The sequence below is a fragment of the Mus caroli genome, unplaced genomic scaffold (assembly GCF_978045245.1).
Source record: "Mus caroli unplaced genomic scaffold, Mus_caroli_1 scaffold_5, whole genome shotgun sequence".
Lineage (NCBI taxonomy): Eukaryota > Metazoa > Chordata > Mammalia > Rodentia > Muridae > Mus > Mus caroli.
The window spans coordinates 51370126-51442214 of NW_028227260.1; the positions used below are offsets into that span (position 1 = coordinate 51370126).

At 36.0% G+C, this 72089-nt stretch overlaps 1 pseudogene; it reads right to left on the reverse strand.

Annotated features, from left to right (window-relative positions):
• Window positions 1-20445: 20445 nt before the first annotated feature.
• LOC110286359 (heterogeneous nuclear ribonucleoprotein A1-like) lies at window positions 20446-22103 on the reverse strand (annotated as a pseudogene).
• Window positions 22104-72089: the final 49986 nt, after the last annotated feature.

Consider the following 72089-nt stretch of genomic DNA (forward strand, 5'->3'; position numbering starts at 1 on the left):
CGCCTTAGCTACCCTGGTGCTTTTCTGACCGGAAGAGGCTTGTGGCCCTACGTAGGCTGGATTTCTGCCTCCCCGACCAGAGCAGTCTCAGGTCCCACGTGATTGGACTGGAGCAGAAGCTGTGTTCCACTCACCAGCAGTCTCAAAATCCTGTGTTGGGGGTCGTGGGTAGCTGGTGGGTGTCAGGCGGCCCTGCGCTATAGCTACACCGGTGCTGTTCCGGCCTGATGAGTACTGTGGCCCTACTCAGGCCGGTTTCTGCTTCCCTAACTAATGCAGTCTCAGGTTCCGTGCGCAATTGGATTGGAGCAGAAGCTGTGTTCCACTCACCAGAAGTCTTAAGATCCTGTGGCGGGTGTTGTGGGTAGCTGGCGAGTGTCAGCCGACCCTGCGCCCTAGCTACTCTGGTGCTTTTCTGACCGGAAGAGCTCAAATACTTATATAAATGTAATTTAATATTTATTTCAGCAATAGAGAACCAATTTAACAAAATAAATTCAGCAGTGGTATTTGAAGGAATATAGTATACTCATAGTATGTAATTGCTGTCAGTCATTATTCTTTTAAATTGATGATATTAGCATTGTTTTAAATGTATTTCTGCAGAATGCCTTTTAAAAAAGCAACACTGTTCGCTTTAATGTGCTCCTTAAACATGTGTCCAGATTGACCTAAGGAAATATATGCCAAAAATGTAGAAAACATATAACTGAACATTAGCATATAATCAAATTAATAAAAACATTTTAATTATTGTTTTTCTCAAGCAAATTATTACCAAATCATTGTAAGTTACATTTATACATTATAATTATTATACTAGTAAGTCTTATGAAACCTTACATTATTTTCTTAATATGGACTTAAGACTATATTATGTCAAACAAATATCTATTTTCTTGTTACTAGAATACATATGGTAATTATTTTATAAACTCATTTAACAGTTGCCTCAAAGTTAACATTATAGGCTCTGAAAAAACCATTAACTCATTCTTGGTTATGCCACTAGTATATAGCCATGTTCAAATCTTTTAAAGGCAATTGCAAGCTAAATAGGAGACATTCATTCAGCAGAATACCAAATACTTAATTTTGTTTCAGAAAGTCTAAAATTATACTTTCTTAAAACCCAATAACACAGTAAGATATATTTCTGTTCAATAATTATACTACTATTTTACAACTAAAAATATAAAACAATAAAATGAGTATATCCTATGATTTCTCAAATATCTGTATTTTTTTTAAAGATTTATTTATTATATGTAAGTACACTGTAGCTGTCTTCAGACACTCCAGAAGAGGGCGCCAGATCTCGTTACAGATGGTTGTGAGCCACCATGTGGTTGCTGGGATTTGAACTCTGGACCTTCGGAAGAGCAGTGGGGCGCTCTTACCCACTGAGCCATCTCACAAGCCCCAAAATATCTGTATTTTTAATAATAAAAGTTATATATAATAGTGAGATGCTAAAATTATTTTAGTTTTTAAAATGTTATATAAGTATAGATACAATTTTGAGGAAACTATATTATCCTAGTTAAAAAAATATTTTTATTATAAAAGAAATATGTTAATATAATTAGAATATTAATTTTAAACTAAGATCTTCAAGGAATCATTTCTTTTTTAAAAAAATAATGTTTTTTTTTAAAATTAGATATTTTCTTTATTAACATTTCAAAAGTTATCCTCTTTCCTCATTTCCCCTCTGAAACCCCCTTATAACCTCCCCCTTCCCCCTGCTCACCAACCCACTCACTCCTGCTTCCTGGTCCTGGCATTTCCCTATACTGGGGCATAGAACCTTGACAGGACCAAGTGCTTCTTCTCTCATTGATGTCACACAAGGACATACTTTGCTACATATGCGGCTGGAGCCATGGGTACCTCCATGTGTACTTGTTGGTTGGTAGTTAACACTTCATTAAAACACATCTCATATGTCATATTTACTTAGTGTGTAAATTGCATATTAGTTTTTTTCTATTGAATGTAGTTATGTTTTAAGATGATTATATTTTTATCAGGTACATGGTGATAACTGAATTAATTAGATGAAATCACTGCCAGAACTCTAATGTTTTAAAAGGATGACTCTTTACATATCAATTACACTTTCAATTTTCAAACTCAATGACTAAAATGCTAATAATGAAAGTCAATCCCAAGAGAAAAAGAAATAGTACAACTATGGGAAATGCTAATTCTTTTATTAAAGTCTTTTTGAATTATTGTATTAAAATATCTTATATAGAGTGTTTATGTCACTATAGACTGTCTTTAATTTCATCAATTTAAGTGTTATACCTATTTTTGAAAATGAGATGCATCATCTGTTTATCTATGTGATATGCAAGACCTAAAAGCACAAGAAACTAAGCATGTAAACCAAGTAAAAACCATCAATATGACACCAGCAGTCAGAATCTACCAATTAGAACTTATTATCCTACTCAATCTGAATTTTCACAGAAATAAAAATTTGCTCCAAGTATTTACATTCAGTTCAACATCTCGGGTGAAGGTTTTCTTTAGACTTTAAAACTAAGAGAAAAACACTTAACTTATTATTTTAACCACAGGGTTCAATAATTAATTGTAACAGTGTTAGGACTTTCAATGGAAAAATAAAAGTATCTTTATAATTTGAGCTATTAATCAAACCTCCCTTTGTGACTAATTTCTTTATTTGCTGATAAGACACTGGCAATAATTCTAATAATAGATATTGACAACTGACATTGAACAAAGTAAATCTTTTTGCATTCAGTTGTGAATTAAAAATACCTTAAAAATACAAAGTATCTTTTTCCTACCTCATAAATTCATACAAAATTGAGAATGTTTACATAATAGTGTGAATTTCCATGCATTGGCTTTTATATGTATTGTGTTCATTTACTCTCCAACATCCTAATACTTCTTTTAAAAAATCAGGTGCAATTTTTTGAAAGTCTAAAGAAGTTAAACTAAATATCTCACTTGTTTTATATCTACAAATAGACATCAGACAATAGTTGTAATGATAATCTGAGATGTTGTTTACAAAGTCAGTTGAAATTTTTCTATGTCCAGGAAGAGGTAAGGTGATGAGTTAGAGACAGCAGCACTGTAAAGTGTCTCCATATATGTGAGACAAAGTAGTGAGTGTAGCAGATGAATAAAAAGATGAGTGGCATGAAAAATCAAAGGAAGGCAACAATAACCAGTACACTGAGAACTGGTAAATTTCAGACACATTCAACCTTAAATTTGTAAAAGAAACAACGGATTCTAACTTGGAGTGCTAGACAGAACCCTAAAGAAGAAATTGCATTCCTATCTCACTGGAAATGCAAAGAAAATATTAATAGAAAACACTGTATAAAAAAGCTTAGTTTGATATGGGAGGCTGGTGTAAGGCAAACTGACATTGAAATGAGAGAAACATGCTTTTTATCCTAGCTCGAAAACGGGTGCCTTAGGCAGAAGATATCTTAAGAGAAATCATACAATAAAATGTTTCAGCTGGGAGGAAAAGGAAATGGTGTCTCCAAACCACAAACACTTCTTCTCTCCTGTGAATAGGTAAGCAGTGACACAGGGCATCAGATTTGGCTCAGAAAACTGGTTTGGAATGGATATCAAACTCACAGACACAGATCTGGTTGGGCGGAAAGTGTGAGCCAAACTATGCTACAGAGAGATAAAAAGGGTATTTGCATCACTTCAAAAAAGTCAGAGCTCCAAATACAATAAAAAGAGAGACTCAATAAGTAGAAATAAGAGGTAGGGTTGTTGCTGTGACAGAGAACTGTACTTCCAGAGCACACAATATCATTCAAGAGCTCAGGCCTTACACTACAAGCACAGATTGATTTCATCTGATGACTTCATAAAATCTAGAAAGTCTTGAGAAGTTCGTTGGTAATCACGTGATGATTGTAAATTTTCTATACCAAAACTATTGAAACATCTCTTGTAGTATGAGAGCAAATTCTGGAAGCAAGTCATTTAGAATTTTTCAATTTATACAGTAAGTGTCTTAAGTGTTTTCAATTCTGTTCTTTGTAATCAGTTGATATTTTCAATTATTTTTGTACTATTTTGGTCAGTGTTGTGTTGTTGTGAATGGACACTTTGACCATGGGACTCTTGTAAAAAGAAAGCATTCAATCAGGGTTTGCTTACAGTTTCAAAGTGTTAATCCTTTGTCTTTATGGCAAGGAACATAATAGCACACAGGCAGACATGGAAGCTGAGTGTTTTGCATCCTGCTATACAGGTATCAGGAAGAGAGAGACAACTACTGTGCTTGCCTTGGGCCTTTGAAACCTTATAGCCCTCTCCCATGACATACTTCCTCCAAGGCCACATTTCCTACTCTTAATCCTTTCTAACAGTGTCATTCCCTGGTGATCAAGCAATCATATCTGTGTACCTATCGGTGACACTTTTTTCAAAACTACCACATTTCACATCCTCAATAGGCCTATAGACATATAATAATGAAATATATATTTAGTCAAACTTCATAAGTCCTTATAGTCAATTATATTTCCAGCACTATTCAAAAATCCAAAGTTCAAAGTCTGTTCTGAGACTCAAGATAATCTCTTAACTGTAACACCTGTATAACAAAATAAAAGAGCATGCCATATACGTCAAACATACAGCAGTACATTACATACATTACAGTTCAAGAAGGGAAACATAAGAAGGAAATACTAGGCAAAAATATGACTGAAACCCAGCAGAGAAAACTTCAAACTCGGCATCTCCATATCTGAGGTCAAAGGGCTTTTCAGATACTACTTTTAGATTTGTTGACTGCAACATACTTTTCTTTCTTAGGTTGGCCCCACACACTATTTGCAGCTCTTCTTGACCAGTATGTCATGATTAGAATGGTATCTATAATATTTTGAGTCTTCTATACTATCCAGGTGTCACTTCACAGATTTATGCAATTATATTTCTGGGCTTCCATACAGAGACAGCCCTAATACACACCTGGCCTCAGTAGCTTGCCTTTACCAAGGAGATTCCACAACCTGTTTCTTACATCCTTGACTGTAAAGCCAGAAGAATCATGTGACTAAAAGCCAAATCCTAATGCCAAAATTTGATTTCTTTTTTTCAAAAACATTTTTACTAGATTTCCATTTTGATAGCTTCCTGTAGTGACAGTTTTTAGAATTCTGGAATTTTGGTTCTTTTGTGAAAACACAGAAAGATTTTAAAAATGTGCTTTCATTTTAATCATAGGTGGAAGAATATGGATCTGCTCTGAATAGTCTGCAGCAACTGACCATGTTGTGCCTCAGAAGCATGGTTTTACCAGCTGCAGATAGTTTCTCAGACTGTGTGACATTTGGGATTCTGGGAAATTTTCAAAGTGTACATAAATATGAGGGACCCAAGAGGTTGTGAGTGGTTGTTGGTTATGTAGGGAGGTTGGTTGCTTATTGTTACCAGCTGTAGTCAAAGAAGAAACAAAAGGAAAGAAATTAGATTCCAGAATCTCTGTGTGTGTGTCTCTGTCTCTATCTATCTATCTATCCATCTATCTATCTATCTATCTATCTATCTATCTATCTATCTATCTATCTATCTATTTATCTATCTATCTTTCTATCTATCTATCTATCTATCTATCTATCTATCTATCTATCTATCTATCTATTTTGAAACCTTAAGTCCTATCCCAGTGACAGAGTTCCTACAAGATGCCACAGTTCTAAATCATTCCAAATATTGCCACTTCCTGATGACCAGCCATTCACATCTATGGACCTATGGAGGCTAGACTATTTTAAATCACAAGTAGAGTTAATTATGTATTATATATTTGATTTGATTTAAAAAGAATTTATTTTTATTTTATGTATGTAAATGTTTTCCTCCATATATATACTTGTATCATGCATAAATCCGGTGCCTGTGGAGACCAAAAAAGCTCATGGTATTCCTGAGGACCATACTACAGTTGGTTGTGAATGTTCAAATTAGAACATGAAATCAAGCCAAGTCTTTTGCAAGAGCAGCAAGTGGTCTTACTATCTAAGCTATTTTCCAGCATCCTGAACTGGTAATTTTATTTACTCTATCTGATTCTCCTATTGTGAGTATTAGTGAGAGTTATTGACCCAAGAGAAGGCTTCCCACAAAAAAATACTCTCAACAAACAAACAAAAAAACAAACAAACAAACAAAAACCAACAAAAAACCTCCTGCTATGTGTGTATACTTATGTGCACATCATAATTTAGAAACAAAAGGCATAAAATAACAAATAATATGATGCTTGCAAATGTTGATACTCTCTCAGCATAAAAATCCAAAGACACTGAATAGCTGAAAATACTAGGCAAAGAGTGTGAATATTTTCTGTCAAAAATAATTTAAAACTTAGATAAGGAGTCTTATAAAATGGAGGTCAAGTATGAAGTCATCAAAAATATATGTAAGAAACAAATCAGGAAAACTAAAACAAACATACCACGAACTATTTTGGAAAATGAAAAAAGTAATAAAAATAAAACAGGTTGCAAAAGCCCACAACTGGAATGGGCCATGGTAGAATGCATTATTAAAGTATAAGATCAAGAATAAAAAAAATAATATGGAGTGAAGATAGGAGTGGTGAATTATTAGACTGAAACAATGAAGAAAAACTAAGTATTCTTAACCTCAAATTTTAAGAAATAATGAATATTATCAACAGAGATCCATGGGCATGCACAATGAAGCTCAGTTATAAATTAAAGATAATGATAAACAGTTCAGTAAAAGAAAATTCTTTTTTTTTTTTTTTTTTTTGCTTTTCGAGACAGGGTTTCTCTGTGTAGCCCTGGCTGTCCTGGAGCTCACTTTGTAGACCAGGCTGGCCTCAAACTCAGAAATCCGCCTGCCTCTGCCTCCCGAGTGCTGGGATTAAAGGCGTGCGCCACCACGCCCGGCCGAAAATTCTTATCTTTTTAAATCTAAGGAGTTACATGGAGATTCATGTACAAAATATATTTTTTTCCATTTTTGAGAACTTCATCAAATATTAGGGTTGTTTTGATTTGCATTTCCATGATCATTAATGATGTTGAATATTTTCTCAGCCATTCACTATTCCTCAGTTGAGAATTCTTTGTTTAGCTCTATAACATTTTTTAATAGGGTTATTTGGTTCTCTGGAGGCTAACTTCTTGAATTCTTTTTATATATTGGATATTAGCCCTCTATCGGATTTAGGACTGGGAAAGATCTTTTCTCAATCTGTCAAATACATACCATTCATGTCCTTTTAGGTTTCAGATACCTCACTATGGATGATATTTTCTAGTTCCTTACACTTGCCTGCAAAACTTATGATATCCGCATTCTTAATAGCTGAGTAGTATTCCATTGTGTAAATAAACCACATTTTCTGTATCCATTCTTCTATCTTGGGACATCTGATTTGTTTCCAGCTTCTGGTTATCACATACAAGGCTGCTATGAAAATCGTGGAACATGTCTGTGGCATGGTCGGGCATTTTTAGGGTATATTTCCAAGAGTGGAATTGCTAGTTCTTCAGGTATATCTATTTCCAGTTTTCTAAGAAACCTCCAGTAGGGTGTCCAGAGTGGCTTTAACAGTCCGCAATCCCACCATCAATGGAGGAGTGTTCCTCTTTTATCACATCCTCTCCAACATGTGTTGTCGCATGTGGTTTTGATCTTAGCCATTCTCTTTGGTGTAAGGAGGAATCTCATGATCATTTTGACTTCCATTTCTCTGATCACTAAGAACTTTGAACATTTCTTTAGGTCTTTCTCAGCCATTCAAGATTCCTCAGTTGTGAAATCTTGGTTTAGTTCTATATCCCATTTTTGATTGGATTGTTTGTTTTTTTTGATGATTAACTTCATGAATTCTTTATATATTTTGAATATTAGCCCTCTATCCAATGTGGGGTTAGTGAAGATTGTTTTTTCTATCTGTATGTTGTAGATTTGTCTTATTGACTGTACAGAACCTTTCAAGTTTCATGAGGTATCATTTATCAATTCTTAACCTTAGAGCATGAGTCATTGGAGTTCTATTTCAGAAATTTGCCCCTGTGCTGATGAGTTCAAGTTTCTTTCTTAATTTCTCTTCTATTAGATTTAGTGTATCTGGTTTCATGTTGAGGTCCTTGAACCACATGAACCTCACTATTGTGTAAGCTGACCAATATGTGTCTATTTTCATTTTTCTACATTCAGACTGCCAGTTAGACCAGCACCATTTACTGAAGATGCTTTCTTTTCTCCATTGTATATTTTTCAGCCTCTTTGTCAAAGATCAAGTGCCCTTAAGTGTGTGGTTTTATTTCTGTGTCTTCAATTGTATTTGATTGATCAACCTGTCAGTCTCAGTACCAATAACATTCAGTTTTTATCACTATTGTTCTATAGTACGGCTTGAGTTCAGGAAAGATGATTTCCTCAGCCATTCTTTTATTGTTAAGACCTGTTTTCCCTATTCTGGGTTTTGTGCCTAGATAAATTTGAGAATTTCTCTTTCCATGTCTTTGAAGAATTGTGTTGGGATTGTGATGGGGATTGTGATTGAATCTGTAGATTGCCTTTGGTAGGATGGCCATTTTATTGTGTTAATTCTGCCAATGCATGAGCATGGGAGATCTCTCCATTTTCTGAGATCTTCTTTATTTTCTTTCTTGAGAGATGTGAAGTTATTGTGGTACAGATTTTTCACTTGTTTGTTTAGAGTTACCACAAGATATTTTATATCATTTGTGGCTATTGTGAAGGGAGCTGTTTCCCTAATTTCTTTCTCAGCATGTTTATCATTTGTATAAAGGAAAGCTACTGATTTATTTGAGTTATTTTTATATCCAGCCACTTGGCTGAAATTATTTATCAGCTGGAGAAGTAGAATTTTTGGAGTTGCTTATGCATACTATCATATCATCTGCAAATAGTGATACCTTTATTTCTTCTTTACAAATTTATATTCCCTTGATCTCTTTTTGTTGTCTTAATATTCTAGCTAACACTTCGAGTACTATACTGAATAGATATGGGAAGTGTGGGCATCTTTGTCTTGTCCCCAGTTTCATTGGGATTGCTTCAAGCATGTTTCCATTTAATTTGATTTGGGCTATTGGTTTGCAGTAAATTGTTTTTATGATGTTTAAGTTTGGACCTTGAATTCATAATCTCTCCAATCCTTTTAACATGAAGGGGAGTTGTATTTTGTTAAATTCTTTTTCTGCATCTAAGGAGATATTCATGTGATTTTTTTTTTTTTGAGTCTGTTTATATCGTGGGGCTGAAAAGCAGCTCAGCTCGTTTAATCCCTTATACAACTCCTCCATCAGTGACTCTGCACTAAGTCCAACGATTGGTTGTGAGTATCTGCCTCTGTATTTGTCAGGCTCTGGCAGAGTCAGCCACATCAGGCTCCTTTCTGCAAGCACTTCCCAGCATCCACAATATAGTCCCTGTTTGGTGACTGTATATGGTAAGGATCCCCAAATGGAGCAGTCTCTGAATGGCCTTTCCTTCAGTCTTTGCTCCACACTTTGTCTCAATATTTCCTCCTGTGAGCATTTTGTTCCCCCTTCTAAGAAGTACTGAAGTACCCACACTTTGGTCTTCTTTATTCTTGGGCTTCATATGGTCTATGATTTGAATCTTTGGTTTTCTGGACTTTTGGGCTAATATCCACTAATTAGTGAGTACATATTGTCTGTGTGATTTTGTGATTGAATTACCTCAGTCAAGATGATGTTTTCAAGTTCTATCCATTTGTCTGTGAATTCCATGAAGTCAATGTTTTTAATATCTGAGTAGTATTTCAGTGTGTAAATATACCATATTTTCTGTAGCCATCCCTCTGTTGAGGGACTTCTGTGTTGTTTCCAGCTTCTGGCTATTAGAAATATGGCTGCTACAATGTCTTACTTTCTTTAAGATGAATGCTTGTCATTTTACAATGACATATTTAAAACCAATCCATCACTGAAGTAATATGACTTTCTTTTTAAATCGTGTTGATGACTCATATAACTTGTATATTTAACAGTTATTTTCACATGCCTTAGGCAATATCTAATTCTATATAATAATCTGCAAAAGTGTTGTTTGATTTGCTCTTGATCATGTATCACTCTGGTGGTGCTCAGAAAATACTACCTCCAAAAGCAACTCCTATTAAATGATTGGCTAATCATTTCAGAGGGCTCCTGCTCCATTTCTAGAAAGAAAGTGGCATTCAGAAACAGAGAAAGGAATATAAGTTAGCAGACCTTGACCAGGTTCCTGTAAGTTACTATTATTGCATTGTACTGTGTTAAGTCACATTTGTTAAATGCCTACTCATTTTCTTAGACTTGATTTTAACATAAATATCTTTTTGTTCATATTTGATTGAAACCTTGTATAATATACTATTTCTGTGTGTGTGTGTGTGTGTGTGTGTGTGTGTGTGTGTGTGTGTGTGTGTGTATGTGAGAGAGAGAGAGAGAGAGAGAGAGAGAGAGAGAGAGAGAGAGAGAGAGAAAGTATCTGTGTATGTTTTTCTTGTTTTATAAGTATCAGGGAATTCTAGGCTTATTATCATATTGTCATATATCCAATTCTGCCTACCACAATATATACAGTGTAAAAAGGACAGACTTGAAGATGCGTGAATAGCACAATTATCTTTGTGAAGAAAATAAGATCTACTCCTGCTTAATATAACTATCAGAATACACTTGTTAGATTATAAGATGCTCTTTGGACATAGGAAAAATGACTACAAAATGACAGTGTCAAAGTATGGCCTACTTAGCCATGAAATATTCATAAGAACTCATTGCAGTTACCTCTTAACAAAGTCTAAATGGGGATCAGATTGCAGACCATGAGTGCTAGCAGCTTATTCCCGCTACAGGAAAAAAAAAAAAATAGAAGTGTCCAATGAACTTTAAAAATGTCAGCCAGCAGGGCTTTCAAATGCATAATTTACTATTTTGTTGGCTACTTATAAATGGATAATAATAAACTTCTAACTGAATGCAAGCTCATAAAAGCTAGATCAAAAAATGAGAACTCAATAGGATGATAAATGAAGAACTTTATGGTAGTAATTTTCTTCTAAGTAATTACAGTGAGAGCAAATCGTGATGTAACTACAGTGCTAAAATGTGAATGGAAATTTTGACATTATGCTTGGGCAGATGAAGGCTTTATAAAAAATCTTTAGAAATATAATGTCCTTCATTTCTGAAACAATACAGGATTATCAATATTAAAATGGATGTTTATGTTGGATGGAATTCAATAGAAAAATTTTTGTATCAATGAAAATTAGTGTTTGTGCCCTTTTCTTACCCTTTCTTTCTTTCTTTCTTTCTTTCTTTCTTTCTTTCTTTCTTTCTTTCTTTCTTTCTTTCTTTCTTCCTTCCTTCCTTCCTTCCTTCCTTCCTTCCTTCCTTCCTTTCTTTCTTTCTTTCTTTCTTTCTTTCTTTCTTTCTTTCTTTCTTTCTTTCTTTCTTTCTCTCTTTCTTTCTCTCTTTCTTTCCCTTTCTTTCTCTCTTTCTTTCTTTCTTTCTCTCTTTCTTTCTTTTCTCTCTCTCTCTCTCACTCTCTCTCTCTCTCTTTCTTTCTTTCTTTCTTTCTGTTTATTTATTTTTTTTTTATTTAAGTTTATTCTATAGCATACACAGGCCTTGAACTAGCTTTGTCAAAAAGGTTGCCTTTGAAATCCTGGTTTCCCTACCTCTGCTTGTAAGATGCTAAAAGCACATGCATGCACCATTATACCTGTTTTCTTAACTCTTGGTATATTCCTAAACATCAAAAAACTATCTACTCATTAGTTATGTTCAGTAGCAGTCATAGAAACTAAATATTTTCTGTTTTGTGCTTTGATGAAAATATTTATTTATATTTTATTCATTTTATTTGCTCACATATTTTATATAGATATAAATATACTTATATGTATGAATACATGTGTATTTATGATGATTTAGATATAAGTTCACAGTGCCACAGATGTATTCAGTTACACAATTGAATAACCAATTTTTAGTAAATTATTTTCCTAAAAATATTTCTTGCCAAAGTTGATTTTAAAAAATTCCAATTATTATATATCTTAGAAGATGTTAATGGAAAATTGTGTCCTATTTTGCTGTTACACTGTCACTCCATTCTGACCAAAGAAAACATGTTCCACCTTTTTAAATGCCAGACCTATCCTTTAATTATTATTTTTATATGTACACACATGTGCATGCACACACACATTGAGTGCACTCAATTTTTCTCGTGTCTTTGTTCAAACTTGATAATTTTATATTAATATATGATATTCAAATACTATCGGTTTGTACTGGCCTCATACAATGTAAAAATATCTCTGTACACCAAAATTATTAACTGAGCTATTCTATCCCCTTGTGAAATAGAAAAGACACCCTGAGGACAGGAACAGAGAACTTGAAGTTCCCCTTCATAATCTTGATTTACGACTCCAGGGTGAAGAATAAGGCCTTGTAAGGTAAGGGAGGCCTGGCCCAGTATTAGGCCGACACTTCCAGATGGCAGAAGCCCTTTGTAGTCAGTAGGAACAGGCTGCACCCCCATTTGAGGCATCAGCATGAATCGGGTGGCGGCAGGACCAATCCAGCTGATCCTTCTGTTGCCCTGCAGACCATGGGGTCCACCTTTTGCCTGCCGGGATCCCATATGTTTTGAGGCCCTGAGACCTGGGGCCCTGATACCTGTTTTTTGGAATGGCCTCATTCTCTACTGCTTGAGGAAATCCTGGCTGCAGGGGCCTGCCTCTAATATCCTTGACTGAGCAACAATCTCTGGCCCAATGATACCCTTTCCCACACTTAGTACACAGTCCTGGTGCTCTCCTTTTGACAAGGGCTCTACAGTCCTTTTTTAAACATCCTGGTTTGCCACAATTATAGCAGAGTTTGAGCTCAGCCGTGTCAGGGCGCTTCTGCCCTTGTAGAATGGCAGCTGCCAAACCGGCATTAGTGAGTTGGCCTCCAAGGTTACTGCAAACCTTCAACCAGTCCTGCAATCCCTTGTTCTTTCTGGGTGTAATGGCTGCCCTGCATTCCTGCGTAGCCTGTTCATAGACCAACTGTTCAATTAAAGGCATAGCTGCCTCTGGCTCTCCAAAAATTCTCCCTGCTGCTTCTGTCATTCTAGCCACAAAGTCTGAGAACGACTCCTGGGCGCCCTGAGTAATCTTTGTCAAATGTCCACTTGCCTCTCCCTTCTTAGAGAGTGCCTTCCATGCCTTAATGGCAGCAGCTGAGATCTGGGCGTATGCTCCCCAATGGTAATTTGTCTGGTTAGTAGCGTGTTGTTCCTGACTTGTAAGCAACTCAAAAGTCCATGTTCTTTGGTCCCCTTCAACGGCGGCATTGACCCTTACCTGTGCTTGGCAGGAGTCTTGCCACAAAGCTTTCCATTCTAGATACATTCCCATATTAGGGACTGCAGCTTTTACTACAGTCATCCAATCCCCTGGAGTCATTGCCAGAGTAGCAAGCCTTTCGACTTACGCTATAGTAAAATTGGCATTGACTCCATAGTTATGGACTGACTCAGTAAGTTCTTTAATCTGTATATTCTCCACCAGAGCGTGAACGTGTCCGCCCTTGGCTCCTTCAAAGACCGGAAACACTTGTTGCACTTTTCTCTGTTTCTCTTTTGGAATGAATGGGTCTGAATGATATCTCTGCACATAGGGCGGAGGTGCACTAGGACCCAGAGGTTGAGGGTCTGGAGACCGCTCAGCAAGCTGACATTTGTCTCTAGCTGCTTTTGTCTTATTCTGTGACTGATTAGCTCGTCTTTCAGTTGGCTGGTATCTTTCTCCCTCATAGCTAGCCGCTTCTTCCTCTAAGTCTCTTTCCTTAGAGGGGCTAAGTTCCTCATCTGATTCTTAGCTACTAACAGCTAGTGCCTTGAACTTGTCTAATGGCGGATAGAGGCTCCTTCCCTTAGGTGCCTCCCCAGCTCAATCTCTCTTCGTCTCTCCCTTTCCATCCCTTTTTCTAAACTCTCCCAGGGCATTCTTTCCCTTATTTCTCTTTTCCTCGGGCTCAAGGTCCGTGGAAAGACTTTTATTCTTAGGTGCACCTTGTTTCCTCTGAACTTTTAATCTCTCTCCCCGCTCTGTCTCTGATAGACTGTCTTGGACCTCCTCCAGGATCCTCTGCCCAGCCTCAATCATTTGCTGACAATACTTGTCTTTTAAGCACGATCTTACCAGCTTCCACAATGGCATGGTCCCTGCTTTAAGTTTGCCATTCTGCTGTTCCCTAACTAGATCTCCTTTCAGTTTCTCCCAAGAGGTGATAGTTAATGACCCTGAGCACACATACCACGGTGCTACGTGATCTATCTCTTTAACAACGCCCTCTATAGTCTTAGTGGCGATTTTTAGGCCACACTGCCTCAAGACCGACCGTAAGGCGGTCACCACAGAGTGGGAGGTTCCCATACCATTCGCTGCCCTTTTATCTAACAGTGCCTGGCCACTACTGAGAACCAGTCAGCAGTTCCAGTGGTGGAAACAGTACGTAATCAAAAGAAAAAGAACGAGCCCCGTGAAAACATACAAAAGGGCCTCTAACTCTGGAGAAATTTCAAGACCGAACATACCTTACAGAGTCTTACGTGTCCCGTAGTTCTGAACCTGCCCCTTGAAAGGAGGGTCTCCCTTGCACCAGTGATGATATGAAGTTCCCAGGTTCTTGGCGCCACTTGTCCCGAGCTATTGTTCTTGCCTGCAAGAACACACTTGGACGACCGGATTCTTCTACAGCAAAAGCTTTATTGCTTCTTCAGGAGGGAACACCCAGACCCTGGAAAATGGTGCTGCTTATATAGCCCTCAGCGTGTCGTGTCAGCACCTGATTTGTTGCTCGCCCATCACCTGATTACTACGCCCCAATATGGGCAGTGACTTGGCGTGAATTCACTCTCGCACCTGCGCACAAGGCTTGTTTACTAGTTAGGCACAGGAGAAGCCAGCGCCATCTTGTAATGGCGATTGCTCACGGCTCTCCAGAGAATTTCCTTAGGAAACTTGCTTGGAGAAGGATTGAGCGCTACCAGAGTCAGGACAATATAGAATATATCTCTCTTCAAACATTAATTTAACTTCAGGAGCTTATGTATTTACTAGATCTTTTTGCCACTCTTTGCAATGCATCCATATTTCCTACTTTCTAACTTTAATTTGGTTCTTTTCATTTGTTTATTGAGGACCAGTGGACACACCCAGGTCAAATCGAGCATCAGACTTTTTATGCAAAAGACAATAAGGAAGTTGGGTGACATACCTGCAAGGTACAAAGAGGTTACTGGATTCTTACAGAAAACAGAAGAATGTAAACACAGAAGATCTAAAGGGAACCACCTGGGATAGAATTCATTGTTAACAACTGGGATCAACAAGGGCTCCACCCAAGATTCACTTAATCTTAGAAGCCAGTGTCAAGGGCTTCGTGCCCTTGCCATGGTTCCTATTTTAGTCTATTGTATAGTCCACCTTCCCCTTAGGCCATTATAAATACGTGTGTATGGGTGTAACTCAGCTATAGTTCTAAGTATCTATTCTGGTTTCTCCTTCGGTCTGAAACTTCCTTCTTCCTTAGTGATGGTAAATTCCTGTGTAAGGGAGTGACTTAGCTTTTACATTCTTACAAAATTTCAAGCCCATCATCTTGCTCAAGGACGTTCTAGGACTGTTAGAACACTAAGGCTTTAGCTATGTCAAAATTCAATTTTAAAAGGCACTTATAATAGGATAATACTAAAAGAGAGCATGTAGATCCATACACTAGACTAAAGCGAGAATAGAAAATTAATGTATGGGATAGAGAGAACGCCAGACTCCAGGAGCGAGTTTTTGTAAAACTCTTTCGCCTGGAGAGTAGCTTTCAAGCCTCAGCTTGTCAAGCTGACTCGACCAGAAAACGTGACAAAGCATCTATTTCCCTAATATAGCAAACAATTTTGGGCTTCTGTTATTAGCTTAAAGGTGTAATACATATGTTTTTAAAATGACATGGTTTTTAAGTACATATTTCAGATATCTTAACAGGTATGAAGATTAGGATATGAAAGCATACAACTTAGCTGAAACACTCCTTTTAAAGTATTTTTTAACATTTATGTCTCTTGTCTCATACCTATGTTCTCAGCACTAGGGCCTGAAGCAAGAAGCCTATGTGCTTGATAGTTTTACCTTGACATTAATTCCACTTCCATTTGAAAGAGACATATTCCATACTGTCCTCTTGCCACACTAGGATTCTTGATTTGGTTCCTTTGCTTTGCCAGTTAAAGAATTAAAAAGTAGGAAAAAATCTTGAGTAATATACTTTGGCATAATTGGTGGCTGGCTGGACATGGAAAGGATTGCTAGATACAGTAGACAGCGGGAGGCAGAATCAGATTGTAATGAAGGGCTATAATTTGGAGCAATAAAATGCACACAAACACTGAGACACTAAGTGAAAAAGAAGTCCTGGAGAGCAAAAAGAGGACTCAGAAAGGTGCCCACACAATCCTTTAGATATGGGAAGAATGTTGAGGGTCTAGGAATGTGATCCTTTACCCCTAATTCATGGCTGGTCAATTTCAGAGACCAATAGGTTCACAAGTTTACAGTTAAAGTATCTTGGTCTTGCATTTAACTTGTCAGACTGGTCTACTGGCTGTATTAAACCCACCCTGGCCTTTATTAAAGGTGCCAGATTTTTGTCTCAGGTCATGAAGGTGATCAAGAAGCCAGCCATATTGGAAGTTTATCATTTTTATTATATCATCATGTTCCTTTCCCTGTGTCTGCCTATGAGGGACTTGGTCTAACTCATAGTCTTTCACTCTGATAGCTGTTTCTATTTTTATTCATATTCTTCATCTTCTCTCTATTTCCTCTCCCTCTCCATTTTATACATTTTGTTACAGTATTACAACTAGAAGTGAATAATTAGTCCTAACACTAAATTATGAAGTCTTTCTGATGAAATATTTATATCAAAAAGAAAAAGGAAATGCTTCATGTATTATCATTGGAGTCAAAGCCCACAGTCAATGCTGTCCATATTGATGGTGTGAAACCTGTTCACATACACAAATGTAATTAATGATGTAATCTTACTAACCTGATTGCCTACAGACAGGTAAAATATGAAAGTATTTGCTCAAGTCAAATACACTATCTTGCTTGTGTTTAAATTTTGAGGCATCTTAAAAGTACAGGAGGCATATAATCTTTGCAAGACCAAGGGCCTCTCCTCCCAATGATGGCCGACTAGGCCATCTTCTGCTACTTATGCAGATAGAGACAGGAGCTCTGGGGGTACTGGTTAGTATGCCCCAGTACAGGGAAATGCCAGGGCCAGGAAGCAGGATTGGGTGGGTTGGGGAGCTGGAAGGGATATAAGGGACTTTAGGGATAGCATTTGAAATGTAAATGAAGAAAATATCTTTTAAAAAAGGATAGGAGGCAGAAAAGAGATAGAACCTTGACATTCAGCATACTGAATGGTTTATTAGCATACAAACCAAGGGCAGTCTTTCAGTTGTTATAGCAAATCACCCATATTTTTGTGCTATAGTCCTTCTTTACTGAAATTGTTTGTTCAGTATAAAACAGGCTGTCCCAAGAGATTTTTATTTCTAGGATAACTGAATAATATCTCTAGAAATCTTGTAGGAATACTGTTTTATAGGAGAGGCCTTTCCTTGTGGAAAGTGAATGAATAAAGATACTGTATTTATTAATATATTTATTGAATAAAAATTTAGTCCAGCAGGTTCTATGTGATACTGTAGACATAGAAAGCATAAAATATCCCTCACATATCATGTATAAAATCAGATTTTTTACATGGTCAATGAATATTAAGTCCATATGAAGAAGCACTTTCTTTAATTTGAAACCTTTCTAGTCTGAATCCATTTATAAGGTATGATTTTTATAATAAAAATGGAGATTATCAAAAGAAAGAAGTCTTTAAAAGACTCACATGTAAAACCCAAAGTTTTAAATCTAAAGTTTTGAAATTTCAGTTCTTTTTTGTTTGTTTGTTTTAGTAAAACTAACATATTGACTAATCTAAAAATCTTGAGTAGCTACACAGTAAACAACCCCATAAACAAATCTTAGAATACAGAATAGAATCAATATTTCAGAAAGTCACTCTCGTTGTCCTTTCCAAGACTGTTCTTATACCCTCTGCTATCTTTATTTCCCAAAACAAACTTGACTTTTGTCTTGTTCCTGTTTTTCTATGACTTAAACACTGATGTGCATTATTTTAAATATAATATCTTGTACCGTCCAGCAGGACCCAGTTATTCGTGAGTGTGAGGGGGACTGAAAACCTGAAAGAGAAATGAGCAAGAAAGAAGAGCAGAGACCAAGGAGGATTCCTGTCAAGGTCTCAGTTTATTAGGCTGAAATGCCAGGTTATAAGCACACCGTGAGGGGAAATAGGGAGGGGCTGAGGGGCAATTAACAAAGAACAAAGAAGTGGGCATCTGGGGACCTGAAGGCTGAATTCTGACTGCAGGCTGGAGGCACACTGAGTCTTATCTCCAGAATGTAGATTCCTCCTTAACAGTCCGGGGTGTCAAGCTGGGCTCAGCACATAACTCATGTCCTTAGAAGTCTTGGGAGTCAGGAAGAGATAAGGAAGAGGGGACTATAATTTAATCTTTTTAAGATCTTAGGTGCCAGGAAGTGATAGGGAGGAAGACGAGGTAACTGGCTCCTTAACACAAGGCCATTTGGCTTATTAGGGTGGGAAGCTGCAAAAGGCTTACTTTCTCATGGTATGGTCTCCAACAGTATCTCTTTCTCATTAATATTTCTATAATTTATCACTATAAGCAGTTAGCTTATATTCATTCTGTATAGGAATTACAAACATGTTGGCATAAAATTCTATAAAAATAAAGCCTTACTCTTTCTAACTTTATAGACAATACATTTGAAATATTTTTGAATAACATTCATATTAGTAAACCTGGATTTGCTTAAGATAGCTGTAAGGGAGCCATGATATAATAAGACATTTTCTCATAGTTAAGCTGAAGAAGTTAAACTTTGTTAAATAATAAAGAGTTAAATGAGAAAACTTGTACCTGAGGCTCATGTTCAGTAAAACCAAATCCTTGTAAGGATTGCAATAAAATGTTTGTCATAGATAGCTTCAGTTGTCATCTTAATTGAGAAATAGCCACCATCAGATATGCCCGTAGGCATGTCTGTGACATATTTTCTTTTCATTATTTTGATTTGATAGAGGAGGTTACTACTCACAGTGGGCAATGTTGTCCCTAGGCATATGAGCTTGGGCTATATAAACAAAGGAAGTTTGAACAAACTAGTAAGAAACATTTTCCATGATGTCTGCATCCAAGTTTTAGCTTTGAGTTCCTGCTTCCAAACATGATCAAGTATACCTTCCAAGATGAAAGAAACCCCTTCATCCCTAAGTGGGTTATAGTCCTTAATATTGTAAACTGTAAAATGTAATCTACATCAAAATATTAAAGACAGATATCAGGAAAATTTTTAATGGCTATAAATATATTTTTCAGAGAATAACCAATTCATTATACCATTTTAATGATTTTATTGATTTGTCTCTATTCTCTACTTATCTCCTCAAGAAATGAAAATTCATAATGTAGAAAATCCATAAATGTTGAATTTGATATGTGAATTTGCAGCAATTACTTTTTTTCAAGAGAATTAAATTGTTTATTAAGTACACATGATAATGAAGTGTACTAAAGCTTCAGTCCTATCTAATTTTTTATCTGATAGTATTACTTGATTTTGATAATGCATAGGGTGTGTCAACAACCATTTTATAACCAAATTGTGACCTTGCTTGGATGACCCTTTCAGGTGAAACTCATTAAAAGTTACAATAGTAACTGGCAGTTTAATATCACTAAGGTTTTTGAAGATAATGGCTTCTTCACTTGAGCAACCATAAATAAATACCAAATGGAGCTTGGCACCACTCTGAAGGAATTCTAACTTCTGTGTTGGGAAAGTTTACAAAGATGGCTTCAGAGTAGACTAACTTAATATAACACATTAAAAAAAAACCCTTTTATTCAGCAACATGATTAGATGATTACATTCAGCAAATAACAGCATGGATGAAAAAGGTCTACAGTAAAACCTTTTGATGTAATGCTTTACACTTTCCAAAAAGCAAACTAAAAGAACATGTTATACAATTAGTCACAAATACAGTCCTGGAGTTTTTGGCCACACACAAGTATTGTCTTAAACATGTCTTTGTAGCAGCTAGGCCCTTCCACCACTGTGCTTGGCTGAGTTCACAAATCTGTTGTAACCTGTAGCTTTCCTGTCATTACTTTGTCTCTCTGGTCCTGCTAAGGTTTGTTTCCTGGCTGTAATTAGGACCTCCTGCTGCTTCCATGTCTACTGCTGCTGCTGGAATCTCCATAGCCACTTTTGTTTAATGGTTTATTAAAGTACTTTCCTCTGCCATCATAAGGGCTAGAGCTCCTGCCTCCAAAGTTTCCTCCATTCATTGGTCCAAAATTTGAAGATTGATTGTTATAGCTTCCAAAATCATTGTCGTTTCCACCACCTCCAAAATTGCTTCCATCATTGCCAAATTTATTATTGCCATCCCCACTTCCACCATATACACCACCACTACAGTTGCCACCAAAGCCACCATGACCACAGACATTCTCTCCTCAACCAAAATTGTTATTGCCACAAAAACAGCCTCCATGACCTCCACAAAAGTTTCTGGAACAACTTCGATGTTTCTGGCTGGATGAAACACTCTTGCTCCACAGAGCCTTTCTTACTTCATAGTTGTGGCTATTCACAGCGTTTGCTGTTGTTGTTTTGTTTTTTGTTTGTTTGTTTTTGTTTTTTTTAGAGCTTCAAGAGAAATTTATTTGTTCAGTCTAGTCTGTTTATAGCTAGCTCAGTGAGGAAGAAACACCCTCCCTCCCGTGTCTTACCTTGTTTTGGTTATCTGTTCAGAGATAATAGTGACAGTTTATTTGTCAAATGCCAAGTGCTGAGCTGCCTAAGGTATTGACCACTTTGAGCTGATGAAGACCTGGGCATTTGTGTGCATCAGTGGTTTTGTTTTTGTTTTTTGCTTTTTGTTTGTTTTTGTTTTTTTGGTTTTTCTTTGTTTTTTTCTTTTTTCTTTTAATTTTTTAATTAGATATTTTCTTCATTTACATCTCATATGCTATCCCTCTTCCTAATTTCCTCTCCAAAAGTTCCCTATACCCTGTCCCCACTGTGCTCCCCAACCCACCCACCCTCTGCTACATATACAGCTAGAAACAGGAGCTCTGGGGGTACTGGTTAGTTCATATTGTTGTTCCTCCTATAGGGTTGCAGACCCTTTTAGCTCCTTGGGTACTTTCTCTAGCTCCTGCATTGGGGACCCTGTGTTCCATCCAATAGATGAATGTGAGCATCCACTTCTGTATTTGCCAGGTACTGGCATAGTCTCACAAGAGACAGCTATATCAGGGTCTTGTCAGCAAAATCTTGCTGGTATATACAATAGTGTCTGGGTTCTGAATAACAATCTTATCCACAGAGTCATGATCATCACAGGTGATAAAAGCAAAGCCCCTCTTTTTTCCACTGCCTCTGTCAATCATAATTTCTATCACTTCAATTTTCCTATACTACTCAAAATAATAGGTGATGTTCTTCAGTGTCTTCTTTAAAACCACCAATAATGCTTTTTTTTTTTTTTTCACAGATAAGTGGGCACCTGGTCTCTGAGAATATTCCTTGACAGAGCTCTCTTAGGTTCCACAACTCTTCCATCTACCTTGTGTGGTCTTGCATTGGCAGCAATATCCACATTCTCCATAGTGGTGTATGTGACAAACCCAAAGCCCCTGGATCTCTTGGAGTTTGACTCTCTCATTACACCACAGTTGAGGAGTGTTCCCCATTGCTCAAAATGGTTCCTCAGACTCTCTTTTGTTGTTTCAAAACTCAGCCCTCTGGCGAAGAGCTTCTGCAGCTGTTCTGGCTCCTTGGGAGACTCTGACTTAGACATGATGGCAGGGTGATAAGAGCCTTAAGCGATGCTTCCTTGGAAGTGACAAATAGCAGAAAGGAATAATATAACAAACATCCCCAACAATTACTTTTGAATGACAACTTTTTGTTGTTTTGTAGAGAGGTCCCGGTGTTTATAAAGGTCCACATAAAATAGACACCTGGATAGCCTTAATTTATCACAATGATAATTCATTTGTTTGTCTATTCTAAACTAGTGCATTGTAATATATTTTGTGTTTGAAATAGTAAATAATAGGTAAGAATTATAATTCACTCAGTGACACTACATTTTATGTACCTAAAAGGTTCTAAAAATTGTAGAAAGCACGTTGTATATATTCTATTAATTAATCATTGTAAAGGGCCCTTTGAAAGTTGTACATCTTTATCACCTTGATTTCTAAAACATTTATTTATTTAGATATATTCTTATGTAGGACAATTTGACCTTGAACTTCAGAGCCTTCTGTCACATTCTCTCTAATACTGGCCTTAAGGGCATGTGTTAACATGTCCTCTTTTTGTAACTATTAAAAAAAAATCAGATGAAAAAGTAAGTCTCAGTATAGACAAACCCCTTTCTTGACATATAGAAAAGTTAAATTGAACCTAGATTTTGATCTAAGTTTATCTGACGGTGGAGGGAAAAATCAAAATATACTCTTTCTACATGTTAATAAGGGAAAATGTAAAAATAGACACTGGACAAATATTCCAAGAACAAAATAATTTTGCCTATCTATAAATACTTTGAAAAGATTAAGCAGAAATATCTACTATGGATTGCTACTTCATGGCAAAGTCATCTATAAGTGAAAAGACAGTTCTTCCTAGGTGTTATTAATCCTAGGTGTCTAAAGTGATGCCTTCCCACAGCTCATTGTTATGTGATTGTAAAAAAATTGTAAACTATCATTTCACTCAAAACTGATGTATAAAATAAAGTATGTATTGGAGCCTAACTCCCCTACACACACTGACATGTGAAGAAAATGTATATAATTGCTAAATATATTAAATGTTTTCATGGATTAAAAGCAATCATAATTCACTACTTACCCATGGAATAGAGATATATCCTAATGCCGAATTAACATTTATTACTTAGAATTGAAGTCCTTATTATCAATATATTGTTGTGATGGACTTACAGATGTGAGGATGGTTCATTTATATAAGTGATTATGCCAACACTTTCATATGAAATACAAACTTAAAACTATTAGATGTTATTGCTTAGTTCTGGCATTTACCTTGTACTCAGTATCATTCTTGTTAATCAATTTAGTGTTCCCACTCAGCATTAAAGCAATGCAGTCATAGAAGTGAAGACTTATTTTAATGTTCAGATCTCATTTTCTTTTCAGTAAATAATTCATGTATTCTGCTATATTGAATAACAAAGGGTACCATGATTTTATTGTTTTTTAGGTAAGGAATCCATTATTTTTTTTAGTTTCATTTCTGTTGCCTGATAATCTGCCCAAATGTAACTAAAGAGAGAAAGGGGTTTATTTAAGTTTACATTTCTGGGTTATCATCTATTACTGAGGGAAGTCAAGCCAGAAACTCATGACAAGCACTTGAAGTCAGGCCTTGCTTGTTATTCTACACAGCATTATTTTTGACAAGAAGCTGATTTCATAGTCAAAGAAATATAGCAAGAGCCATACACAATGTTGTTTTCTAACATGCTCACTGACCAGGCTTAACTAGGCTTAACTAGATACCTTAAACTGTTCAGAAATGCTTACTTTTGGCATGCTAGTTCTTTCTTTCTCAAATACCAATCAAGACAACCTGGCAAAAACCTGTTTACATGTAAATGTAATATAGGTAATTCCTCTGTTATGGCTTTCCTTCCTCTAGGATAATTCTAGGATAGGAAAGTTTTACAGGAAAAGCTAACTAAGGTATTTATTATGTATAAATATGGAAATGTATAACAGTTATCAAAGATAAGTGTAATCACTGGTTATAGCTGTTGACTGCTATCTATGTATAGCATTATTAGGATAATGAAATAAAAATACATTCCTTTTTCCCCAGTGGGACTATAAACTAATCATAAGAAAACCTGTCATAAATCATTGTGTAATCACCATTATGCTAGTGTATTTAATTATTTTATTTCTACTAGAATCATAAAGTAAATAGAAAACACAATTAAAAGAGCTCATAAGATCATTTAGTTACAAATTCTCAATGAAAGTCTGCCATACTAGGCTATATGTTAAATTTTTACACTACATTGTTCATAACTATTAGAGCATAACCCTTAAAGCAGTTAAAAGAAATAAAATTTAATAATTGTGTAATTATTTGATAAAGGTTTATTCTACCCACTGGAATATAAGTTCCATTAAAGTAGAACACGTGCAGAATGGCATGAAGAAATACACACAAAATAATATAAAAACTAAAGGAAATTTTATTTAGATTTATTCTTATTCATTTGGAAATTTTTAGATTCCGTTCTAAAGTTTTTTTTCTCAAAAACTTAATAACATAGAATTATTGAGGTATGAAATAATTTTCTAGACTATTTTAGACTTTTTTGATGTATTTGTCTGTCTTTGGAAATATTTTACATACAGAAGGGGAGATAAGTTTTTAACAACACAAAACAAAGCTTAAAGACAGGGAATATTATTTGCCTGATTCCTGTGTCACTCCACTAGCTTGCTTAGCATGCATGAGTCCATGAGGTATGGCGATGAAACCTTGTAATCCAAGGATTCAGGATGTGGGAAAAAGGAGGATTAGATGTTCAAAGTCATTCTTGCCTACTACAAAACCTAAATAGAAGAAAATATATTTATACTATTCTAATCTAAACTTATATTAGTGGAAAATAGAAGGTATAGTATGGTCATAGCCATACCATGATAAGACTCTTGAAAAAACTTATAGTTCACTAATTAGTACATATTTTGTTTAAGGAGACATAAAATAAAATATTTCTACTCATTTTGAATATAATTTCCATGTCAATTGCTGTATCCAACCTATCTCAGAATGTAGATTGCTTAGAAAGACTGGAGAAATTAATCTTTTGGCCAGCTTTCCTGATTTGAATTAAATCATTTCCATGTTCTTAATATTTTAAAAATATAAAATTTAGAATATATATATATATATATGAATATATAAAGCAATTAAATAAATCATTGAATTAGTTACATGAAATATTATACACAAATTAAACAACTAAGTTTTTTACAATCTTGAGCATTATAGTCTATTCAAATTGCACCACACAAATATGTTAATATACATTTTAGAAGAGTACATTGCTTTCTAAATTTATTCTCATCCATCACAAAATTGACATAAGAAAGGAAGACCATCATATTTTGCCTTTGATTAATACATTTTGACTTATTTTCCAGACTAAATATATTTAATGAGGCAAGGCATTGTGGTGCATGCCTTTAATCCTAGCATTCACGAAGGACAGACAGGTGTATTCCTATGGGTTGAAGGCAAGCTACACCTACAGAATGAGATCTGGTTTCAATATAACATAAAAAGAAGATTTAATAAGTTGTCACTGCCAGAATTCTGTGATAGGCACTACACCTAGTTTATACACTAACTTGTATTGAACCAGATAAACAGGAAGCACCAAGAACTTATAATTTTTGAATTATGTAAAAATTATATATCACATCTACTACAATTTCTATGCAATCACTATTCTTACTACTAGTATCCTCTGTGCTATTTAAGTAAATTTTAAAGTGGGTTTATTAGGGTGAAGTACAAAATATTGTAAATCCAGGGGCTAGGGGATGGTAGGAACGGTGGAAGTGCAGGGAGGTGGCTCAAGTTCTTCTGAATTGAGGATCAGGGAGCAGAGAAATAAGAGCAGGACTCAATCAGACAGACATAGTTCAGAGCTATTACCAGTAGAGACAGGGAAGAGAATAAATGGCCCTCTTTTGCCAGTGAAGAATACATGGAAATGATGAGCAGAGAATGGAAAGAGGAGCAGAGTTAAGAAACATCTGGGTTTCATTCCTAGCTCATTAATGACAGCAGGGAGATTGCCAAGATTTCCAAAAGAAACATACAGGAGAAGTTCTGGATCCATGATGTGTAGTAGTATTATTGCTTAGCAAAATATAATGCATGGCATCCTTGATACTCTCCTTAGGTTTGGCCCTGAACCATGGACCAAGCACTTCTGACTTCCACACTTTTAGAAGACCATATTATACAGAGATGGAGACACATATACATATATATTTGCTCAGTTCTTACAACGTGTAAATCATATGAAAAGAATCCTAACAATTTTCTTCTGAGGAACAAATGTCAGACCACTTTTGGTTCAGATTGGTGGTAAACAGTTGAATACTCTAAAGAGTTGGGGCAGGAGATCATTCAGGGCAGAGGAGAGTCTGGAGATCAACCCATAGACACATAGAAACACATTTTGGCAAAGACTAGTAATACTTCCTGATGTCAGAGTATTTTGTCACACTTCATTCATTTAGTGTTAAAAGATTTTACAATCTTCTGACACTTTAGAAAAGCAGATACTAGATAGCATCTTTTAGCAAAAATAATTTTTTATTTAAAAGATTCTCCGTCTTGCTAGCACTTCCAGTACTATATTGAATAAATACGGGGAGAGTGGGTATCCTTGTCTTGTCCCTGATTTTAGTAGGATTGCTTCAAGTATCTCTCCATTTAATTTTATATTGGCTGTTGTTTTGCCATAAATTGCTTTTATTATGTTCAGGTATGGTCCTTGAATTCCTGATCTCTCCAATGCTTTTAATATGAAGGGGTGTTGTATTTTATCAATTTTTTCTGCATCTGAGGAGATTACTATGTGATTTTTTTCTTTGAGTTTGTTTATGTCTCTTAATACATTAATGGATTTTCATATATTGAACCAACTTTGCATCACTGAGATGAAACCTACTTGATTGTGGTGAATGATGGTTTTGATGTGTTCTTGGATTGTGTTAGTTAGAATTTTATTGGATATTTTTGCATCAATATTCATAAGCAATATTAGTTTGAACTTCTCTTTTTGGGTTGAATCTTTCAGAGGAATATAAATTGGAAAAGAAGAAATAAGTGTACCACTATTTGCAGATGATATGATAGTATACATAAGCAAACCCAATAATTCTTTCAGAGAACTTCTCCAGCTGGTAACCATATTAAGCAAAGTGACCAAATATAAAATTAACTCAAATAAATCAGTAGCCTTTCTTTATACAAACAATAAACAGGTTGAGAAAGAAATTCGGGAGACAACTCCTTTCACAATAGCCACAAATTATATAAAATATCTTGGGGTTACTTTAACCAAACCAGAGAAAGAAATATATGACAATAATTTCAAGTCTCTCAAGAAAGAAACTGAAGATGATCTCAGAAAATGGAGAGGTCTGCTATGCTCATGGTTTGGCAGAATTAATATAGTAAAAATGGTCATCCTACTGAAGACAATCTACAGATTCAATGTAATCCCAATTAAAAACCCAAGACAATTCTTAAAGACATGGAAAGAGCAGTTCTGAAACTCATCTGGAAAGGCAAAAAACACAAAATAGCAAAAATGATCCTTAACAATAAAAGAATGGCTGATGGAATCACCATCCCTGACTTCAATCTTTACTACAGAGCAATAGTGATAAAAACTGCATGGTATTGGTATAGCGGGAGATATGTTGATCAATGGAATAGAATTAAAGACCGAGAAATAAAACTACATACTTAATGGGCACATGGTCTTTGACAAAGACTAATATACAATGGAAAAAAGAAAGCATCTTCAATAAATGGTGCTGGTCCTACTGGCTGTCTGCATGAAGAAAACTGAAAATATACCCATATTGGTCACCTTGCACAAAGCTCAAGTCTAGTTCGAGGACCTCAACATAATATCAAATACACTAAATCTAATAGAAGAGAAAGTGGGAAAGATCCTTGAACTCATTGGAATGGGGGAGGGGGGATTTCCTAAACAAAACTCCAGTGGCTCATGCTTTAAGGTCAAGAATTTATAAATGAAACCTTACAAAATTGGAAAGCTTCTTTATGGCAAAGGACATAGTCAATAAGACAAATCGGCAACCTACCAATCGAGAAAAAAACTTCCTTAAACCCAAATCCAATAGATCCAATAGAGATCTAATATCCAAAATATATAAATAACTCATGAAGCTAACCACCAAAAGTCCAAATAAATAAATAAATAAATGGGGTATAGAACTAAATCAAGAATTCACAACAGAGGACTTTTAAATGTCAGAAAAACACATATTTGAACATAAAGGAATGTTCAAAGTTTTCAGTGATCAGAGAAATGCAAATCAAAATGAACATGAGATTACACCTTTTTTTAAAAAGATATTTTTTTTTTGTGGTTTTTTTTTTTTGAGACAGGGTTTCTCTGTGTAGCTCTGGCTGTCCTGGAACTCACTTTGTAGACCAGGCTGGCCTCGAACTCAGAAATCCGCCTGCCTCTGCCTCCCGAGTGCTGGGATTAAAGGCGTGCGCCACCACGCCCGGCTAAAAAGATATTTTTATTAGATATTTTCTTCATTTACATTTCAAATGCTATCCCCACAATCCCCTATACCCTCCCTGTGCCCTGCTTCCCAAAGCATTCACTCCCACTTCCTGGCCCTGGCATTCCCCTGTACTGAGGCATATGATATTCTCAAGACCAAGGGCCTCTCCTGCCATTGATCTCCTACTAGACCATCCTCTGCTACATGTGAAACTAGAGACACAGTTCTGGGGTGTACTGGTTAGTTCATATTGTTGAGTTTCCTATAGGGTTGCAGACCCCATTAGCTCCTTGGGTACTTTATCTAGCTTCTTCATTAGGGGGTCCTGCATTCCATCCAATAGATTACTGTGAGCATCCACTTCTGTATTTGACAGGCACTTGGAATAGCCTCACAAGAGATAGCTATATCAGGGTCTTGCTAGCAAAATCTTGCTGGCATATACAATAGTGTCTGGGATTGGTGGTTGTACATGGGAAGGATCCCCAACTGGGGCAGTCTCTGGATGGTCCTTTCTTACATCTCAGCTTCGAACTTTGTCTTTGAAACCCCTTCCATGGGTATATTGTTCCCTATTCTAGGAAAGGATGATGTATACACCCTTTGGTCTTCCTTCTTCTTTTGTTTCCAAATTTTTGTTTTGCAAATTTTATCATGGGTAGTCTACATTTCTGGGTTAATATCCACTTATCAATGAGTGAATAACATGTGTGTTCTTTTCTTATAAGGTTACCTCACTCAGGATGATATTTTCCAGATGCATCCATTTGCCTAAGAATTTCATAAATCCATTGTTTTTAATTGCTGAGTAGTACTCCATTGTGTAAATGTACCATATTTTCTGTATCCATTCCTATGTTGAAGGACATCTGGGTTCTTTCCAGGTTCTGGGTATTATAAATATTTTTGTGAATATAGTGGAGCATGTGTCCTTATTACATGTTGGAACATCTTCTGGGTATATACCCAGGAGAGGTATTGCTGGGTCTTCCTGTAGTACTATATCAAATTTTCTGAGGAAACAGCAGACTGATCTCCAGGGGCTTTGTACCAGCTTGCAATTGCCAGCATCTACTGTCATCTGAATTTATGATCTTATCTATTCTGACTAGTGTTAAGTGGAATCTTATGGATGTTTTGACTTGCATTTCCCTGATGATTAAGGATGTTGAACATTTTTCAGCTGTTTCTCAACCATTGAGTATTCCTTGGTTGAGAATTCTTTATTTAGTTCTGTATCCTATTTTTAATAGGGTTATTTGGTTTTCTGGAGTCCATCTTCTTGAGTTCTTTATATATATTGGATATTAGTCCCCTACCTGATTTAGAATAGGTAAAGATCCTTTCCCAATCTGTTGGTGGCCTTTTTGTCTTATTGAAGGTGTCTTTTGCCTTGCAGAAGCTTTGCAGTTTTATGAGGTCCCATTTGTCCATTTTTGTTCTTACAGTACAAGCCATTGCTGTTCTGTTCAGGAATTTTTCCCCTGTGCCCATATCTTCAAAGCTTTTCCTCACTTTCTCCTCTATAAGTTTCAGTGTCTCTGGTTTTATGTGGAGTTCCTTGATCCACTTAGATTTGACCTTAGTACAAGGAGATAAGAATGGATCAATTCACATTCTTCTACATGATAACCACCAGTTGTGCCAGCACCAATTGTTGAAAATGCTGTCTTTTTTCCACTGGATGGTTTTAGCTCCCTCGTCAAAGATCAACTGATCATAGGAGTGTGGGTTCATTTCTGGGTCTTCAGTTCTATTCCATTGGTCTACCTGTCTGTTGCTGTACCAGTACCATGCAATTTTTTTTCACAATTGCTCTGTAGTACAGCTTGAGGTCAGGCATGGTGATTCGCCAGAGGTTCTTTTATTGTTGAGAATAGTTTTTGCTATCCTAGGTATTTTATTATTCCAGATGAATTTGCAAATTGCCCTTTCTAACTCTGTGAAAGATTGAGTTGGAATTTTGATGGACATTGCATTGAATCAGTAGATTGCTTTTGGCAGGATAGCCATTTTTACTATATTAATCCTGCCAATCCATGAGCATGGGAGATCTTTCCATCTTCTGAGATCTTCTTTGATTTCTTTCTTTAGAGACTTGAAGTTCTTTTCATACATATTTTTCACTTCCTTAGTTAGAGTCACACCAAGGTATTTTATATTATTTTTTTACTATTGTGAGGGGTGGTGTTTTACTAATTTCTTTCTCATCCTATTTATCCTTTGTGTAAAAGAATGCCACTGATTTGTGTGAGTTAATTTTATATACAGCTACTTCACTGAAGCTGTTTATCAGGTTTAGGATTTCCCTAGTGGATTTTTTTAGGATCACTTATATATATCATCTGAAAACAGTGATATTTTGACTTCTTCCTTTCCAATTTGTATCCCCTTGAGCTCCTTTTGTTGTTTAATTGCTCTGGTTAGGACTTCAAGTGCTAAATTGAATAGGTAGGGGAAAGTGGGCATCCTTTTCTATTCCCTGATTTTAGTGGGGTTGCTTCAAGTTTCTCTCAATTTAGTTTGATGTTCACTACTGGTTTGAAAGTCCACCTTATAGCAATCAGAATGACTAGTATCAAAACCATAGGTGACAACACATGTTGATGAGGATATGGAAAAATCAGAACACTTCTCTATTGCTGGTGGTATTGCCAACTGTTACAACAACTCTGGAAATTAATTTGGAGGTTCCTCAGAAAATTAGAAATAGATCTACCTGAAGACCCAGCAGTACCACACTTGGGAATATAACCAAAAGTTGCCTCAGCATTCGACAGGGGCACAAGTTCTACTATGTTCATGGCAGCCTTGTTTGTGATAGCCAAAAGTTGGATACAACCCTGATGTCCCAGGACAGAAGAATGGATACAGAGAATGTAGATCATTTACACAATGGAAAACTACTCAGCTGTTAAGGATGATGACATCCTGAGTTTTGCAGGCAAATGAATGGAACTAGAAAATATCATCCTGAGTGAGGTAACTTAGACCCAAAAGGACATGCATGGTTTGTACTCACTAATAAATGGATATTAGCCAAGAAGAAAAAGAAAAAGAAAAAGAAAGAGAAAAAGAAAAAGGAAAAGAAAAAGAAAAAGAAAAAGAAAAAGAAAAAGAAAAAGAAAAAGAAAAAGGAAAAGGAAAAGGAAAAGGAAAAGGAAAAGGAAAAGGAAAAGAAAGTACAGAATAGACCTGAGATACATTCCACAAAACTCAAAAAGGGCAGGAAGCTAAGGGTCCAAGTGAGGACTCCTTATTCCCACTGGAGAGGAAAATGAAATCAATCAAAAGAGGGGAGGGAGTGGTACCTGGGACTGAAAGTGAATATGTGATGGTATGGAGAGGGGAACATGATCTGGTATTGGGTGAAAGAAAAGGACTGAAGTCCTCAGGGTCAGCAGAAAGAATGGAAGCAGCCAACCTCAGGACTTAGGAGGTTGAGGGGACCCTGGGAGGTGAGAGACTCTCAGGACCTAAAGGGAAGGACATTAGATGAAATCCTGGACAGTAGTGAGAGGGAAATTATGGAGCCCACCACAGGGTATCAAGTGACAGAGGGGGTTACCATCTCACAGTCAAAACTCTGTTTGTGCCGGGCGTGGTGGCGCATGCCTTTAATCCCAGCACTCGGGAGGCAGAGGCAGGCGGATTTCTGAGTTCGAGGCCACCCTGGTCTACAAAGTGAGTGCCAGGACAGCCAGGGCTACACAGAGAAACCCTGTCTCGAAAAACCAAAAAAAAAACAAAAACCAAAAAAAAACCTCTGTTTGTGTCTGAAATAACTTCAGAGTTGGAAATTGATAGGATCCTGAGGAAAAAAGGTCCTGAGACAGGCCCAAAGTAAGATCCAGCTCAAGAAGAGGTCCTAAGTTCCTGACATTATTACTGAGGCTATGGAACACTCACAGAAAAGGACCTATCATGACTGCCCTTCCAAAGAATCAACAAGTAGCTGAAAGAGTCAGATGCAGATATTTTTACCCAACAAATGGACAGAATCCCCTTACCCCTTTGGTTGAATTAGGGAAAGGCTAGAAGAATCTGAGGAGGACGACCAGCAGTCTCAGATAACCTGGATCCCTGAGATCTCTCAAACACTAAACCACCAACCAGGCAGCATACACCAGCTGATATGAGTCTGCCAATACATGTACATCTGGGTCTGGGTTCAGTCAGAGAAGATGCACCTAATTTTTAAGAGCCTGATGTCTGCAGGGAGTTTAGAGGTCTGGTTGGGTGTTGTGTGTGTGTGGGGATATCCTCATTGAGACAGGGGAGTGAGGAGGAGGTATAGGATATGGAACGGTCAGAGGGTAGACGGGGTGGGGGTAGGGAATAAAATCTGGAGTGTAAAATAAATAAATAAATAAATAAATAAATAAATAAATAAATAAATGAAAAAGTGGCACTCTGTCACCTTTTGTCAGCATAGAAAAATATGATTTAATATCTGTTAATGGTTTTTCTCAATGAAGTAGAGACTTGCCACAAGTACTATTTAAACTTGAGTATGTATGATAAATCTAGAGCTTGGTTTATTGGTAGATCACATGCTTAGCATGGACCAAGATCTGCTTTTCATCCCCACCACCAAACCAAAAATTACAGTGAATATCCTATATTGGCAGTATCAAAGACTTGATAGAAGACATTCCCAATGTATCAGAGAAATACTGCATGACTAGAACACATTTTAAAAGCTCAAAACTATTAATAAAAAACTATTAAGAATAAAGGTCAATGCTATCTGATAGAATGGTAATTTCACTGAAAGCTTAAATGGCTCAGATTCTGATGTTAGAGCAAAAAATCCTAAGTGCTTTTTTAATGTTCAAAAACTCTGTTTTTTGTTGCCAAAATGGCATGAAAATATATTTTTTTAACAAACTGAGTTGATAAACTATAAAACTCTTAAAACATGAACTGTCTACTAATATAAAAATAAGTCAATATTAAAGAAATTTACAATGAAATTTCAAAATATTTGTAATATGCAAAAAGCCTTATGTTAAGTTTATGATTATGTACTAAATATAAGCTAAAGAAAATAACACTTTCAATATTTTTTAAAAATATATTGGCAACAATTTTGGAAAGAAATAAACTGAATTCCATTAGTCACAGTGTGATTTGTACCAAGTGCATAGAAATAATAACCAGTATGTTTATTCATAGTTAACAAGAATTAACCATGTGTGATGGTTTGAATATGCTTGTCCAAGGAAGTGACACTATTAGAAAGTGTGGCTTTATTGTAATAGGTTTGGTCTTTTGGAGTAGGTGTGTCACTGTGGGATGGGCTTAAATACTTTCAACCTACCTTCCTGGAGGCCAGTATTCTGCTAGCAGCCTTCAGAATTCTTAAAACTTCTTAGATCCTTCTTCACTACACCAGTCTGGATGCTGCCATGTTCTACCTTTATGACAATGCACTGAACCTCTGAACCTATAAGCTAGGCCCATTTAAATGTTGTCTTTATAAGAATTGCCTTGGTCATGGTGTCTCTTTGCATCAGTAAAACCCTAAGACACCATGGATAAGATTTTCACTGCATATTTTTAAAAGAATGATTTTTATCCTTTAACAACTTCATAAGTGTATGCAATGTGTTTTAATCATATGCACCTTCATAAGAACCTGTAACTCTTGTAGAAACTGCCAACATGTCTGTCTTTTATTTCACATCTCTTCCATTTTAATAACCAACTTGTTGCAATTAGTGCTTCCTGTTGGAATATCAACTCATCTTTTGTCTTAGTCTTATGCAGGTGATTATAGTGTCAATGAGTTTATGAGCGCAATTGTTTTGTCATGTCCTTATAATAATCTTCCATAATAGTAAACTTCAATCAGCTCTCATACTCTTTCTGTTCCTCTTCTTACAACAGACAGGTTGATAGATAGAAACAAATTTAATACCCAAACATAAGTCCACACATCTAGAGAATCCTGCTATTGGATAAAGAAGTCATAAATACACAATGGAAATAAAAAGCATCTTCCCCATATAGTACTGATCTAACTGGATGTGAGCATGTAAAAGAATGCAAATTGATCCATATCTATCACCCTTCACAAAACTCATTTGAAAGTGGATCAAAAACCTTAACATAAAACCAGACACACTAAACATGACAGAATAGAAAGTGAGGAGTAGACTTAAATGCATTGGCAAAGGAGATAATCTCCTGAAAAGAACACTGATAACACTGGCATAAAGACAACAATCAATAAAAGGGACTTCATGAAACTGAAAAACTTCTGTAAAGCAAAGGACACCAATAATAGGACAAAATGGTAGCCTACAAAAATGTAAAAATATTTGCACAAACTCCACATCTGATATAGAACTTATAACCAACATGTATAAAGAACTCAAGAAAACAGACCTCAAACATCTAAAATTTCCAATTAAATAAGTATATATATATATATATATATATATATATATATATATATATATACATATACATACACACACACACACACAGAGAGAGAGAGAGAGAGAGAGAGAGAGAGAGAGAGAGAGAGATCTCAATAGAAGAATCTCAAATGGCTGTGAAACACTTAATGGAGTGTTTAATATCCTTAGTCATCAAGTAAATGCAAGGCAAAAATACTTTGAGATTCTATGTTGCACCTGTCAGAATGGTTAATATCAAAACCATAAGTGCCAGCTCAGGCTGGCAAGGATGTGGAGAAAGAGAATACCCCTCCATTGCTGGAAGGAGTGAAAACATGTATAGTCATGAAAATTAATAAAACAGTTCTTCAGAAAATGTGGAATCAATCTTTCTCAAGACCCAAGAGTACTACTCTTGAGCATATGCCCAAACAATGTCCCTAACTATGTTTTTGTAGCCTTATACATAACAGAAAATGGAAAAAAATACCTAGATATCTCTCAACCAGAGAATGAATAAAGAATATGTGGTATATTTACACAATGGAGTATTGTTTAGTTGTTTAAGAAAATGACATCATAAAGTTTACATCTAGTGAATACAACTAGAAAAAAAGTATACTGGTGTAGTTAACCTAGACCCAGAAATACAAATGTGGTAATATTTACTTAAAAGAGGATATTAGCTATTAAGTAAATGATAATCAAGCTACAGTCTAAAGATCCACAGAGATTAGGGAAAGAGTGATTTTTTTTCAAGGACAAATGGATCTCCCTGGAAAGGGGAAATAGAATAGATTTGGCAGGTGGACTTGGGCAGGGTAGCAATGGGAGTGATAGGTATCAGGTGGAGGGAGTGGAGGAAGAGTATGTAGGGAGAGAACTGGAATTGGAGAGTAGAGTATAGAAATTTAGTTCAGTGGAAATTTCCTGGATCTGAAAAGATGACACTAGTGACTCTGAACAGGCTATCTTTTGTAGTCAGGCTAGGCTTCTAGTAGTGGGTCACATTGCATTAGGTCAAGCTGTTGGCTGAAAGGGGCTTGTGGAAACACATAAACAACCAGGTTGATTGTAGAATAGAGGGTTTCTCTCTAACAACTGACTGCACAAGCCCCATTTCAGAAGACAGCATTCACACAGATCTTGAACATAGGATAAGCAAGGACCTGGATGAATACTTTACCCCTATGTCTAATCTCTTTGGCAGAAAAGGTACTCTGCAGGCTACTAAAAGAGAAACATGGTCAAAAACCCAGCAACAAAACACTAGACCTACTAGCTCTCTTGCCTGAAGAATGTGCTGGGAAAATGGTTGCATAGAATATGACTTAAACCGATGTTTAGTTTAAGTTGAGACCCATGCCATGAAAGGAATTCCATGACCTACACAGCCTAGAAGGCTAGGAACATCCAGATATCTAGGAAAGAAGCAAATAGAACTGGCAAAAAAAGAAAAAGAAAAAGAAAAAGAAAGAAAGAGAAAGAAAGAAAGAAAGAAAGAAAGAAAGAAAGAAAGAAAGAAAGAAAGAAAGAAAGAAAGAAAGAAAGAAAGGAAGGAAGGAAGGAAGAAAGGAAGGAAGGAAGAAAGGGAGAGAGAGAGAGACAGAGAGAGAGAGAGAGAGAGAGAGAGAGAGAGAGAGAGAGAGAGAGAGAGAGAGAGAGAGAGAGAAGAAATCCTTAGTGAAATGATTTCTACTGTTAGACTGCTTGCTAATGTCATACTGTTTCATATACTGATTCCTAATGTCATAATAATAAATTTGTGCCCTAACTACTAATGATCAGAGAGGTTCCTCTGGAAAAAAACAAAACAAAACAACAACAACAAATAAAGTGGGAGTAGATACAGAGATTGTCAGTTAGAGATTATCTAGAGAGCTTAAAAACTGGAGGTCTTCATCAGGCCCCTCCTTTTGGACTTTTGGAAATCCCACAGAAGAGGAAGTTGAAAGATTGGAGGAGTCAAACAGATGGAGGACACCAATAGAATCTGGCCCACTGACTCAACTAAGAAGGGCTCATAGAAACTGAAGTAGCAAGCATGAGGCCTGCATGAGTCTGTATCAGCTCCTTTCCATGTTACAATTTTGTAGCTTAGAGTTTGTGGGACTCCTAAAAGTGGGAATAGGAATGTCTCTGACTCTTTTGGCTACTCTTAGGATTCTTTTTCTCCTTTGGGTTTCCTTATCCAGCCTCGATAAGAGTGCTTTTGCCCTGTCTTACTGTATTTAGTTTTGGTTTGCTTGGTTGTTTTCTCTTAGAGACCTGTTCTTTTCTGAAGTGTAAGGAAGAAAGGGTAGACCTGGGAAAGAGGGGAGGAAGGGAAAATCTTGGAGGAGATGATGGAAGAGAAATTGTTGTCAGGATGTATTGCATGAGAGAACAATTTACATTCAATAATAATAATAAAAGTCACACAAATTCACAAACACATGAAATAGAAAAAAAGAATGGTTGAATTTAAGTTCATCAGGAAATTTGATCTTAAATTTTTATTTTTAGTGTTCAGTATTCATCTATTTTAGGTTTCAGGGTAATATCCAGCTTTATAGAAAAAAAAAAGTGTGTTCCTTCCGCATCTATCTTATTAAATAGTACGAGAAACATGAGTGTTAGAATTTGTTGTTCTTGGTGTTCTGGTAAATTATACATTGAATCTATTTTGGCCTTGTAGAGGAATTTTAATCCTGGAATATGGCTTCTCTAGCAATGAATCACATCTGAAGAGCTTCTGAGACTATGTGATCCTAATGGAATGACAACTTTAATCCCTCTGGCTAGAATATAGACAAGCAATTAGTACACACCTTTAATCCCAAACAATGAGGTCTAATTGAGGGACAGACAAAATGATGAATCGAAATAGATTTTCAGAATGTGTCTGAGATAAGATATGCCTAACTCTCTTGAGAACACACAGAAAGAGAGGCTATTTTAGATCCGTGCAGGGAGAGAGAGACAGTTTAGTTCATTAGAGTCAGTTGAGTTCTGTGCACTTCAGTTGGATGCAATTGAATTCACTCAGCTCAGTTCATGGAGCTCAGAGGCAGATTTTCCAAGTAGAACAATTCAATCCAAAGCTGAGAGAAGAGAGATTTAATTGGTCAGCTTGAAGAGACTTTTGAGCCAGAACAGTCAAGTAGAGCCAATCAGCCAAAGTTCAGAAACAGTGAGAATCATTAAGTTTATCCAGTAGTAAGTCTCAGAAGCTGAAACATTCTAGGCTTATGTTAGCAGATGGAGGCTGGAAGATGCAGCCTTCAGAGTCCAGGCTTAGATTAGATATTATGGAAGTTAGAAGCTTCCTAGCTTACACCTAAGGATAGTTATATAGAAATACTCTGGGCTTAGCCTAAGCCACATATTCATAAAGCTTGGGTATCTTATCCTATTATCTGAGGCATTATAAGCAACATTTACAGGGCCTAATAGAATTTTGGCTGGAAGATTTTGTTTTAATATAACTTCATTATTGATTATTTACTTGTTTATATTTTTATATACCTATGTTTAATTTTGGTAATACACACGCAGCTAGAAATTCTTTTATAATTTTTTATTCTTCAATTTGTTCAAGATAAAAACTGATAATATTTTGGATTTCATTGGTATCTGCTTTGATGGTTACCCTTTCATCTCTTATTTTATTAACTCGTATTTTTCACCTCTTATTTTTAGTTTGTTTAGCTACGAGTATGCTCGTCTTGACTTTTAAATGAATCAACTCTTTGTTTTATTGATATTTTTCAATCATCTGCCCTAGTGTTTGGTTTGTTAATCTTCTTTTAAAAATTGAAATATATTATTGAGTTAATTATTTTAGAGTTCTCTCATTTTTAATATGGTTACTCAAATCTATACATTTTCCACTTAAGAATGTTTTCATTGTATCTCATAAGTTGTGATAAATTTTGGTTTTCTTATTTTTATTTTTATTCATTTCTAGGAATATTCTTTTTTCCTGCTTGACTTCACCAATGACTCATTCTTTGTCAATAGTATATTATTTAATCTCAGTGTGTCTGTTCCATTTTTTTCTTGCTTTTTCATTATAGATTTTTTTCCTATTGCAATAAAAACAACAATTGCCCAGCTACATCAGTTGGTAGAGCATCAGACTTTTAATCACAGGGTCATAGATTCATGAACCACGTTTTGCATATAGAGAATACTTTATGTCTATGTCTACATAAATATAGTACCTGTCAATAATAAATCTAATAGCCTATTGCTCAGACAGAAAATAGAAGGTATGATATCCAGAAGATAGGAAGGGTCTTATATAGAGCCAGGCTCAGGAGATTCATCAAGGAGATATCGTAGGACAGATAGATGGTACCTGAGCACAGGTAACAAGACATGTGGCAGTAGATAGGTTAAAATACCTGAGTTATTTTAAGTTATTATCTAGTTAGAGTGGAGGCTAGTTATATGGCCAACACATTTGTAAATATATTTTGAGTCTGAGTCTTATTTGTGTGAGCATGAGGCTGACAGGAATGAATCAGGACAATTTTCTACAGTTGGGTGCAAAAATGTTGTTTTGTAAAACAAAATCTCAAACGTTCAACTTTACCAATGAAGACTCAGAAGCCAGAGCTCCTGAAAGACAGAGGAAAAAATTAGGTGACCTTCTTACTCCTTTGTACCATAAGGAAACAGCTCTTTCTCCTTCTCCAAACTGTCTTTTTTTTTCCACATTTTTATTGGTTATTTTATTTATTTATTTATTTATTTATTTATTTATTTATTTATTTATTTATTTATTTCAAATTTCACCTCTGACTCACCCATTCCATCTTCCATCCCCCTTGCCTCTATGAGGTTGCTAGGGCTTAGCCGTGCCACAAGGATTTTCCACTTCACAGTCTTGGGGTTCAAAATATAACCAAATATTCTACAACATTTATGTTGTTCAATAATATTAACTTTCAGGTAAAATACTATCTTTATTATGACATCTTCAAATTGAAATAAAACTTTACTTCAAAAATCTTAAATTCTTTAAAATATCATTTCAGATAATAAATAATGACAGTCATTTAATATTCATAAGAGGGTAAGTGTCTGCTTTTCTTGAAACTTGCTATGCTATGTTTGGTTGATATTTTGGGGAGGCCTGATCTTTTCTGAATAAAAATGAGTCAGGAGGAGTGAATCTTGGGAAAAAGGAAGTAGGGGGGGGGGACAACAAGGAAAGAAGGGTAGGAGAAACTGCAGTTGGGATATAATATACAACAGGAGAATAAATTTAAAAAGAAAAGAGAAAAAATAATGTCAGTGTGAAACTTGGAAATATTTTTAGTTTTTGCTCCTAAAATATGAAAATGGATCTTCCTGTCAGTTAAACATATCTATAGTCAATCAAGGAAATTAAAACACTCAGAAAACTTCTACCTGTATGAACAAGTATAGACATATTGTCTTAGAAATCTTTATTCTGCTTTGCCTTTAAAAGAAATTGAAACTTAATAAACTATGAGTTGGCTAACTCCACTATGCATCCTCTTTGTCCTTGTAAATCTGGCTCTACCTTGGGGCCCCAATGCACTAGAAGTTGACAAAACTGCATCTGATAATCTACATTGAGCTACATGAACTTATGAACAAACTCAACCAGACTGTTATGCATTCACTGCACTGACTTCCAACAGACTAACTCAAATTCACTGCACTGAACTCAACTTACTAAACAGAACAGACTTCCAACTGCCTGCCAACTCTGAATTCAACTGCTCCAAGTTGCACTAAATTCAACTATCTGCCTTTACTGCTCTTTTATTTTCCTTAGCAACCATTTTATTGGATATTTTGCTTATTTATATTTCAAATGTTATCCCCTTTCCCAATTCCCTCCCCCAGAAACACCCTATCCCATCCCCCCTTCTCCTGCTTCTATGAGGGTGTGCCCCCATCCAGCCACTCACCCACTCCACCTCCCTGCCCCCACATTTCCCTACATCGGGGCATTGATCCTTCACAGGACCAAGGATCTCTTCCCCCATTGATGCCCAACAAGGCCATCCTCTGCTATATAAACAGTTGGAGCCATGGGTCCAGTCCATGTGTACTCCTTACTTTGTGATTTAGACCCTGGGAACTCTCAGAGGTTGTGCTTGGTTGATATTGTTCTTTTTCCTATGGGGTTGCAAACCCATTCAGCTCCTTCAGTCCTTTTCCTAACTCCTCCACTGGGGACCCTGTGATCACTTCAATGGTGGGCTGCTAGCATCTGCCTTTTATGTGTCAGGCTCTGGCAGAACCTTGTTCTTAAATAGCCTCCCTTTCCTGTCTCTTCTCATGAGAATTAGGAGCATCCTATCTCTGATTAATTCTATCAAATCTTTCTGTATTCCAGCAAAAGCAGCTGTGAGGTTGAATTAAAATTCCTTCACAAGAAGGTGTTTGAGCAACTGTGAAATTTGGTATGCATGAGTTTTTTTGTTGTGGTTGTCCCTTATTTTTTATTTTGAAAAATATTCTCCTGAAATAAGAAATATCAAATCTTATTCATTACAAAATTGGAGAACAATTTAATATGGTGAAAATTGAAGAAAGTACAATAGAATATGAATAGTTTGCAGATAATAAGAACATAAATATTATTCATTTTATTTTAATTTCTATGGCTTCTATAAAGGTCCAAATATTGCTTAAGCAAAATCTGTCTGGAAATAATTTAATGTAACAAAAATCAAGCATCTTATATACAACAATAATATTAGAATGATGTAGGGAAATAAACTTAGAAGAAAATGAAGTTGTTTAAACATTACATTCCACATGTCCTTGCAGAATCAGTCTGTTTGTCCCCAAATCCTGAGAGTATTAGTAATGTCTTACTCTGACATTACTAGAGTATTAATGCTTTAAAAAGAACCCAAAGATACTCATTTATTTTTAAGGTACAGTTTTTAAAAACAAAAACAAAAGGTTTTTTTTTTCTGTATCTAAGTATAATTTTAAGACTCTTCAAAGGCATTTTTCCCCTTGGAGAAATGTACCTTCTACTGCACAGTAAAAGTTCACAGGGAAAATAGAGTTTAGTTTATAAAATGTCAAGGCTAATATTTCAGGTAAATGACATGTATTTTTGAAGAATGCCAGCAGGTACATTCAGAAATAGGCATTATTTCTTCAAAAGTAATGCCCCCCCCCTTTTTTTTCAAATTGCTGTCCCATTTGTGCTTCTTGGCAGAAGAAAGGAGATAACTTACAAATTTCTAATGTGGATGCATAATGACAAAGGCAGCTTAAAGATATATATATATATATATATATATATATATATATATATATATGTATATATATATACATATATATATATATATATATATATAACCTTTAATTTAACTGTACTAAGTTTATACAAAGAGCACTAATGATATGTATATACACTGATGCTCTTGGCACTTAGTGTAGATTTAATAAAGAAAACAGTATGCTTTCTTCTCAAAGGTCAGTTAGATAGACAGGGATATACAAAGAATATATATATCAAATTGCCACAGGCTACTCATAAACTATGAATATTTAATAGCTGTGTACCTTTATACTGTTTTAGACATACTGAGATCTGTTAACTGCAATTCAAACATTCTTTTGAAACACCCATGTAAAGATTATCAGCAATGTTATAAGAAATAACCTAGATACTAAAATTAAGTTACCATTAAAGTTTTCTAGAGTTTTGTATATAAAATAAATCCATTTTCAATAGTAATTTTGGATATTTTGTGATTTTTCTCTTTTAGCAAATTGATCTTTGCATATAGTTTGCTATGACTTTTAGGAAACATTTTCATCTTGGATATTCTTGAAATATACTTTAAGTTTAAAACTTAAAAACATATGTACTATTTTATTTATTTGTGTGCATGTCTATGTGTCTGTGTCTGTCTCTTTGTCCAGGGGCTCCTGAGTGGTAGTCAGAGCACAGCTTATAGGAGTTAGTCCTTTCCTTTCATCATATGGGTTCCAGGTTTAGAACTTGGTTTTCAGTCTTGGTGGCAAGTACACTTATGCATTAAGCCATCTTAATGGCTTTATGTTATGTCTCTTAATGACATATTTTTAACTGTAGAAAAGAAAGTAAAAAGGGTTTATGATATTGAAATTTTAGGTGGATTATAATCTATTTGGACAACTCAAAAATTTTATTCTCTTGCTTGTTTTTTAGATGCTTCATGGTTTTCTCCACTTTGCTGTTCATTTATTTTATGCACAGTATTTTATATACCTACTACATATAAATATCAGAAATATGGAATGATATTTTCAAATAGCTGAATGATTTAAACAATCAGAAGTATTTTATATTGATGTATCATTACGTTGAAAATATATGGTATCACAACAAATCATTTCACAATGTGTGATATAAAACACTCCTTTGCATATTTCCATTCATTCTGCTAACCCAAAATGTTCCTGTCTAAAATAACTGCAGGGACAAAAATAGGGAAGAGACTTTTGGAAAGGTGATCCTGTAACTGTCCCAACTTGGGATCCATCTCAAGGGAAGACTCCAAGGCCGGACACTATTACTGATGCTGTGGTGTGCTTACAGACAAGAGCCTAGCACAGCTATCCTCAGGCCCAACAAGCAGCTGAATGAGACAAATTCAGACACTTATACCCAACCATTGGACTGAAGCCAGGGCCCCCTGTGGTTGAATTAGGGAAAGGCTGGAAGAAGTTGAGGAGGAGGGTGATCCCACAAAAATACAAGCAGTTTCAACTAACCCAGACTCCTGTCATCTCTCAGACAGCAACCAGGCAGCATATAAGAATTTTTTTGAGGCCCCAGACACACACACACAGGAGAGCACATCCTGGTCTAATCTCTGTGGCAAAAGATGTGCCTAACCCTCAAGAAACATGAGGCTCCAGGAAGTGGGGAAGCCTGGCAGACTGGGGTGGTGGGTATCCTCTTGGAGACATAGGGTAGGAGAAATGGGATGAGGGCAGATCAAGAGGGGGATAAAGATTGGACTGTAAAAACATAAAAGTAAACAAAAGAGACATCTTTATTTTACTGTCTGTAAGTACACTGCTCCATTATTTCCTACCCATTTTGCATAACCATCCATAAAATTTAGTGACTAAATGGTATCAGAGAACTTTCAGCCCAAATCTATTACCAATAATTTTGTTATTTTAAAAAGTAAAAATCTTTATGTCTTCTTTTATGTCTTCTCTTTATAATTTTATCTGAATTTTAGCTGACTTTTACCTGCCATGGATCTTGAGAATTACATAACTTGGAAAGGGAATGAACTAATAAAACTCTAGTCAAGTAAAATTTCTAGTAGTAAATATAAGCAAAAAAAGATTGCAAAATTATATTACATGAAATCAAGAGAGCATGGTCAAAATGTTGTGATGACTATACAACATTTGTGAAATACAGCTAATATGTTTATCAGGTCATGCTTGTTTTAAACTACTTAACATAAGTCAATTCACTCAAACTTCCTCAATAAGCCTAATATCCTTAAGATTATTTTCCATTTTGCAGAGGAAAAGTACTAAAGTTGAAAGGAGAGCAAAAGGAAATTAAGTAATCTTTACAAGGTCAAATAAATATATAAATCCAAACAGTCTGGGTACCAAGATCAAATTTAAGGACTAAATTCTCAAAATGATAAGCAGAAGAGACATGAGTCACATTTGACATAGATAAAACAAGTTAAAGAGAAAGAGAAGTACATTCGTAAAACTCATTTTAAAGTTTGAACTCTATCATCTGTCCTTCTTCCATGTTGCCACAGAAACCATATTACTGAATAAACATTAATAGAATTAAAGATTTGGGTGGCATGGTATCTAGATAAAATAAGGCGAGAGATTTTATTTATTTTTTTTTTTCTTTTGGTTTTTCGAGACAGGGTTTCTCTGTATAGCCCTGGCTGTCCTGGAACTCACTTTGTAGACCAGGCTGGCCTCAAACTCAGAAATCTGCCTGCCTCTGCCTCCCGAGTGCTGGGATTAAAGGCATGCGCCACCACGCCCGGCGAGAGATTTTATACACCATTTCTCTTTACTGCCGCTACAACTATATCAAGTTTTCAGAACCAAGTACTTTTGATAAATTTGCTCTTTCTATTAGCATTTACAAAATTCATGATTTTGAAGCTATCAATCAGATTACAAATATCTATAGTTTTAGAGGTCTGTTGGATTCCTATTTTGACAAATGAATGTTAAGAATTTTCAGAAATGTAAATCCTCAATTTAGACTACTTTAGTCATATTTATATAGCTATTACCTTTTATCAATCATTATGAAATGTTCCTCTTTAGTTAAAGCTACATATTTAACTACAGCTAAATTGTAATATGTAGATAGATACTAATTTTCTACTAAATAAGTTATTGATATGACTGCTTCATAAAACAGAAAATATAATCCTTACTCTCTTTGGTTCAGTAGCTGAACTTTGAAAATTAAATGTCTTGTAAAAAATAAAAGACCAGCAATTTTATTTGGATTATTTTACATGATGGTTTTCTAAAATAAAGGAAAAATTAAAACAGAATTAGGTGTGTATTTACTTGTTTAACAAAAGATAATAAATTATAAGAAATTACTCAGTGTAGTAGCAGATTTTGGTTCCCAGTGGTCATTAATATATATGAATGCAAGTAAATGCAGAACAGATCCATCTTGGTGCATTGTCTCCAAAGTTGCTTTTGTAACTGCAGTACAAATAGTACTATTCCCTGCCAGAATAGAGATCCTGTTCTTTCTACTGTGTCACCATCTAGCCCATGCTCTTTATATCTGACATCATGATGGAATCTCACCTAAGGCTGTGCTCAGTTAGCTTCAGGCTCCCTAATTTGTGAGGTTTTTAGTTGTTGTTTGTTTGTTTTGTTTTAATTTTCTAAGGTCCCCACTATAGCTCACTTGTTATATATATCTTTTGACCACCAGTCTCTGGTGAGGTTGAGGGCAGCAGTGCTGCAGTTACCAAATCAGGATTTTTCAGACATATGTGAGACAAACATGAGGTCATACTGCTCTCCTTGCAGTCTTTATAATTTTTGGACCCCATCTGTCTGTCTACAAAAACATCCTCACTTAACCTGTATGGAGAATTCCTAGGGGACTGCTACCATTGTCCCTAAACCCAAGGAGCCCATTGTTAGCTTTCTGGAAAATTATCTGTCTATTTTCCCATTCTCAAATTTATGATAAAAATATCATATTTTTATTATACAGAATAGAGTAAGACTGGAGGAACAGCTGCAGAATTTCTCATTACTGCCTGCCGCTCTAGGTTACTTTCATTTCCAGCTAGAGCGAGTGACTGTAACATACATCTCTTTAAATTCATGAACAGCCTTTACTTTAATATTACTAGTAACATCTAGTTTCTGGCTATCAAGCAGACTCCTATTTGGTCTTTCCAGGTCACCAAATATCTGTTTAATCAAGGAAGGAAGAAAGAGAAGGAACAGTAAATAGATAAAGAGAATAAGCACTAAGAATAATTGAAGAAATGATATCACGAGAAGTTGAGCCAAAGAAGCAGGCCTTGGGCCCTCCACTGGGTCCCACAAGAAGCCATACCATCACACTTTGAAACACAGTCCCCAAGGAAGGTTTTTCTTCCTTGTCATCAAAGGTCATAGGCATGTCGAGCTTAATGTGGGGTGTCTCTAATGACATTTATTAATTTTTCTTTCTCATTATATTTTCTCACTGATTAGTTTTTTATTTGTTTATATCCCAAATGTTGTCCCCTTTATGGTTGCCCCGAAAATAGCTCTTCCCCCTTTCTTCTCCCTTTCATATCTAAGAGGGTACCTGCACTGGTATTCCCCCACCCTGGGGTATCAAGTCTCTACAGGATTAAGCACATCCTCTCTCCTGAGGCCAGACAAGGAAATCTTCTGCTACATATGTGCTGTGGGCCTCAGAACAGACCATTTATGTACTTTTTGGTTGGTGGCTCACTATCCTGGAGCTCCCAGAGGCCCATGTTAGTTGACATATTTGAGTTTCCTATGGGGTTGCCATTCCCTTCAGTTCCTTCAATTCTTCCCCTAACTCTTCCATAGGGGTTTAAGACCTCCACCCAATTCTTGGTTGTGTGTATCTGCATTTGTCTCAGCCAGCTGATGACAGAGCCTCTCAGAATTCAGCCATGCTAGTCTCCTTTCTGTAAGCACAACATAGCATCAGTAATAATAGTGTCAGGGATTGATATTCACCCATGCGATGGATCCTAATTTGGTCTGGTCGTTGGTTGTTCATTTCTTTATTCTCTGATCCACCTTTGTTCCTGAATTTCTTTTAGACAGGAGCAATTTGGGTCAAAAGATTCCACATTATACCAAACACAATGGCGAAGATCAAAACTCAAGCAACAGTACATGCTGAGGAAGATGTGGAGAAAGAGGAACACTACTCCATTGCCAGAGGGATACAAACTGGTAAAACCACCCTGGAAATAAATTTGGCAGTGCTATAGAGGTCATAATATGAGATATGAAGAACAACATGGGAGAGGAGAAGAGAAAAATTAGTAGTCTGGGTTATTAAATTAAGTCTACTTAGCCACTAATACCATACTGAAAATCACACTTCATTTTTTTCTTATCTGACTGATAGCAAATGTATACAACTGTCTTTCAGTAAAAGCATTACTTAATATTGTTGATATCCCAGTACTTTGAGGCATGGGAAAGCTTTAAATATTCACATAAACCTTAATTTATAAGTCAATAAATATAGTTTTGCTGGAACCATAAATTCTATGCTTTGTATTTTCATATTGCTCTACTCAGGCAGTGCCTATTACATGTATACATTGTATAAATTTACTTAGTATTGATTTTAAAATTCAGAAAGACATGTTTCCTAGCACCAGGTCTTTAACATTGTGATGACTACAAAACATTTTAATCACCACTTCCAAGAACATTACTTATCAACTGAGAATCAATTTCCACACCCGAGATGTAGCTATTAAACTCACCATTCTCAGCCTTTATCTGGCTTTCTGTCAAGTAGCATCGAGTTGATAGGGGATGATAGGTAATCTCTGCCAATTATTATTTATTTACTTTGAAAATAGCAGGACATCCCAAATTCATAAATGTAGAAATCAAAATCTTTTAATATGAAAACAAACTAATGTCTGCCTGATACAAATTAAGATATACAGCATTTATATTTTCTGTTTTCTGTTTTCAATATATGTTTATATTTAAATTATATATATATATGATATATATATATATATATATCAGATAAATATTTTAAAATCCATGTCTTTATTGAGAGATAATAGTACTTCAAATTCCCTCTACAATATGCATTAACACAATCCAATATAAAACTATGTTTTAATTACTTATAAGTTATTGTGCTAGAAATTTTATATTTTTTATTTCTGTGCATTTGAAATATATTGCTTATGGGTTCTCATGTTGAATTGCCACCCAACTGTTTTAAAGAACAACTGGGAGTAAGTTTTCCATTCAAAGTGAGTTTTTGGTATTCCTTAGTGAAGCCTTTCTCATCACTACTCCCTTTACCTCTTAAAATATCCTTTTGAATTGACATGCTTCTGCAGGGTGACATACTTGTTTCCACAAATGAATAAAAGCACATGGTAATTATGGAATAAAAACACACGATTTCTGACTTGTTTCTCTTAACATAATAGTCCCTATTTCTATTCGAGAGCCTAGAGATGACAGGATGAGCTTATATTTATAGCTTAAATAATTTTATAGTATTCCACTGGGAAAATATACCATGATTTTTTTTGTTTGTTTGGTTGGTTGATTGGTTTTGATTTTTTTCCCTTTCAGGCACTGAATGACATCTGTAATAATTTCATGTTTTAGCTATTGTGCACAGTGCTACAACACATGATAGGGGAGTGCAAGAAATAAACTTTTTTCCCTTGCAGTGTTAAGTTAATTTCACAGTAGTTATGTGGGAGTACACAATGTAATTTTTCAAGAAACCAAAATGTTGTTTTCTATAATGATTAGTCTTATTTACATTCTTATCACAAGTATAGAAGAGTTTGCTTTCCTTTCCTTTGAATCAGCATTACTCTTTTTTATTTCCTGTGTTGATTTTTGTTTTGTTTGAAAGCAAGCACTTACTATGTTGCATAATGTCTTGAGTGCTAGGGTTACTGACCCATGTTACTGCAACATCTGACATTTTTCTTTTCTTGTGAATGGGATCTATTCAATAATTACTTTTTGGATACTTTACTCATCCCACACTATCATTTCATTCTTATTTATCATTTAGAAATATTCTCACATTATTTCTTTTTCATTCCTGGTTGTTCCTTTGATGTGTAGAAGCTTCTTACTTTGACATGATTCCATTTATCTACCTTTGGCTTTTGTTATTGTTACCTTTAAAGTTCTAAATAAAATATTGTTGTCTTTAATAATGCCTTCAAGTATTTCCAATATAGGTTCATCTTTGCAGCACTATAGATGTTAAAATGAGAAGACTGTCATGAAATTGAAATCAGTCTATTGTACATAGATACCTTGTCCTAGAAAGTGAGATGGTAAACTCACCTGTATACCACTTCACCCAAATAAACTTTTGAACTCTGTTACATTGGTCTTTTAAAAATATTTATACCTTCAATTTCATTTATGATTTGATTCTTATTTATTTATTATAAATTTGGTTTTGGCTTATTTTTTAACTATTTTATTTACATTCTAAATATTACCTAATCCTCTTCCTAGCCCCCCTCTACCAGTTCTTCACACCATCCCCCTTCCCCTTTGATTCTGAAAGGGTGCTTTCCCACCTACCCCTTAGCATCCCTCTTCCCTTGGGCATCAAGTTTCTACAGAATTAAGTCCATCATTTCCCACTGAGATCAAACAAGGTTTTCCGTGAGATCTTCTGTGATATATGTAGGGGATGCCACTAATCGGCTCATGTATACTCTTTGGTTGGTGGCTTAGTCTCTGGGAGCTCTGAGGGTTCCTAGTGCTATGCCCACTCCAGTGAAGTCTGGTTGACAGGCCAAAAGGCCTGGAAGCACTCATGAGGCAAAGAGTTTCAAGGAAACTGTGCCTTCTAGAACCTTAGCATTCCCATAGCCTGTATACTCAAACCCTGTCCCCACAGTTAGTCTGGTGTAAGGATCCATGTGCTCTCTTTCAGTATTGTTTTATTATAAGTGCCTTTAAGGATTGATTTTTTGACATAGCTAAGCCCCTACCAGTGTACCAATGGTTGCTAGATATCCTTGAAGCCTACAGTGAGCTTGGAATTCAGTAATAATGTTACCTATTCAGTAACATTCAAATTGACTTCTAGTAGAGACAGTGAAAATAATCAGGCATTACAAAGAACCGAGCTACAAAAGCTCAGGGCTAGTCTGCATGGTAATTACTTAGGACAATAACCAAGTCACACCCAAACACAGGAATACACAATGGCCTAGGAAATAGGTGGGTTTGGTGCAGGTTTTTTCACTAGGCCCAGAGGAATAACATAATCAGGTGATTTAATAAAGAACCAAACCCTAGTGGTGGGTTTAACAATAGACTAGCATTATATCAGAGCATTCACCTGGCTCCTGTGTTTAGCTGATCTTCCCCTCCCCCCCCCCCCTTGGGGTTAGAGGGGGAGTCTCTTCTTTAATTTTTTTTCATTAGATTATTTATTTACATTTCAAATGCTATCCCAAAAGATCCCTATACCCTCCCCCTATCCTGCTCCCCTACCCACCCACTCCCACTTCTTGGCCCTGGCATTCCCCTGTACTGGGGCATATAAAGTTCACAATACCAAGGGGCCTCTCTTCCCAATGATGGCTGACTAGACCATCTTCTGCTACATATGCAGCTAGAGACACGAGCTCTGGAGGTACTGGTTAGCTCATGTTGTTGAAAGGGTCTGCAACCGTATAGCTGCTCTTTTTAATTAAGTGGTAAACACAGCCTGGTTCCCGCCATTTTTTGATGTATGCATTCCTTTTGTTTTGTGTCACTGTAACTTGGTGGATGTGTTTGCCTGGCTTTTCTTGTTTTTCTTCTGTATAAAAAACCCTCTGGTGTTCCTTTAGAAATTACATTCAGATCCAACACACTCTCTCGTGTCTGTGTCTGTCTGTCAATTCTCGCCAACTCTTTGTCCACCTGCAACCAGAAACCTGTTCCTGGCAGATAGGAGACCCAAAAGAGGTTAGTCTGCTACATCCTAGTTAGTTGATACTGTTGCTCTTCCCCTTCAGTTCCTTCAGTGTTTCCTCTGACTTTTCCATAGGGGTCCCTGACCTTAGTGCAATGGATGCCTGGAAGTATCTGCATCCTCTCAGTCAGCTGCTGGTAGAGGCTGTCAGAGGACAGCCATGATAGGCTTCTGTCTGCAAGCACAGCATTGCATCAAAAATAGTATTAGGGTTTAGTGCCTGCCCATGAAATGGATCTTTGGGACAGTCTTTGGATAGCTTTTCTTTCAGTCTCTGCTCCATTTTTCTCCTTGCATTTCTTTTAAACAGGAACAATTCTTGGTCAAACATTTTGAAACCGGGTTCATGGCACGATGCCTCAAATGGGGGCCATGTCTATCTACTGGATGTGGTCTTTTTAGGTTCCATCTTCCCACTGTTCGGCATTTCAGCTGTGGCCATTCTCATTGGGTCCTAGGAGCCTCTCACAACTCTGGTGTCTGGGAATTTCTAGAGGTTTCTCCCACTACACACCCTATACTGATGCATAGTTCTATTCATTTTCCTGGCTCTCTGGGCTTCTCTCCTGTCTCTGCCCATACCTGATCCTGTCTTCCTTTCCCCTCCCCTTTTATTCTCCCACCCAGGTCCCTTTCTCTTTCTGCCTTCCATGATTATTTTGTTCCTGCTTCTAAAAGCTATTGAAGTATCCAACCTTGGGCCTTCCTTCTTGTTAAGCTTTATATGCTCAGTGAGTTGTATCATGGATTCTGAACTTTTTGGCTAATATCCACTTATCAGTGAGTACATTCTACCATACATGTCCCTTTGGGTCTTAGTTAAGACACTCAGGATGCTATTTTCTAGTTCCATTAATTTGAATGCAAAATTCATGATGTCTTTGTTTTTAGTAGCTATTGTGTAAATGAACCACATTTTCTGTATTCATTCTTCAGTTAAGGGACAACTGGGTTGTTTTTAGCTTCTGCCTATTACAGATAAGGCCACTAGAAACATAGTGGAGCACATATCCTTGTGATATGGTAGAGCATATTTTGTGGTATATACCCAGGAGTGGTATAGCTGGCTCTTCAGATCAAACTATTTCCAATTTTCTGTGTAACTGCCAAATTATTCCAGAGTGGTTGTACCAGTTTACAATCCTACCAGCAATGGAGTAGTATTCTTTCTTGCCATCTCCACCAGCATCTGCTGTCACCTGAGTTTTTGATCTTAGCCATTCTGACTAATGTAAGGTGGAATCTCAGGGTCGTTTTGATTTGCAGTTCCCTGATGTCTAAGAATCTTGAACATTACTTTAATTGCTTCTTAGCTCTGTACCCCATTTTTTAATTGGGATTTTTGGTTTTCTGAGGTCTAACTTCTTGAGTTTTTTTATATTTTGGATATTAGCACTCTATTGGATGTAGGGTTAGTAAAGATCTTTTCCAAAGTGTAGGTTTCAGGTTTGTGTTATTAACAGTGTCCAATACTTTAAAGAAGCTCTTTAGATTTGTGAGTTCCCATTTGTTAATTGCTGATCTTAGAGCCTGAACCACTGGTGATTTATCCAGGATTTTTCCCCTATGCCAATGTGTTTGAGGCTATTTCCCACTTTCTTTTCTATCAATTTCAGTATATCTGACTTTATATGGAGGTCCTTAATCCACTTGGACTTGATAAATATGGATCCACTTGATAAATACAGATCTAGTTTCATTCTTCTACATATAGACTGTCAGTTATACAAGTAGCATTTATTGAAGATGCTTTCTTTTTTCCACCATATGTTTTTGGCTTGTCAAATATCAAGTGTGCATACATGTGTGGGTTTATTTAAGTCTTCAATTTGATTATATTGATCAATTTGACAGTTTCTATACTAATACCATGTGATCTTGATTGTCTAAATCTTTAGTTTTCATTTATTGAGGCCACTGGTATTTCTGGTGGTATTTTTCTGTTTTGTTGAGTTGGATAGGAAGTTTCAGATTACTTGGAACAAGAACAAATAAAGCTAAGTTTATGGTGCCAGAAGTATCCATTTTTAAAGCACTAATTAGTAAGAGATTGCTTCATGGTGTAACCAGTCTTGTCAAGATGAACATATTCTAAAGGCAATATGGCCCCATTGCTGAGGACAATATTAAAACATGTTCTTGAACAAAGAGTAGTCCAACTGTTGCCTGTATAGAGCATTAAGTCCTATGATATAATTTCTGTGGTACAAGAAGTTTTTCTGCAGGCAAACATAAGAGAAATATCAAGACCCAGACACAAAATCACTGATATACAATCCTGCCTGCACATTATGTGAAGGCAATGGTTGCACATAACCTGTGAGCGTAGCCAAACAATGGGTGATTTGACTTAAGGCCCACTCCAGGAGAATGAACCTATACCTAACATTGCTTGGGTAACAAAGAAGCAGAGAGTAGATAGCCCAAGTCTTAGGTAAAACTAAGCAATATTGTTTAAAAACAAGCACACTTATAAAGAAAAAAAAATGACTACAAATGATATTCTATTATACTCATAGATGAGTGACTTACCCAGCAATTATCAGAAGGTCTTCCTCAGGAAGCAGATGGGGGTGTATGCAGAGATTAACAACCAGAAATTATGCAGAGAAAGTCATCAGATCCCAGGGAATAAATAAAAGCAGTATCAGGGATTTTGATAACAGTAACTGTGGTATAAATTGCACAGATTATGAATGTTATATGACTAATTTGGTCAAAAGTCTATTCAGAAAAAAATTCAAGATACTGGCAGCATTACACATCATCCCATTTGATCTATAAGATATAAGCAGGTAGGAGAAAGTTGCTAGGCCCTATAGCTTTGTTTTTAGTTCTTTAAAGAGTAGATACTGATTTTTAGAGTGGTTGTACCAGCTTCTAATCCCACCAACAATGGAGGAGTGTTCCTCTTTCTCCACATCCTAACTAGCATCTGCTGTCACCTGAATTTTTGATCTTAACCATCCTGACTGGTATGAGGTGGAATCTCAGGGTTGTTTTGATTTGCATTTCCCTCATGATTAAGGATGTTGAACATTATTTTTAGGTGCTTCTCAGCCATTTGGTATTCCTGTTTATAATTCTTTGTTTAGTTCTGTACCCCATTTTTAATAGGGTTATTTGATTTTCTGGAGTCCATCTTCTTGAGTTCTTTATATATATTTGATATTGGTCCCCTATCAGATTTAGGATTGGTAAAAATCTTTTCCCAATCTGTTGGTGGCCTTTTTGTCTTATTGACAGTTTCTTTTGCCTTAGAGAAGCTTTGCAATTTTATGAGGTCCGATTTGTCAGTTCTCGATCTTACAGCACAAGGCATTGCTGTTCTGTTCAGGAATTTTTCCCCTGTGCCCATATCTTCGAGGCTTTTACCCACTTTCTCCTCTGTAAGTTTCAGTGTCTCTTGTTTTATGTGGAGGTCCTTGATCCATTTAGACTTGAGCTTTGTACAAGGAGATAAGAATGGATCAATTTGCATTCTTCTACATGATAACCACAAGTCGAGCCAGCACCATTTGTTGAAAAAGCTGTCTTTTTTCCACTGGATGGTCATAGCTCCCTTGACAAAGATCAAGTGACCATAGGTGTGTAGCTTTATTTTTGGGTCTTCAATTCTATTCCATTGATCTACCTGTCTGTCACTGTACCAGTACCATGCCCTTTTTATCACAATTGCTTTGTAGTACAGCTTGAGGTCAGGCATAGTGATTCATCAGAGGTTCTTTTATTGTTGAGAATAGTTTTGGATATCCTAGGTTTTTTGTGATTCCAGATGAATTTGCAAATTGCCCTTTCTAACTCGTTTTTTTGTTATTCAAGATGAATTTGCAAATTGTGCTTTTCAACCACTCTGGAAATCAGTATGGCAGTTCCTCAGAAAATTGGAGATAGTACTACTGGAAGATCCAGCAATACCTCTCCTGGGCATATACCCAGAAGATCTTCCAACTAGTAATAAGAGCACATGCTCCACTATGTTCATAGCAGCCTTATTTATAATAGCCAGAAGTTGGAAAACACCCAGATGTCCCTCAACAGAAGAATGGATACAGAAAATGTGTTACATTTATATAATGTGGTACTACTCAGCAATTAAAAACAATAAATTTATGAAATTCATAGGCAAATGTGTGGATCTGGATCATGTCATCCTGAGTGAGGTAACCCAATCACAAAAGAACCAACATGATATGCACTCACTGATAAGCAGATATTAGCCCAGAAACTAAGACTACCCAAGATACAATTTGCAAAATGAAACCCAACATGAAACCCAAGAAGAAGGAAGATCAAAGGGTGGATACATCATTCCTTCCTAGAATGGGGAACAAAATACCCATGGAAGGAGTTATAGAGACAAAGTTCAGAGCTGAGACAGTTAAAGGACAATCCAGAAACTGCCCCACCCAGGGATCCATCACATATATAACCACCAAACCTAGACACTATTGCATATGCCAGCAAGATTGTGGTGACAGGACCCTGATATAGCTACCTCTTGTGAGGCTATGCCAGCACCTGGCAAATACAGAAGTGGATGCTCACAGTTATCTATTGGATGGAAAACAGGGCCCCTAAGGAAGGAGCTAGAGACAGCACCCAAGGTGCTGAAGGGGTCTGCAACTCTATAGGAGGATCAACAATATGAAGTAAGCTGTACCCCCGGAGCATGTGTCTCTAGCTGCATATGTGTCAGAGGATGGTCTAGTTGGCCATCAATGGGAGGAGAGACCCTTGGTCTTGTGAAGATCATATGCCCCAGTACAGGGGAATGCCAGAGCCAGGAAATGGGAGTGGGTGGGTTGGGGAGTAGGGCGGGGGAGAGTATAGGGGACTTTTGGGATAGCATATGATATGTAAACGAAGAAAATATCTAATAAAAAATAAAGATTAAATAATGGATTCCAAATGTATAATGTCATTAATATTCCATCCATGGGAAAGTCATAGGATACTTAAGACTTAAGAAGGAAATACAAGTGTAAACTTGTTCAAAGCATACTATACATCAAAACATTGCTATACTTCCTCTTATACATTTCAAAGTAATTGAAATTCACAGCCTTAAATACACAGAAATATTTTACAACATCAGTTTTTACTTGTAGAAATTAGATTCACTATTATATAACTCAGTTGCAGAAAATGTGATCAAATTTTAGAAGAAAAATTTAAAACAGAAGTTCAAGTGGTAATGACTATTAGTAATAAGTAGTAATCCTAGCAACACTTGCTGTTTACTCACACTTGATATTCATGTGCCTAAATACTTTAGCAAAATCATTAATTAGGTATTATATTTACTTTTCACACAGATCAAGGAACTTTAGACAATTTTGTAATATTAAATATGATTTATCACACAGTAAAGTTTTAAAAAAGTACAAACAGTATTCTCTAAAATGATAAAAACTTTCTTTCTTTTCCATTAATAACTTATTTATTGTAAATAACCCCTTTACCTACATACATGAAGGAGAAAGGTAGATCAGATCCAAATTTTGGAATATTTTCAGCACTCTTAACCAACTTATAATGTTGATGGAAAATATACAAGAAGTTGTTGATAAAAACTTCAATGAGTAATTTCTTTCTCTTCTATTTGGGTTTATTCTTTGTTTTCCATTTCTCAAGTGATGACTGTCTTTAAGGATGAGCTTGAATATGGATGATGGTTGGCACAAATGCACAACAGGTTTATTAAATTTCTCTGAGTAGAGCAGATATAAATGATGCAGATTAATGAGAACTAAACCACTGCTAGTGAAATTACAAACCATGTCTTTGTTACATTATTAATGATTACTGTCACATATATAATGTCTCATGGACCAGTAAAAATAGAATAATAATTTTGAAAATTAGACATAGTCCTAATACTGTAAAGAAAAAATAGTTCTGCTATGCACATTTGAGTATAATTTCAAAAAAATACAAGTTAAATTTTAAAAAGGGGAATAGTGATATATTGTGGACAATGTTTCCTTGTATATTTTTAATCTAGTCTTTCTTTAAATGCTCTTTATATACACTTTAACATGTTAAAATTTAAATATTTTACTTTGTTCCAAAGAGAACTATATTCAAAAGTGAGTTTGCTGTGTGAATTTGATATATTCATTCTGTGAGTATAATACTCTTCAAGATTTTAAACTAGCTATATCTTGAAAAATGTCTAAGGCTGTTTTTCATTTCTAGCACTATAATTTTATTACTAAGCCTCTTTCTTTGGTCATTGCTTAGAAAGATCACGGTTTTTATCTTTTTAAAATTTTTTCCACAAAATTATTTATAATAAAATTGTGCAGAAAATACATTAACATTCAGCGTGTATATATATATATATATATATATATATATATATATATATATATGAACATATACAGCATGAGTTACTCTGTACTTACAGAGTTGCAGAGAATATAGAAAGAATATAAAAATATATGATAATACATTAGGAAAAATATTGACAGAATAAAAGTAAAAACAATACAAACAAATCCCTGGGTATATATTATTCAGAACAATTCCTCTAAAATAAGGAACAGGACAAGGATTGACACTCTCTCCATATCTTTTAATATAGTACTTGAAACCTTAGTTAGAACAACAGTAAAACAGGAAGTATATGAAGGGAATACAAACTGGGAAAGGATAAGTCTAAGTGCTTTAATTTGCAGATAATATAGTATAAGTGACCTTATAATTCCACTGGAAAATATGTACAGCTAGTAAACACTTTCATCAAAGAAACTGACAACAAAATTAACACACAAAACTCAATACCCTTCCTTATACAAAAGACAAATGAACTGAGAAAGAAGTCAGGGAAATAATATCTTTTGCAATATCCTGAAATAACATATCTTGGGCTAACTGTAACCAACCTAGTGAAAGATTTGTATGATAAAATTCTTGAGGTATTGAAGAAGATATCAGAAGATTGAAAGATCTTCCATGGTCATGGATATTTAAGAATAATATGGTAAAAATGACCATCCTAATAAAAAATAATTGGGTATATTCAATGCAATCTCCACTGAAATCCCAATACAATTCTTCACATATCTTGAAAAGCTAATTTTTATCTGCATATGATAAGAAAAATACTCAGTAGAACTAAAACATGCATTAATAATAAAAGAAATGTAGAAGGTAACATTATTCACAATTTCAATTTGTACTAGTCAGCTATAGTAACAAAAACAGCTAAATATTAACACTCAAATATATTGGTCAGTGGAATCACAGTGAAGTCACAAACATAACTCCATAAACATATAGACACCTGGGTTTTGATAAAGAAGTACACAAAGGAACAAAGAAAGGATCTTCAACAAATGGTGCAGATCAAAGCAAATGGCTGCTTATAGAATTATCCAAATAACTGTATTCTTATCACCATGTAGAAATTACAACTGCAAATGGATCAAAAAATCCCAAAATAAAACCGGATACTTACATTTTTAATAGAGGTTAATATTCACAATATGTAAATTACTCAAAATATTATATATTGAGAAAATAAATAACTCAGTTTAAAATGAGGTCATATAAACAGATAATTATAAAATGAAGAAGCTCAAGTGACTGAGCTACACTTACAAAATGGTTCAATGTCCTTAGTCATCAGGATAATGCAAATCAAAACTACTTAGAGATTTCATTTTTCAGTATGGCCAAGAAAAATAAAATAAATGACAGTTCAGGCAGGCAGGAATGTGGATGTGGGGTAATAGGGCTACAAACTTGTAAAGCTACTATGAAGATAAGTGTGGTATTTCATCATGAAGATATAGATAACAATCTACCAAACGTTCCTTTTATAGCATTCTTGGTCATATCCCCAAACAATGCTTTATCCTACCAAAGAAACACTTATTCATCTCTGTTCATTTCTGCTATTCATAATAGTCAGAAATTAGAAAACATCTAAATGTCCCTAACTAAAAGACCACATAAAGAAAATATGGTATATTAACACAGTTGAAATTACGATATTATGTAAGTTATAGGCAAATTGATAGAACTAGTAAAAAATAACCCATAGTGAGGTATATCTGATCTTGAAAGCCAAATAAGATATGCATTTGCATATAAGTGGACATTAGCTATAAAATCAATGAAAGCCAAGCTACAATCCATATAACCACAAAGCTTAAGTATAGAGTAATAGACATGGATAAAGGAGAAGCAGAAATATCTTAGGAAATGAAAATAAAATAGATATGCATGAATGGACAAGGATCCATAATGGGATGATCCAGAAGGGAGTGGCAAGGGAAAATGGGGAGAGACAGGTAAAATTAAGGGGCATTTGAGGTATAGTATAAAAACCTAACAATAGAAGCTTCCCAACATCTATCTATCTATCTATCTATCTATCTATCTATCTATCTATCTATCTATCTATCTATCATCTATCTATTTGATCTCAACATCTACATCTATATCTGTATAGGAAATCTAAGTAAAATCACCAAATAATGGAGGTGGGAGAAGACAGAAATTGAACTAGCAGTTTCTTATCATAAAATGAACACTCAAAACTGGAATTGGTTTATATCAAATTGAGTTGTTGGCCAAAGTGTTCACATGGGAATTCCCAAATAACTGAGACTATTGCCAAGGTAATATCTTGCATGTTAATTATTCAAAGCCTCATCACTAGTCAAACCTGATCTAACCATGTAAAAGTAGCTCTTATTTGCCTGATATAATAGTCTTCTCAAACGCTTACTGCTGAATAAACCCACCCTTTCTAAAATTGGTCCATAATCTCACCCTTTCTAATTATTTCTGAAATCTGGCTGACTGGTTCAGCTCAGATGATTTGGCCCAAACTCCTCTCCAAGTTGGTTTATTCAATCTGACTCCTCTCAGCTTTTTACTGAATTGTTCTTTTTGGCCTCAAATTAACTCTAGCAATTTATTCTAATCTCTTGCTCCTTCTCATTTTCTGACTCATTCTATCTTCACCTGTGTTTAGCTTGTTTTCTCTGCCTATATGTAAAACTGTCCCTATACAACTGCCTTTGAACTTGACAAAAATCTGTCACAACTCCACTCCACTCCTCTCAACTCACTGACACAACTAAACTGACTCAATTCTCAACTGACAGACCACTAGCTCAACTTCACTGAATTAATCTGACTGAGTGGAACTCAATTTGCTCAATTGAACTGAACTATCTTGCTGTCTTACTCTTAAGTATACTCTTTCTTGTGCTTGTGAGACTTGAGTGTATTCTATCTTTGATGCATTCTGTTAATCTTTTTCTGATTCATCACTTTGTGTGCACCTCAATTAAAATTAACTTTCAAACATGGCTGCTTGCTTCTACAAACTAATTTTACTTTGGAGATGTATACTTAGGGCACCTCTGTATTACTGCCAGAGGGACTGACGGTATGTGGTTCCTTGCTAGAGCAGCCATGTTGCTCTGGAATCAACACCATTGAGATACATTTCTATAATTATTAGGTTAACCTTTTGTCAAATAATGAAAAAAATTTGCATTTCATTTTGAAAAATTAAAAGAAACAAAAAAAATTTGGAAAAAGACAGTATTATTACAGTCTTTTCAGTCTGAAAACAACAAAACATTATCCCAGTAATACTATGAAAAGCTGCACACACACACACACACACATATATATATATATATATATATATATATATATATATATATATATATATATATACATTTGATAGCTTAGATGAAACAGACTAGTGCTTAAAAAGAGACTGCCAAAATTATTTTTAGAACTTTCAGAAGCAGCTGTTTTTATTACAGAATTCTATCAAATGACCAGAGAAAATCAGGATCAATCCTCTGCAATCTGTTCTATAAGTGGAGAGGCCAGTAATTTTTATATTTATGAAATAATTATTAATCAATAATATAAGAAGTTATAGTTTATAGAGCTAAATGTATAGGAAAGTATTTTTCCTAATTGTAAGAACAAAAATCTAATCGAAAGTAATAAATAAAGTAAGAAATTACATTAGTTTTTATCTATTCTGATGATGTAAAATTTATCAAAGTATATTAGCTAAATAAAATTAAAAAAAATAATCAGCTAGTAGTCTGAACAAGAAAATTACAGTTTATTAGTTAATGAAGAATACCCTTTGATAAATTGGAATGCTTATTTATGGTTTTCCAAACTTTCAAAACAACAGCAGTAAGTAGAAACATACACAACTTGATAAAGTTCATATATAACTCTCATAAAGCTAACATTGTATTTAACAGTTAAAGAAAGGATAAAACTTGAAATAAGACAAGGATGGAAACTCTCACTAGTATTCATCATATATTAGAAGTTCTGGTCAGTGCAATGAAGAAACAAGGTGATGTTTAAGTCATAATTTAGAAAGCAAGAAATAAAATTTTCCCTATTCACTAGTGTTATGATTGTAAACATAAAAATGTCAACATGTTCACATAGAATCCCATAGAACTAATAAATGAATTTATCCAGGTATCTAAATATAAGCTTAAAAAATAGAAACAAAAATCTATGTGAACAAAATACAGAATACTTTACAGTCTCTTAAAATATTATTAAACTTCTATGGGTAATTTTACAAAATCATGCATAAAATTTTATGATAAAACTGTACGTATTTAGTAAAAATACTATAAATAATCTTAGTGAAGATATATATAACAATAATCCTTTCTCTGTGTTAGAAAACTGTAATATTAAAATGTCATTTCTACATAAATTGATATGTAGATTAAACAGAATTTCAATCAAAATTTCATCATAATACTTATAAAAGTTGTCAAGTTCATCTTAAATCTTTATTGAAAAGAGAGAATCCATAAAGCCCATTTTAAGACAAGAAAACAATTGAAGACTGCATGATACCTATGGCTTATAAATCTACAATAATTATGATACTATATGACAGATTGAACCATGAAACTTAAATCCAGAAAAGAACCTATAAAATGCAGTAAATTATTTTTACCAAACTCACAAGGATACTTTAATAAATTTAGAATAAAGTTTTCAATAAATGGTATTTAACTGAATTTTTTAAACTACAAATTCACATGTTATACTTTACAAAGTACATAACACAAAAGTGGTCACATCTCTGAATCTGTAAGAAAATATATAAAAGTTCTGGAAGGAAACATTGGAGAATATCTTTGTAGACTGATTGTACTGGTTGGTTTTATGTCAACTTGACACAGCTGGAGTTATCACAGAGAAAGGAGCTTCAGTTGAGGAAATGCCTCCATGAGATCCAACTGTAAGGCATTTTCTCAATTAGTGATCAAGGGGTAAAGGCCCCTTGTCGGTGGTGCCATCTCTGGGCTGGTAGTCTTGGTTCTATAAGAGAGCAGGCTGAGCAAGCCAGGGGAAGTGAGCCAGTAAAGAACATCCCTCCATGTCCTCTGCATCAGCTCCTGCTTCCTGACCTTCTTGAGTTCCAGTCCTGACTTCCTTTAGTGATGAACAGCAATGTGGAAGAGTAAGCTGAATAAACCCTTTCCTCCCCAAATTGCTTCTTGGTCATGATGTTTGTGCAGGAATAGAAACCCTGACTAAGACAAATTGGTACCAGAAGTGGGGTATTCCTGTGACAACCTGACCATGTTTTGGGGAGGACTGTGGAAGGACTTTGGAACTTTGGGCTTGAAGATCCATTTGTTGTTAAGAGCTCTGTCAGATGTTGTGTAGGAGCTTGGAAGATAATGTTGAGAACAGTGCAGGAGATGGAGGTCTGGCTTGTGAAATTTCAGAGGGAAAATTGAGGACTCTTTTCAGGGCCACTGCTATTTTGATTGTGAAGATGTTGTAGTTCTGGTTAGCTGCGGCTGAAGAATCAGCTGTGATTAACAAGATACCAGAACTACTAAAGCAAAAACTTTGCATTACTGGGACTATTGATGCTGGTTAGCTGGAGCTAAGAAATTAGCGGTGATTAAGAAGAGACCAGCATCATTGAGGTGACATCTTCTGGGAAGTGTTTTCTGAAAGCACAAAGAGGCTGTGTTCCAGAGATTGCCAAGGTTGTACTCCTGTTGCAGCGGAACTTGGTAATGTGTAAGGGTCATCCAGGTGGTACTGATTTTGAAGGCATGAAGGGGTCATGCAGAGCAGCTGAGGCTTGGCACTGTGAGAGGCCATGGAAGGTTATTGGTGAAGGTGTAGCCTCAGGTGCAATTAAGGGCCCAGGACTGAAGGGGTCATGCAGTGTTTTGGAGATGCCAGTACCATGAGATGACCACCAAGAGCAGCAGCAGCAGCAGTGGATTACAGGCATCTGGAGCCTAGTGAACGCCACGTGTGCTACAAAGGGCATGGCTGGAGAAGTGACCCAAGTCCTTGGAGGAGCCCAGAAGATCGTGAGTTGGATCCCAGACATTGGATGGTTGGAGATTGATTTTTGCTTGTGACTATGACTGTGCCCTGATATGTTCCCTCTTGAAGGAAGAAACTATTTTAGTGGATCCCACAGTTACGGAGACTTTTAATTGTAAAAAGACTTTGGATTTTAAAAGAGATGGATATTTTAAAGATATTGAAATTTTAAGAATATGTAAAGACTGTGGGACATTTAAAGTTATTTAGACCTCAGGGATGAATAAGAATGTAAGGGTTGAGGTTTAGTAGTGATGTGTTTGTGTGTCAAGTTGACAAGGGGTCAATTGTACTGGTTGATTTTAAGTCAACTTGACACAGCTGGAGTTATCACAGAGAAAGGAGCTTTAGTTGAGGAAATGCCTCCATGAGATCCAGCTGTAAGGTATATTCTCAATTAGTGATCAAGGGGAAAAGGCCCCTTGTGGGTAGGACCATCTCTGAGCTGGTAGTCTTGGGTTCTATAAGAGAGCAGGCTGAGCAAGCCAGGGGAAGCAAGCCAGTAAAGAACATCCCTCCGTGGCCTCTGCTCAGCTCCTGCTTCCTGACCTGCTTGAGTTCCAGTCCTGACTTCCTTTAGTGATGAACAGCAATGTGGAAGAGTAAGCTGAAGAAACCCTTTCCTCCCCAACTTGCTTCTTGGTCATCATGTTTGTGCAGGAACAGAAACCCTGACTAAGACATTGATCATTTTGTTTGTCTACCAATAAATAAATAAATAGATAGATAGATAAATAAATAAATAAAAATTATGGGACTGTGAAAGGCAGGCTGTTTTCATTGAGTGAGGCTTGCTCCAAAGACCCAGTAGAAAACTCTACAAGGAACAGAACAGTGAGGCACCTTCCGAGAGACAGATGACTGATACCACAGAGCCTGCAACTCCATAATTCTGTGACTATCAGTCAGGCAGACAAAGCCCCAAGTTCCTAGCATACTAGCTAGACTCCACCCTCACAGTTACCTGACAATAGCCAGGTATGCTCCTGCCCACAGCAATCCTGCAATGGCAAGGTAGCCCAGCCCACTATAAAATGGGCTGCATGACCCCTCCTCTCTCTCTTATGCTCTCACCTCTCTCATTCTTATCTCTAGCTCTCCTTTTCCCTCTCCCTCGCCCCTTTTCTCCAAGTGGCCATGGCTGGCCCTCTCCCTCTTTCTACCTTCTCTCTTTCTCTCTGCCTTTCTACAATAAACCCCTAAAACGATAGACTCTCAGCTCATCAAGGCCCGCTGTGCTTGAAAGATGTAATAGGCTTTCCCCTAGAGTCTAACCTCCTGCTAGAAGGCCTTCCTGAACTCCAGCCAAGGATGGACCAAAGATCCTTGCCCATGTGGCAACCACCTAGCATCCCCTCTCCCTCTGCCCTCTCCTCTCTTCGGGCCTGGGGATGACTGAGCCTTCCCTGGGGCCCCCACTTTGTTCTCAGTTCTTCTGTGCCATACAGTGGCGTCTGGGATATCCGAGACTGAGAACCTGTTATCTCTGACCTCTGTAATGCACAGAGACCTCAGACTGCACCCTGTCCACCCCTCTTGGACCTGGGGTCCGTGGTTTCACACAGCTCAACACCTACCAAGGGTCACATGGAGAACACAGGAGTCCTCTGCTTCTGTCCCCCCAGAGTACCAGAACTCTGGAGGGACATGGGTTCTCTCCACCCCCTTTATTCGCCCACACTGCTGCCCAACAAAATTTAAAAATTAAGAAACAATCTATTAATAGATATTTGATATAAATTTAAAGAAGGATGATTCATGGGTGACAGATGGACAATAGAAATGAAACTTTGTCTCATTAATCATTACAGAAATGGAAAAATAAAATCACAGTTTGATACTATTTTGTACATTTTAGACTAAAGTAGATAATCTTAAAGTATCAATCACTAACTGTTAAGTAGGCAGAATAGCTATAAAACAAATGCTGCCTGAAGAGGATACTTTATAAAAATATATTATTGAATTTTATAAGTTAAAAAATTGTGCTTACCAAATGACTAGGTACTATCTAACTTCACCTGGTATGTTAATGAATCAATCTTTTTTTAAAAATATAATAATATAATATAATATAAGATGAGAAAACAAAAACTAACACATCAGAATAGAACAGAAGAAACAAGAAAGAAAACAGTCTAAGAAAAAGCACAAAAAAAATAGGTATAGCCAGTGAGATCCACTTCTCCACACACATGGAAATCCCATGAAATACTAAACTTGAAGCCATAGTACATACTGAAATATTCCATTTAGGTCCTGTGCACACTGCCTTAGTCTCTGTGAATTTATTATGTGTAAGAATTGTGTTTCTTTAGAGGGTCCTATTTCCTTGGTATTCTCCATCCCCTCTGGCTTTTATACTCTTTCCACCTCCTTTTGTATATGATCCCTGTTGGGAGGAATTGATGGAGTCATATGTTTATGGCTGAATATTCCAAGGTCTCTCATTCTCTATGTATTGCTTTGCTATCTCTGTATTTTCCCCCACTTTCCATATAAGGAAGCTTCTAAACTAGATGGGCAAAGCATTAATCTATGAGTATATCAGAATTTCATTAGAAGTCTTGTTACTACTATGCTTTCTGTTATCATTGTTCTGTTTTCATTTTATAGCAGTGATATTGTTTTTTCCTAGGTTTCTGGAATATCAACTCTCAACCCCTTGTTAACCCATGTAGTGCCAAATATATGCTCTATGAGTCAATAAGTTATATTCATTAAATGGAATACTACTTAATATATTTAATAAAAGAGCATCATACTTAACACCATGGATACAGTGTAAGTGGATTACAATACACAAAAGAAAATATTCGAAAGAATTCACATGGATGTTTTGATTCCAATTTTAATTATAAGAAAGTCAATACCATAATGACTAAAAGCAGATCAATATCTGTCCAGAGTTTAGAGTGGAGCTGGTAGAGAGAACAAAGGAAGTTATTAGTCATCAAATGTAGTTTAAATTGATTTTGTTTTCATGAAAACTTAAGTGACTATAAAATGTACTAATAAAAATTAATATATAATCAAAGACTGACAAACATTAATATGTAATAAAAGTCAAATATTCTAATGCCATAATAGTAAATTACTTACAACTCTAGTATGAAAAGTGACAACATTTTTGAAAGGAAGTTTAAACACATTTTACTAATTTTTATAAAACAGACTCAGAGTCATTATTGAAGATAATTTATTAAAAGTATTTTAGTATGTGCTTAAAAGTGTGGATTAGGAGAAAAAAAGAGATACTCAGAATAAACAAAGGCACACTGAGATCACTAATGTGGACTTTTCAAAGGTGAATCACCATGGTATATAATTTTACATAAGTTGTATTTTAACTAGAGAGAAAAGTCCCAAGTAACCACACACACACACACACACAAACACACACAAACAGCACTATACCTACCAGCAACAACAGTGATGATGCCAACAATAGCAGCAACAGTAACAACAAACCAATGAAACAACATAAAAAATATTTCACTACAGAAAGGGGAGAAAACAAAGGAAAAAAGTGCCTAGAAAATTACTATCAAAGAATTTATATGGATTAACATACTTATTCCCATGCTACCTCAAAAGGTAAAAAGTGCTTAGCTATTAACTATAATATAGCATATGCACTTGTTACATTCTCCAGTGAAAATAAAATATACTGGATTGGAAAATAAGGATCTACATATTATCTATAATAGACTCATAAATCTGTTGAAATAAAAGAAATGGAAAATGTTAATTCTAAACTTGTTATATATGTTTAAAAAGTTCTCATATTAAGCTGAAAGAGATATAATTCATAAATATTAACTAGTTAGCATCAAGGAAATTTAACATGTAAAATGTACACTAAGAGATCTGAATGAAACAACATATGTTAAATAGTTGGAGAAAGGAACTAAAAACCCCACGTTAAAAATATGTTTGATCAACAAGACAGAAAAATCAGTAAAGAAATATTAATGATCTACTCTATAAAAATTGCACATAAAGGATATGTACAATAGCATACTCTACTCAAGAGCAACTTAGTATACATTTTCTCAAACATGTATAATACACTCTCATCTTTGAGAACAAAACTAAGAACTCTAAATCAAATATCTTTTCTAACTGTATTGTGAGTATAGAAGGAAATATTATGATAACAGAAGGAAAAGTATAAACTTTTAAGACATGTGTAAATTTAAAACATAATATGGGTATAATATTTTAAAGGGGTTTGTATATATTTAATATGGATTATTAATATGGGTTTCATATTTTTTGTGGGTGGATCGAGCTTTATTGTTGGTATTCAAGAGAGGAGGTAAGATTCTCTAGGCCCTCCCTGTTATTATGGGAGACTGGGATGAAAATGGTGAAGGAGATGCTCAGTGTTGGGGGCTGAGTTGGGACAGCAACTGAGAGCCACTTTCTTGTTCTTAGTATCCTTGCTGGGATGGGTGGTCCAGGGTTTCTTACTCTTGTAGGCCATGTAGGCCATGAGGTTCACCCCCTGTTTCTGTAGCTATAATCACTGGAAAGTGAGATTTACAAATTTGTCCTTGAAAGCAATACAAGCCCCAGCATCAAAGGTGGAGGAGTGGGAGTTCCTGTTGCAGTCGCTGAAGAAGGCCAGGTCCTCAGGATGCCTGTTATTGTGCCATTGGATACCTCCTTATTGTTAAATGTAGTAATTCTGTCAAAAGATGTAGAGGGCTTAAGGAAAGTTTTCTTTAACAATGTTAAGAGAGAAGTTAGAAAAATGCACTATGACAATATTTTCTATAAAGTGAAATACATAGCATGGACTAAATATGGTAAAGGGAGTGTCTTATTTCACTTATAGGTTTAGGAGTTGAATTAAAAACACAGTGTATTACTGACTTATTTTAAGTAGGCACAATGAATAATAAAGGATGTTAGTTATATTAATACTTTTGTATTCATGTGAGGAAATATCATGATCAAAACAATTTTTGGAAGTAAGTGTTTTTGGTTAGTTTCAAAGAGTTATAGCTATGCAGGACATTTCTTATTTAAATCACCCAAACAGGGTACATATATGTAAAGGAAGAGTCACATGTTTTTTGTTTGTTTGTTTGTTTGTTTGTTTAGGTTTTTTTGGAGACAGGGTTTCACTGTGTAGCCCTGGCTGTCCTGGAACTCACTTTGTAGACCAGGCTGGCCTTGAACTCAGAAATCCACCTGCCTCTGCCTCCAAAGTGTTGGGATTAAAGGTGTGTGTCACCACCGCATGGTGAGTCATGTTTTATATAGATTGCAAAGGAAAAAATGAATCAATGATTTCCTAGGATGTAGTCAAAATGCCTGAAGTAACTTTAACTGGACTTCACATCTTAATGTTCCACATTAACACTCAATGATCTACCAAAACTTAATTCAAAATGAACCATTAGGAAACAGGATCCAGCTGGGCGTGGTGGCACACGCCTTTAATCCCAGCACTTGGGAGGCAGAGGCAGGCGGATTTCTGAGTTCAAGGCCAGCCTGGTCTACAAAGTGAGTTCCAGGACAGCCAGGGCTATACAGAGAAACCCTATCTCGAAAAAACCAAAAAAAAAAAAAAAAAAAAAAAAAAAAAAAAAAAAAAAAAGGAAACAGGATCCTGCAATACCTCTCCTGGCCATATATCCAGAAGATGTCCCAACCTGTAAGAAGGACACATGCTCCACTATGTTCATAGCAGCCTTATTTATAACAGCCAGAAGCTGGAAAGAACCCAGATGCCCCTCAACAGAAGAATGGATACAAAAAATGTGGTACATTTACACAATGGAGTACTACTCAGCTATTAAAAAGAATGAATTTATGAAATTCCTAGGCAAATGGTTGGACCTGGAGGGCATCATCCTGACTGAGGTAACACAATCACAAAAGAACTCAAATGATATGTACTCACTGATAAGTGGATATTAGCCCAGAAACTTATTATACCTGAGATATAAGAGACAATTTGTAAAACACATGAAACTGAAGAAGAATGAAGACCAGTGTGGACACTTTGCCCCTTCTTAGAATTGGAAACAATCACCCATGGAAGGAGTTACAGAGACAAAGTTTGGAGCTGAGACAAAAGGATGGACCATCTAGAGACTGCCATATCCAGGGATCCATCCCATAATTAGACTCCAAACAATGACACCATTGCATGCACTAGCAAGATTTTGCTGAAAGGACCCTGATATAGCTGTCTCTTGTGAGACTAGGCTGGGGCCTAGCAAACACATAAGTGGATGCTCACAGTCAGCTATTAGATGGATCACAGGGCCCCCAATGGAGGAGCTAGAGAAAGTATCCAAGGAGCTAAAGAGATCTGCAACCCTGTAGGTGCAACAACATTATGAACTAACCAGTACCCCGGAGCTCTTGACTCTAGCTGCATGTGTATCAAAAGATGGCCTAGTAGGCCATCACTGGAAAGAGAGGCCCATTGGACATGCAAACTTTATATGCCCCAGTACAGGGGAACGCCAGGGCCAAAAAGTGGGAGTGGGTGGGTAGGGGAGTGGGGTGAGGGTATGGGGGACTTTTGTGATAGCATTGGAAATGTAATTGAGGAAAATACGTAATAAAAAATATTTTAAAAAATTAAGAAAACAAAAAGGAAACAGGCACCCACACTTTGGTCTTCCTTCTTTACTTTCCTGTGGTCTGTGAATTGTATCTTGATTATTTGGAGCTTTTGAGCTAATATCCACTTATCAGTGAGTGCATACCATGTGTGTTATTTTGTGATTGGGTTACCTCACTCAGGATGATATTTTCTACTTCCATCCATTTGCCTAAGAATTTCATGAATTCATTGTTTTTAATAGCTCCATTTTGATAGCTCCATTGTGTAAATGTACCACATTTTCTGTATCCATTCCTTTGTTGAAGGACACCTGTGCTCTTTCCAGCTTCTGGCTATTATAAATAAGGCTGCTATGAACACAGTGAAGCATGTGTCCTTGTTATATGTTGGAGATTCATTTGGGTATATGGTCCTTCTTAGAAAGGGGAACAAACTACTCACTGAAGCAAGTATGGACACTAAATGTAGAGCAAAGACTGAAGGAAAGGCCATCCAGAGTTTATCCCAATTGGGGATTCATTTCATATACAGTCTTCAAAACCTGACACTATTGTGGATGTCAAGAAATGCTTGCCGAAAGGAGCCTGATATAGCTAGCTGCCTCCGTAGAGGTCCTGCCAGAGCCTTACAAATACAGAGGCAGATGCAAGCATCAAACCATTGGACTGAGCATGGGGTCCCCAGTGGAGGAGTTAGAGAAAGAACTGAAGGAGCTGAAGGGGTTTGCAACTCCATAGGAAGAACAACAATATCAATCAACAAGACCCCCCCCCACACACACACATACACATACACACATAGCACCCAGGGACTAAGCAACCAACCAAGGAGTACCAAGAAGCTCTAGCTGCACATCGACCAGAGGATGACCTTGTCAGGCATCATTAGCATGAGAGATCCTTGGTCCTATGTAGGTTTGATAGATGCCCCAGGGTTGGGGAATTGAGGGTGGAAAGATAGGAGTGGGTGGATGGATGGAACAATACCCATATAGAGGCAGGGCCATAGGATATAGCATAGGGGTTTCCTGGACGAGGGGAAACCATGAAAAGGTGATAACATTAGAAATGTAAATAAATAAAATATCCAATAAGAAAGAAAGAAAGAAAGAAAGAAAGAGAGAGAGAGAGAGAGAGAGAGAGAGAGAGAGAGAGAGAGAGAGAGAGAAAGAAAGAAAGAAAGAAAGAGAAAGAAAGAAAGAAAGAAAGAAAGAAAGAAAGAAGAAAGAAAGAAAGAAAGAAAGAAAGAAAGAAAGAAAGAAAGAAAGAAAGAAAGAAAGAAAGAAAGAAAGAAAGAGGCATAGTCCTAAGAGTGCTATTGCTGGGTCTTCAGGTAGTTCTATTTCTACTATTCTGAGGAACCTCAAAATTGATTTCCAGAGTGGTTGTACTAGTTTGTAATCCCACCAGCAGTGGAGGAGTGTAGCTCTTTCACCACATCTTCACTAAAGTGCTGTTGCCTGAGGTTTTAACCTTAGCCATTCAGATTGGTATAAGGTACAATCACAGGGTCATTTTGATTTGCATTTTTCTGATCGTTAAGGACTTTGAACATATTTTTAGGTGTTTCTCAGACATTCAAGATTTATATGTTGTGAATTCTTGGTTTAGTTCTATACCACATTTTTGATTGTCTTTTTTTTTTGTGGTTAGCTTTTTGAGTTTTTTATATATTTTGGGTTTTAGCCCTCTATCAGATGTCAGTTAGTGTAGATTTATTTTCACAATCTGTAGGCTACCAATTTGTCTTACTGACTATGTCTTTTGCCTTACAGAAGCATTCCAGTTTCATGAGGCCCCATTTGTCAATTATTGATCTTAGAGCATGTGCCACTGGAGTTCTGTTT